The following is a 72,089-nucleotide window of genomic DNA, read 5'->3' as shown; positions in this document are numbered from 1 at the left end:
TAGGAGGGCTTGGGAGGGTGCTAGAGCTTGATATTGGTGCTTAGAGACTATCTTGATTTAATGATGGGAGTGAAGGATTATCGCCGAGTCGGCATCTTTTCTCTACTGCATGCGCAAACCCACTTAAAGATGGTTCTAATAGATTTCCTAATATATGAAAGCAACCATGTGGAATTTTCCTAACCACAAAGTCAAGACTGAGCCCTGGGCTGCCAAGAAGGAGAGTCCCTTGCCAGCGGCATGATGACATCAGGACACTTCCTGTCCTGCCCCAAGTTTTCCAGCTTTTCCCTACGGGGATAGCAGCCCTAGCTTCAGTCATATAATGGAAATAAATTGTTCAGGGTGCAATTAGCAATTGTATAATATTAATTGATCTGAAGTGTTCTCAGCCTGGACACTGACTGAATTTTGAGAGAAAGTAGTAGCTGCCACCATAAACCAGTTGCCATGCCAGCCTACCACAAAATGGCTGCCGTGGGAGCTAAAACCTACCACAAAACACTGAGGGATGGAGGGAACTTACTGGTGCACATGCACAGGTGTGCATCTCCAGTCATTGATGTCACTTCCAACACAATCAATGATGTTGCACCAAGGCCGATTTTTTAACACTCCGCCTAGGGCCTAGTGTGTTAAATAATTGCCCCTAGCACAATACTGTTACTTCTGGGCCGTGTCAGAAGTGATGTCATCAATGAAGGATACAATCACACATGTGACCATTTCCCTGGCCTGCCTCCTACCACCATCAGCTGGCGATTGGCAGCAGGGTCAGATTGACGGGGGGGAAGGGGGTAGTCTGCCCCCGGCATTGCCAAAGAGGGGGCGCCGGGTGCAGCTGCCAGCCCCGGGAGCGCGTGGACAGCAGGGCAGGGGGCACGGCAAGCCAGCCACCCCCTGCTCTGAGGGGAAGGCGAAAGGCAGCACGGGTGGCTGTGAGACCGCCTGTGCCATTCGCCTGCCCCACAGGACAGGGGGCGCACAGCAAGCCGGCTGCCCCCTGTCCTGCGGGGCAGGTGAATGGTGCAGGCAGCCTCCCAGCCACTCGCACTGCCGCCGCCAACTCCATGGTGCATCGGGACAGCTGGCTTGCCGCAGGCTGGCATGTGCCGCCCTGCGTGATGTCATGGAAGTGATGTCATCACGCAGTGCCAGGAGCTCGCGCATGCTGCGCGCGCGAGAGAGAGTGGCCAGTCTTCGGTTGCCCTGGGTGCCGGCAACCATAGATCCAGCCCTGATTGAAAAGCAGAGGCATAAATTGCCACGAGTTTGCCTGCTATAAGCAGGCACCAGAGAAGACTAAACACCACAGCTACATTCAAATGTACAGAGCTTCCAAAATGTGTGGAGGGTTGGTGGTCTTCCTCAACTCCTTGGAAAGCCTCTTCCACTAGCACACTGAAAACCATGACTGAAATATTCTCTACTTTCGTCCTTATATTTTTGTCATTTTTTTTTTACTTCTTGATGGTTGGTTTTGGCAAATTGTATGTGTTCTATAAAAAATTTGTACAGTATTTACTTCCACAACCACATACGTCTTTTATGTCCTTTATAATGCTGATTTACTGTCACACACTGAAAATTTTACAGGGGAAATTCAATGTGTCAAAACATAAAATGGTACAAACATTCAGTTCACGTAAGAGGGAAGGGGGTTATATTTAGGCCAAAACATCAGGAAAGAGAAATTCAAAATTGCCCCTAATAAACCCATACAAAGAAAGATTATACTGCTATGTCTATAATAATGAAATAAATTCAAGTCCCGTCTTCACTCGACTTCTAATTTCCCAGTCCCAATAGAAGAAGCCGAAATCAAAAGATATACAGAATTAAGTGAAGAAATAAATACCCGGCTGAAGTTAACAGCCCTCTGTAATCAGAAATATTTAGAGTAGCTTTGTTTAGTACTAAATAAATTCATTAAAGTGCAGTTACCACTATAATAAATGTAGAACTCACTAATTACAACACTACATTTTAAGTGCAACTTGAGTGTCTCAAGCGGCCTTTAAAGTGGTGTAAAACCCCAGCCAATTCAAATTTAATTAAAACTATCCAAGTAATTTAGTTTAAACTTACCACTGAAAAAGAGGGGGAGAGCAGTGTAACATACTGTGAACTCTGATTCCAATTCCCCTATAGAAAGGTGGGCATAAAATTAGGGATGCTAACGAAGTTCAAAGGTTCCATTTGAACATCCCTGTTTCGATTTTGTTTTCCAGGATGCAAATCAGATGCAGGAGTCTTCGTTTTTATGCCCCTTTCTCTTTCCTTGAACCACATTTCCTCATATTATTTGGGCATCAATAAACCAGCATTATGCATATGAAATTGCACATAAATAGCACAGAAATGTAGGAGACGATCAGTCAGTCTCAATTCCCCTCCCCCCCAGTGGGAATCCAAAGCAGCTTACAACATTCTTCCTTTCCTCCATTTGATCCTCGCAATAACTGTGCAGTAGGTTGAGCTTAAAGTGTGTGACTGGCACAGCATCGCCCCAAAAGCTTTCACGGCAGAGTGGGGATCTCAACTTGCATCCCTCTGATTCTAGCTGAGCACTCTAGCAGTACATCAGACCAGGGGTCATTTCATAGAAAAAGAGCTGGAGGAACTCATTAGCATAACTCATTAGCATATGCCACGCCCCTTGCCATCACCGGAAGTGTGTCGTTCACATAACTGATTTGCATATGCCACACCCCCTGACATCACCTATCCTGGCTGTTTTGGACGCAATCCTGGCCATTCAGGGCTGAAATTGGGCCCAAAATGGCAAAAAGGGGCTGAAAATGGTCGAAAAGGGGCGCAAAATGGTCAGGATCGGGCCGCTGCTGATTGGGAGAGTGGTCCACCACCCGTCAGAGGCCCTGTCTCTATCTGGGCTGTTTCGGCCCCAATCCAAGCTGAAACGGGCCCAAAATGGCCGAGAGTCAGGTGGGTGGGGCCACCTGACATGTGACCTCTTTGTGGAACTTCCAGAACTGCCTTCCTGTGTGTTCCCCCTCGAAATGAGCCCTGCATCAGACTGACTCATCAATCCAATAATCAATAACCACAATGAAAATGAGAGAACCAAACTTTTTCATAGTGACACAAAAGGATGTGGTGGTTAGTTGTGCACAAACACCCACCAGATCAGCCTTCATATTTGTGAGCTGCTCTTAATGGTCATAACTCATGAGCAGGCAGCCGGTCATCTCACAAGCTGTTTAGATTGCTCTGTTTTTTTGCACAGTTAGGCAGCTTTCTCCCAGCAGCATCTTTCCATTTGCCATTCACCTGCCGCTGCTGCCTCCAGTTTTAAAAAGAACATAGTAAAAAGAAATAATAACTTCTGAGTTGAGACTTTCTACTAAGATATGCCCGTGGCAGCCATCCATGTGCCCAAACCATCTTACAATCTTTTTCCCCCCCAATCATTTCTTGAATAGATATCACACACTGCACACGTGCAGAGAGAAGGCAACACATTTTTATCTGCAGTCAGTTGTTTAAAGAATGCATCCAACTGCATAAAGAGAACAAACGACAAAGGCTTTATACACGAGACACATTTAATGATGCAAATATTAAGTCCAGGGCTTTTCTGGGAAAGAGGTGGTAGAACTCAGTGGTGGAACTCAAGACCGCACAATGACTTCACTTTGGGTCAGCTGGAACAAGGGGGGAGTTTTTTAAAGTTTAAATTGCCCATGGCAAAAATGGTCACATGGCCAGTGGCCCCGCCCCTGATCTCCAGACAGAGGGGAGTTTAGATTGCCCTCCGCGCCACAATCTAAACTCCCCTCTGTCTGGAGATCAGGGGGCGGAGACACTGGCCATGTGACCATTTTTAAGAGGTGCCAGAACTCCGTTCCACTGCGTTCCTGCTGAAAAAAAGCCCTGATTAAGTCCTTAGAGATAACTGCCTCTTTTCTCATAAATGAGACAGTGTCATTCTTGAATTGGGAAAAAGCAGCTAGAAGCTGCAATGACCAAGTAGCCATTGCACAGGAGCAAAGCTGCTTGACATTATGCTATGCTCAAGATGAACTTCACCAGGAGATCCTGAGGTGGTCCTGTCAGGAGCTGACCTCATGTAATCTAGTCACCAAGTTGTGATTCAGCCATGTAGGAGAGCTCTCGGGGCATAAATAATATCAATGGTACAATAAATACTACTAGCCAGAATGGACAGCTGTCATTGGCTGAAAGGATAGTACACACAGCTTTATTTTTCCACATGGACCTTTTTGTTTGTTTGTTTGATAATTAAGCATTACTCCCTGGGATGGAGACTGCTTTTATGGAACAGCTTTGTCGGAAGCAGTTTTTCAGGAGATATTACTGTAGAAAATGTAGCTTTACCTTTTCGCACCATGAGTAACTAATTCAAATCTGAAATCAGATGCCAGATTTTCAATCTGTTCTTGCATGCTCATGGGAACCTAAGAAACAGCCAAGCTGTCAATGTACAATTCCTGTCCAAAACTTCCAGCAACATAGAAGCTTAATGTTTTCATTTATACACACACACACACACACACTCATAAAATGCACCCAAAGAACTTCTTGACAAGCCATTCAGAAAGGCACTTACAGATGTAGGAAACCTCTGGAAAGAAATAAAAAAGCAAGCGAGCAATGTTTTACCCAGGGCTCTTACAATGAATGAATCGATGAATGACTCAATCTCTTAGAATAACTGTCTTGCCCCAGTGTTGTTCAACTAAGCAATACCAGACTTTTCAGAGTTCCAAAAAAGTGGGACATCCTTTCTCCTGGAAAATAGTTCAGAGAGTTGGGTCACACATATTTATCACTAGCTGACTCAGGAAGCTACTTTATATGGAATCTGCCCATAGGTCTATCAAAGTCAGTATTCTCCGCTTTGATTGGCAGTGTTGCTTTCACATCATCTACTAACTGATTTTTTTTTCAACTGGAGACACCAGGGGTTGAACCTGGGACCTTCTGTCTTCAAAGCAGATGCATTTACCTCTGAGCCACAGCCCCTCCATGACAAATGAATGAGCCACTGCAGATTGATCACCAAAGACAGAACTCTCACATTATGTGATGTGAAGTCAAACACAATGTCTGATTTAGCATGCACCAAAAGATCTACCAGTGTGGGTGGCCATAAGCTCATGAAAACTAGGTCATTTTTCCTATGTGTCCAGATCCCTGGCATGTGGCACACAAATTAAGGCATGAGCAACCTACGGCTCACGTCACGATTGCATGTAGCAAACATAATAATAATAACAACCATTGATTTATATCCCGCCCTTCAGGACAACTTAATACCCACTCGGAGCAGTTTTCAAAGTATGTTATTATTATCCCCACAACAAACACTCTGTGAGGTGGGTGGGGCTGAGAGAGCTACAGAGAGCTGTGACTAGCCCAAGGTCACCCAGCTGGCTTCAAGAGGAGGAGTGGGGAATCAAACTTGGCTCTCCAGATTAGAGCCCCTCGCTCTTAACCACTACACCAAACATGGGTCTCCTTTTCTGATGGGCAGCTTGGTTCACCCATGAACATCTTAAGCATGTTTGCAGATAGCTTTCCATATTACAGGCTTCCTTGGGAAGTGGTGGGCTCTCCTTTGGAGGTTTTTAATCAGATGGCATTCTGACAGCAATGCTGATTCTATGAACCTAAGCAGATCATGAAAGGGAGGGCAGGAAGGGTTACTTTGGTGCTTAGTTCTCGTGGCCCCTTCTTACATGCCTAGGGTAATGCCAATCACCACTTTGGGGTCAGGAAACAATTTTCCTAGGCTACTTTGGCTAGGGATCCTGTAAGTGTTTTGCCATCTTCTAGGTATGGAGCAGGGATCACTGGAGGGTGGAGGGAGGTAGTTGTGAATTTCCTGCATTGTGCAGGGGGTTGGACTAGATGACCCTGGAAGTCCCTTCCAACCCTATGAATGCTCGGCATCATTTGTCCACTCCCTCTTGCCTATATAGAAATTATACTCTCAAGGAAAATAAAATGTCTCCTAAGTGATGCTTCCTGCTGCATGGGTGCAAAGAGGGAGGTAAGGTTGCCAGCTCCATATTGGAAAATTCCTGGAGATTTTGATGGTGGAGCCTGGAGACGGCAGGGTTTGGGGGAGGTACTCAGCAGGGTATAATGTCATAGAGACACAGCTTCTCGGAGCTCCCTCAGCCCCACCCACCTCACACAGTGATTGTCATGAGGATGATAATAACATTTTGTAACCCACTCTGAGTGTGGCATCAAGCGGTCTTGAAGGGCAGTATATAAACTGGTTGTTGTTGTTGTTGTTGTTGTTGTTGTTGTTGTTGTTGTTGTTGTTGTTGTTGTTGTTGTGATGGGCAACGGGTAGAGTGTCAGTCTTCATCAGGGAAACCCAGGTTCAAGTCTCCATTCTGCCCTGAAAATCTCTGAGTGGTTGTGGACCAATCCCTATTTCTCAGCTGAACCTCCCTTGCACGGATGTTGTGGGGATAAAATGGGTGATCAAAGAACCATGTGTGTTACCCTGAGCTTGGAGACTGGATTATTTGTGCTCTCTTAAGTATTGCTGTTTACGCTCTCACCAGTCACCACTACCCCCTCCCGCAAAATTTAATGCGATGTTCTAGGTACAGCCACATTATGGCCAAAGAAGTTAATACTTCAACTTCTTCCTGTATTTTGCAGCCTGAAATGGCATACAAGGTCCTTCTGGTTCAAATCTTGCTTGATGTCAATAATAACTCCAAGCCAAAATTGGACCCTGCACCTGACAAAGTAGAATGAACTTCAAATAGTGCCTTATCAAAGACATTTCTACAAAAAGAAGAAGATATCTCACAAATAGAAGAATTCTGTGCAGCCGCTTAACCAAATGGGGAGAACAGTTTAACATCAAAATGATTGTCAGGCTTTCTGCCGCTATTTGTTTTCCTTCCCTTGCACAGCAGCTGCTAAGAGGAAGGATACTGGCAAAATGCTTTGAATTTGCATTCATGTAGATGAGGTGAGAAGAGACAATTCCTAAATGAAGAACTTAAAATTATAAGAAGGGAGCCAATTGCCAATAATCAAAATAATTCATCTTGCCATAATAAAGATGGCAGCACAGCTGGCTGAAAACAGATAATAAAACACCAACAGAAGCAAAGGCTTTTTTTTTAACATTCAGCAATCACTTTCCTTGCGTTACCTTCCACAATATATAGAAATCAGAGAAGATTTCGAGAGAATTTTTTTTATTGTGATCGCCATGTGTTTAGATCCCACTTTACAGAAAGAGCCATCTTAGGCAGATTTGCTCAGAAGTAAGCCCCATGTTATTCAATAGAGCTTACTCCCAGGAAAGTGTCCTTAGGATTGCAGCTTGAGTAACCCAAAGAAGGACTATAACTATAACAACAACAACATTCGATTTATATGCCACCCTTCAGGACAACTTAACGTCTACTCAGAGCAGCTTACAAAGTGTGTTATTATCCTCACAGCAATCATCCTGTGAGGTGGGTGGGTCTGAGAGCCGAACCACACGATACGAATTACACGCGAATGACACAAAAACTTACTTACGCGTGTTCCAATGTTGTTTTCAACGACATGTGCCAGGACTGCAGGACCTCCATTGAACTCATGTTCGTGGTGGCACGGGTTTTCTCCACATACCTCCAAGATATCCCATCATGCATCTCCACTTTGCACAGATAGGAAGCGGAAGATATAGGAAATAAGGACACTCTGCATTGCCGACTTACTGATCATGACCGTGTACACGCACCATCGCAGCTACACTGGAGCAGAAAATTCTGAATGCACGCCTGGACCAGGACACGTGCTCATCAATAGAATACTGGACATGGGCATTTGGGGTAAGACAGGACTCCTGACACTCGCTCGATCTCGTGTAATTCGTATTGTGTGGTTCGACTGTGAGAGAGCTCTGAGAGAGCTGTGACTGACCCAAAGTCACCCAGCTGGCTTCAAGCGGAGTGCAGAATCAAACCTGGCTCTCCAGATTAGAGTCCTGCCACTCGTAACCACTACACCAAGCTGGCAGTGACTACAGTGTTATCATCAGGTTATCAACACCTTATCAGGTCCTTCAGAGGTCAGAAATAAGGCCTGCATCACCCCTAGCATATGTCTTGATTCTTCCCATCATTTATAATCAGTTTCTCTAAATATACTGTACTCAGGGCAACTGACAAATAAATGAGTTTATTTATTTCAGATATTTCTGTGTCTCTTCTCCAGAGTCCTGCTAGAAGTGGCTTCCAATTAAAATAATAACTTAATACAAAAACAACAAACCATTAAAACAAGCCCAGAGACCAAAAAAAAAAAACCAGAATAAAACTGTCTCTAAAAGACCTCTTCCCAGAAGCAACTCAAGTATAAACGGTATGATTCACAATGACAGGAGAATTGACACATATAAACACTTATTTCGAAATCCTCAACACCTTCCAAGCACAGCCAAGCAGGAAGGAATGGGGCAGCTTAGGGGCAAAGAACTGGGAAAATCTTGTTTAGTTCCCCTCAACCCAGCCAAAAATGAAAGAACACTGCTGCTATTCCTGCCTGCTTTCCCCCCTGCCAGCCCGCTGGAGAAAGAAGGGCAATGACCTAAACTCCAGCTAGGAACTGGAAGCTGAGTAATTTCTCACCATCCATGGTAAAGAAGTCCATAAGGTTCCAAGTCCAAACTGAATAAGTCAGAGTTACCGAATCGCATCGTTCCCATAATAAGCCTTTTGATGCTAAGTTAAACCTGATTTCTCGACACTGTAGAGAGAGAGACGCTGTATTCTTTCCACTTGTTTAAACAGGTGACTACTTTACTAAAGCATGCACACATAAATCACTCATTCAACAACATGGGGTGGAGACAAGCTCTAAGTATAGAGGCAAAGCCACTTGTCACAGAATTCAAACCAAAATAGCTGCTCTTTGCAGAACACGGTCAGCATAGTCTAGTGCAGCACTTCCCAACATGGCACCCAGCACTGCCATGGTGCCCACCAAGGCATTTTCTTTCCCAAAGTAAATAGCCAAATCCTGGCATATCTTGACTTGGATAAAAAGGTGGTGCTTCACTACACCTCATTGTGTCTGCTGGGTGCACACATCCAGAAGCAGCTGCCTCCATTGCAGTAGGGTGCATGACCTGGAAACACATTGTTTTGTGGAAACTATTTTGTGATTGACTCCACCCACTCACACACGACAGCCATTTTGTTACTGACCTCACCTCCATGACAGCCATTTTGTGGTAGTACCTGCTGTCGCCTCTTAAAATTCCAAGCGTCCACAGGCTCAACAAGTTTGGTGTAGTGGTTAAAAGTGCGGGACTCTAATCTGGAGAACCAGGTTTGATTCCCCATTCCTCCATTTGAAGCCAGCTGGGTGACCTTGGGCTAGTCACAGCTCTCTGGAGCTCTCTCAGCCCCACCCACCTCACAGGGTATTTTGTTGTGGGGATAATAATAGCATAGTTTGCAAATCGCTCTGAGTGGGTGTTAAGTTGTCCTGAAGGGTGGTATATAAATTGAATGTTATTATTATTCAGTTTCGTGGCTAGTATTGGACTCGGGCTGGGAAGGCCTGCGTATAAATGTCTAACCAGTCATGCAGCTTTCTGAATAACTTTAGGCCAGTCCATATTCCTCACCATATCCCACTCCAGAAGGCCCTAGGCTCCATGGCCACCCACATATTCTGCTCTGGATAGAGATAGAGATGGGCACGAACAGCAACACGAACAAAAAAAAAAGCCACGAACAGCCCAATCTGCTGTTCGTGAACAAGCTGTTTGTGAGGCGCCATTCTAAATGAACAAGTGGTTGTTGAAAGCCTCGTTCATTGCTGTTCGTCAAGCCAGACAGTCTGGCACCTGCAATCAATTCCCTCGCAACTTAGGCAGGGATTGCCTGAACTCTGTCTGAACTCCTGCTGTTGCCCTGGAAACCCCAATCTAAGCCCAATTTAGCTTGACAGGCCGGTCTTCCTTTCAAGTGTGGAGCTCCAAATTTGTTACAAGGGAGCAAAGAGCAAGGGGGAGGGGGGCTCCCAGCTCTGGCTTAGTTTGCAGACAGTGGAGAGGGAGAGAGTTGCTGTTGGCATTTTGATAGAGAGAGTGCATTTCTTTGTGTGTGGTGGGATAGGGATCTATCCCTTCAAGTTCCAGGGCTGCTGCCAGGCTCTGGGCCAAGCTATTATTTATTATTGGTACCTTTCCTGCTGCCTGCTCAGGTCAGGTTTCTGGGAGTGGTGCAGTAGGTGTCTTGACTTGGATGATGGCTGGAGGAGAGCCTGCTGGCCCCCACGAACAGCCAACCAGAAACAAGTTCGTGAACAGGGCCATGTTCGTGGTCGTTCATGAGTCCCTGTTCGTGGATGGCCATGAACAACGAACATCATGTTCATTTGTTTTTTCTGTTCATGCCCATCTCTACATACAGATCATATTAGGGTGAGTCCCGGGTATTTCTATTTCAAAGATCTCAGGTAGCAAACACTGTGAATTACTGTTCTCTTCTTGAGACCCAGTGTAAGGCAGAGTGGGAAATACGGCATTCGATAGGTGGAATGGTGGTACGATATGAAGATAGACAGATGCATTCATGCACCATGGCTGAATTGTAAGCATGTGTGTATGAGAATGCAGGAGAATTTCATGAGTCCACTGGTTTGACTCCCACATCAGCAGTTCGTATGGGTTCTTTGAAATAACTATCAGTTAACAAACACGTTCAGTGAACAAACGTTGACAGTAACCCTAGCATCCACACTGATGTCTTTTGTCCAGGGTTTCAGTGGTTTAAAAAAGGAGCTTCCCCCCACCTAAGCTGCTGTCAACTGACCATTCTTCTGTTACCCCGATGATTCAGAATAACAGGCCAATATTTCCTCAATGGATACTAATTAGGAGATAATCCTCTGATCTCTGAACTAAGGTTATTTTTGAAAGTGCTGAAGGCTTCAGGAAAAGAAGGGATTCAACAGGTTAGAAATCTGGGTTACATTCTGCACTGCAGTCATCGGGGGATTTTCTATCCTCCAGCCTAGATAAGGTCTTATTTTATTCTACAATTGCCTAATTTTCTTAAAGACTTTTGATAATTAGACTAAAAATCTCACTAACCTTCCAGAATACACTGAACAGTTAAAAAGTATGAAGATATTGGTATCTACTATTCAGAGTTCCTAATGTGTAATCAACCTTAGGTCTCAGGGCCAAGCTACAAGTGACGAATGACACTTGAACAGCAAGTGTATTTCTCCCTTTTCACTTGCCCTCCACTCAATCCACTTGCCATTCAAGTGTCATTCGTCACTTGTAGCTTGGCCCTCAGTGAGATAGGTGGACTACAAACAAATACATAAAGAAAGTGGGTGGGGCTAGGTGGACATGGCTTCAGATTGGCCATTGGAGATTTGATTGGCTGTGCAAATTTTAAAAACATTGCTTTGGCAGAAGCTGCTTCTATAGCACAAGGATCTTTACTGTGTGACTGAAGGTAAGCTGCAGCAGCCATTTTGTGGCTAGCTCCACCTCCTGCAGCAGCCATTTTGTGGCAAGCCATTTTGTGGCTGTGCTCACCACATTGTGTTAGAATTCCGAATGTGCCCTCAGGCTCAAAAAGATTGAGGACACAACGAGTGCTTAAAGCATTTGATTATTGTAATAGTAAGAATTCCATCTTCTTTGTTATGCATTTGTATCGTTGTTTCTATGTTGCTGAATGGTCAATAAAAAATTAATTAAAAAAAAAAGATTGGGGACCCATGACATACATACATACCCCACCTCCTAGGATTTAATCATTATACAATGCCTGACACAACGAACAAGCCAAGCCACAAAACAAATCAGAAGTTGAATTTCAGATTGTTTAAAAAAAATTAGGAGGGGAAAATGTGGACTCCCCAAACAGGAAAACCTGACATTTATAGGTTTCTGCACACCTATATGTGAGCTGAAGATACTGAATTTACAGTCCTTGGGTCCACAGGAATGGCAAATTTATCAGGAGAAATGAAAGCCGAGTGGGTGAGACATAAACCTACCCCACAGACTTACATCACAAAAGTATGGGGTTTTAATACAACATCCTGATCTCAGGCAAAATGGTAAAGCAGACAAAGATGCATGAAAAGCTGGTGTCGACTGATAGCCGCATGAATACCTTCAGAAGTCCCATCCTTTTCCCCTTTAGCATTCAGCACCTGGAGACAGCTGCTGCTCTCTGCATCATGGATCATTGGGCTATTGACAATGCATCCAGGAATCCATTTGAAATTCCGTTAGGAACCTCATGAATCACACTCCGAGCAAACGGAGTTTGGAAAAGACACGCATCCTTATTTACATTCCAGTTACTTAAGAACCCTGTATGCCAGTGGCTATTTCCTTTGCTTTTATTTATGCCTAAGCCAAAGGAAACATCGTGCCCGCTCAAAAGCGAGACAAGCAAGCATTTGCCTCCAAAGACAGCACAACAGAAGGGTTCCTGGCTCCTCTCTGATGTCAAAGCTGTAAGTTATTTATTAACTTGCTTTCTTGCACAGCACTCTTGGAGTGCCAGATCCATCAAAGGGATGTTATTCTGACATCATGTCCAGAGATTTCCGTGTAGATTTAGCGCTGTCCGTCGGTTCTTTGCAGCCCACAGGCTGCAGAGGGATTGAACTGAATAATGCATTTGGTTAGCAAGCTGTCAGGGCATTGGAGAAAGGAGCCAAAGCATTTAGAGGTTCACTAAGTTACGATGACATATGAAGAAGGAATTCAACCAGCAAGGCTGCACTGCGCAGATACAGAATGACTCAATCCAGCCCAAATGCTCTTCATTCTGCAGGAGTTATTATAATTATTGAAATTCTACAGTTACACACACACACACAAATTACACAAAATGCTGTATCTGAATTCAAAGCAAAGTGAACTGCATTGATATGAATTGTTGCAAAAGGTACCTCACAAAGCCAGGACAGAAGGGGGAAAGAACAGCGATTCCAATCCTGATACATTGACACGGAAGAGTGGATTTCCCTATTTAGTTTCCATTTATGTTCCTTTATATTTCTGTCAACAGTTTCTGGTCCTTGCTCTTCATTTTTGGTTTTGTAGATTCTTTTGTATCATGTATTCATGTTGTACAGATTTTATATGCAACTCCTACAGTATTTATATGTATAGTGCATGTCATACATGTATCATGGAAGCACAAGTAACTTTGAAAAATTATGGGGAAAGTTTGGTGCGAGGAAGCACGAACTGGTACAAAAATAAAAATCATGGGTCTGACCAACACAACGGAGAAGCAAAATCAAAATGGAGGCTTTAGGGGTTAAAACAGCTGAGGTGAGAAATTTGATTTACAGTGACAATTAATAATAGCTTGAAATTCCGGTCAGACTAGCAAGGAATACTTAATTCATAACAAAAAGGATGCTGCCATCTAGATTTTGAAAGCATTTTCCTGTAGCAACTGTGTTTTGTAAGGGGACAGCCAGGAAGGCATGGAGACCTATCAAAGCTCAAGCTTATCCCTCCAATATAGCATCTATATAGTCGTTTTGCCATTATGAAGGTATGAAGGCAACATAACAGATCTTTACAGATTCCAGGCACCTGCCAAGCATTTTTAGAAAGAGGGTGGGGCCAGGTGGGACTTTTGCCCAGCAAGGCTTTTGATTGGCTGTGCAGATTTTTTTTAAAAAAAATGTTTTGGCAGCAGCCACCACCACATCACAAGGATCTTCACAGTGTGACTGAAATGGCTGCTTCCTGCAGCAGCCATTTTCTGTCAGCCATTTTGTGGCTGTGCCCACTACACAATGCCAGAATTCCAAAGGTGCCTGCGGACAAAGGGCAAATCCACACGCCCTTGGCGTGTCCCAGCGTTGTGCTAAATGTTCGCTAAACACCCAGAAGTATAGCATCTTTCTAGCGCAATTTCAGAAATCACGCTAGGAAGATGCTATACTTGTGGATGTTTGGCGAACATTTAGCGCAACACTGGGACGCTCCAAGGGCGTGTGGATTTGCCCTCAAAAAGGTTGGAGACCCCTGCTTTATGGGGTCCCAGCCTAAAGGAGGAAGACTGTCCTACCAGCTGTGTCCAGCTTCCACCCAGTCTGTGTTTATATCCAGTCAGGCCAGTGAACGCACAATGCCAACATGCAGCTTAGGGTTGCCAGCCTCCAGGTAATGGCTGGAGACCTCCCAGAATTACAACTGGTCTCCAGGCCACAGAGATCAGTTCACCTGGAGAAAGTGGCTACTTTGGGGGGTGAACTCTATGGCATTATGTCATGCCAAGGTCCTTTCCCTCCTCAAACCCCACTTTCTCCAGGTTTCTCCGGGTTTCACTGCCCAGATCTCTAGGAATTTCCAGACTTGGAGCTGGCAACCCTAATGCAGCTCCTGTGTCCTGCCTCCCTCACAGAAATACTAATTTCCATCATAGCCTGAGGAAAGGTGATGGCCATTCTCCAATAAAGCAGCCCAGTGCAATTTCTGCCTTCCAGGCAAGCAGAGGCTATTATCAATTCTTGATATAAAGAAGTGTAAGCCTGTGTACTTACATCTGCTCTCAGAAGGAAACAAAAACAGTCCATAACGTTCCATTAGCATACAAAAGCAGAAGCATCTGCTGGGAGCCTTATGGGTTTTATTGCTTTCCTTTAATCAGAAAACCTGACCACGCTCAGGTCACCTCTGTCCTTTCCAGCGCTCCAGGTCTGGACACAACCCAGAGGTGCCTACGTTGGTGGCTTCAAGAGGCAGCGAAGTGCACCTGACTAAATCAGTGCTTCCTAAAAACAAATGAATTCTTGTGCCTCTTAAACTCTCTATACATTATGGCAGTGTGCATTATTCCCCTCTACACATGTGTAAAGGGTGGTCCTAAAAGCAAGCAAACAAGCACATTGCAACATTGTAACAATCCGTGAGCAACACCCAGGGGGTCTTTTACCAAGTTCAGCACGGAATCTAGTTGTTCCTTAAAGTCTTAATATTTTCCTTTCCTTGCAACATAACTGTGGCACCATCTAGAGGATGTCTGGAAGCAATTCAGGGCATTTTCTGACCCGCTACGTGGTGAGGTTTAGAAACAAGGATGCTCCAGGGAGCTATTGCATTGTAACAATATTGATAATGAGACATTCTGTCACAGGAAAAGGTGAGTCTTGCTTTCAAAAATACATTCTTTCTACTGCAGTAAGGCACAAAGATGGACTTAGCATTCCCTGGTATTGTGTAGATGACCATTTTTCTGCTTCTGCTCAGTCATCATGGATGGGGAAGGACGAGCAGGAGGATCAGTGTTATAGGATGCCAAGGAAATCAGGACATCCCACTAGAAGGCACATGCCAAGGGACAGAAACAAAGATTAGGGCTGATTCCGCACACGTTGGATAATGCACTTTCAATGCACTTTATCAATCGTTTGAGGTGGATTTTTTGTTCCGCACACAAAAAAATCTGTTCCAAATGATCTATAAAGAGGATTGGAAGTGCGTTATCCAACGTGTGCGGAATCACTCTGGGGCTCACTGAGGGGCAAAAGATGAAGTTGCACACTCTCAGCCTAATCCGTGAAAACTCAGGCCAGTGGTAAGTAGTCTGACTAGGATCTTGGAGAACACTGAAACCCCGCTCTGCTATGGAAGTTTGCTGAATGAGCTTGGTTTACACCCTCTCAGCCTAACCCACCTCACTGGGTTGTTGTTGGGATAAATGGAGTGACATAAGCTGCTTTTGGAACACATTGGGGAGAAAGGCGGTGTTAAAATAAATAAAACAATGAACCAGGAATGTCAGCACAAAGTGCTTTTTCATTGTTACTACCACCGGTAGTGACATGACAACTCCCAATTAGAAATAGGGGGTTTGCCAAGTCAAAACGATGTTGCCGCTTTAGACATGTAGGAGACTGTGAGCAAGTTTTATATGGAATCAGAAATTATTCACCCTGTTCGTCATCATTCTTACACATATTTTAGGCAAACAAACAGTTGAGGAAAGTTGGTAATAAACAGAGATATGAAGACTAGGGGGCGGAAAGCCAATCAGAAGAAGAAAGAAGAATGTGTTCTTGAGTCACAACCAAGGCCCTTTCCACATGTCCGTAAAGGGATGGCCCACTCAACGAACATTGCTGGCTTTCCCCCTTGATTCCAGACATCTCTGTTTTCAAAACAGTAGCAGGCAGTTTGGCTTCTGCTTTTTCTGTGCCTTTTCTGAGAACGCACTTTCCCATGATCCCAGAAAAGGCACTGTAAAAATGGAAGCCAAACAGCCCGCTACTGTTTTGAAAACAGAGACATCTGGAGTCAAGGGGGAAAGGCAGCAGCGTTCAGTGAGTGGGCCGTCCCTTTAAGGATGTGCGGAAAGGCCCCAATTCATGGTGATCCCATTCATGGAGCATTCCAGGCAAGAGATGAACATAAGTGGTTTGCCATTGCTTTCCTGCACATAGCACCCCAGTCTTCCCATGACCTCTCTCATATAAGTACTGACCATAGCTGACCCTGCTTAGCTCCCACACTCTGGTGAGCTCTGGCTAAACTGGGCTATTCAGGCTGACATGAGAAAAGAACTCTCTTTTTAATGTGGCTTTAGAGGGAAACAGGATATTTAGAGAACAGTAGGGGAAAAATTCTCGTATCAGAAGCACCTCAAGGCACGGCCAAGCATGGCCTGTGGGAACAGAAAGAATGCCGCAAAGTTCCCTCTGTGACACGTGGTGTGTTCTGCATGTGGAAGCCTATCCCACTCAACAGCTTCTCTGTACTTGTGGAAATTCCTGATCTGTGGACATGGAAATCAATATTATTTCACCTTTCTGTTACTGTGCAACATCCTGATGTGTGGAAATCCATACAAGCCAACAACTTCTATGTAACTGTGTAAGCCCCTGACACACAGGAGGGTCTTGAAAAATAAAAGGATCGTGAATTGGGAGAGAGGGCTCCTTCCTGGCCTCAATGTACTCCAACGGATGGCTGGTTCATACTTCACTGGGATTTCCCTACAAAATGTTTGATGGCCAGTAGCTGAATATTGGTACCAACTCCATTGAACTGTCTTGCAATGGAAGCAAGATGAAAGTATTGTATTTAGTGTCCGTTTTCATTAGGGTTGCCAATCTTCCGTCCAGGGTGGGGGATCCCCTGTTCCCACCTCCTCCCCTCCAACCTCACTTACCTGGCCAGCGGGGGGGCACCCCCAGGTGGCACAGCGTGCCCCTGCACCCTGCAATAGGTCTGTGTCGGGCCAAATCGGGCCCATGCAGGGGGATTCAGCCCTTGGGCGAGCTCGGGAGCGCATGCCAAACTGCCCTTCGATCTGCGTGATGACATCACTTCCCGGAAGTGACATCACATGCATGCCGGGAGTGCGCACACGCATAGGGCATGTGTGAGAAGGGATGCCAATGCCGCAGAGGGTGAGTGCCAGGTTCCCAGTCCTGCACCAGGGGACTAAAGGAACCTGGCAACCCTTGTTTTCATTCATATCTGTGGCGCAGAATGATAAGCTGCAGTACTGCAGCCCAAGCTCTCCTCACGACCTGAGTTCGATCCTGGCAGAAGCTGGGTTCCGGTAGCCAGCCCAAGGTTGACTCAGCCTTCCATCCTTCCGAAGTCAGTAAAATGAGTACCCAGTTTCCTGGGGGTAAAGTGTAGATGACTGGGGAAGGCAATGGCAAACCACCCTGTAAAAAGTCTACCAAGAAAATGTCATGATGCAACATTCCCCATGGGTCAGTAATGACTCGGTGCTTGCACAGGGAAGAGGAGGCTCTTCCAGACCTTTACCTTTTCTTCATTCATACCTGCAAGTCATCGCGGAGGGTGGGCAAGGAATATGTTGCTCCTGCTAGGGCTCCAGGAGGAATGGTGCTGGGCATGCAGCTGAACTGGAGGAGAGATGGGCGTTCCTCCTCTTCCAGGCTGACCATGCCTCCACTGCATCCTGACCTTGGTGCCAATGCAGCCCGCCGGTGAGTCTGCGAGCTTCTCCTGCTGAATAAGGAAGGATCTAAACAACACCCAAAGGACTGGGCATTTATGGCTGGAGAAGTCTTTCTTATCCCATTGATTGTTGTCCAGACAATGTCAAGTTATCACACTTGTCAGCCCCAAGGAATAGGAGGTGATCTGGGGTTCTACACAGCTTCATACCCTGCACCATGAATCTTCTGATTCTCTTGCACACCTCAAACAATCTTCCTTTTGGAATCTGATGTTCCACCACAATTTCTCAGCAAATTCAACAGTGTAAATAGTTTACTGCTTCCACTGTATCTTGACATCATCGAGCAGAATTGCTGCACTCCCTTCCCCGCAATGGCTGAGCAAAAACTGCACTTGCAGGAAGCCGTTTTTAAAGGTCTTGTATTAATTCTAAAAGATGTTACAATTGAAACTTTGGATGCAGCATGCTTTGCGTGTTGTGTGGAGCTAGGCCTGGGTTTTATACAGGTGGATGCTTTTGTTACTAAGTTTATCTTTTATTGTTGCACGTAAGTGTAAGGTTTATAACTTAATTATATTCAGGGATCATTTTGTAGAAACAGAGCTGGAAGAACTCATTAGCATAACTCATTCGCATATGTCACACCCCTTGACATCACCAGAAATGTGTCATTGGCATAACTGATTTGCATATGACATCCCCTGACATACCTATCCCCTGACACCCCCTGACATCACCTATCCTAGCTGTTTTGAACCCAATCCTGGCTATTCAGGACCGAAATTGGACCCAAAATGGCAAAAAGGGGCTGAAAATGGCCGAGAAGCGGCCCAAAATGGTCAGGATCAGGCAGCTGCTGAACAGGAGAGTGATCCACCACCCATCAGAGGCCCGATCTGGGCCATTTCGGCCCCAATCCAGGATGAAATGGGCCCAAAATGGCCAAGAGTCAGGTGGGCAGGGCCACCTGACATGTGACCTCTTTGGGGAACTGCCGGAACTGCGTTCCTGCGCATTCTCCCTCGAAATGAGCCCTGATTATATTATACAGGCCAGATATCGTTTAATATGTATTTGTTTTAATGGTTGATCTCCGTGAAACTTTAGGTACAGTTCGGTTCACTGATGAAGACTTGCTGTTGAAATGTGGTTGGTTTTTCTCTCACTTATCTGACATAATTAAAGGAGGATTTCATGAAAGAAATGAAATAGGAATTTTCACTAGATGAGTGTTTAAAAAAACCTAGTTAACAGCTCTGATGACAGTTTAAAATAGTCTCAGCTTCTAAAACGAATTTCTTGTTGAAGACCAGCTATGATCGTGCAGGGAGTGGGCAAGATACCTTCACTCCCAGGTGATCTGGAAGAGTAGCCAGGGAACATCTCACCTGAAGGTTAAAAAAATCTGATTTGGACTCAGGGCAACCAGCTTATGCCCACACTACATAATCAAGGGAGAGACAGAGTGTCCGGAGAGCTCCTACTCTCGAAAGCTTACACTCTGAAAATCTTGTCGGTCTCTAAGGAGACACTCAACTCAAACCCTGTTCTACTGTGGACCAACATGGCTACCCACCTAAAACTCTCCTCAAGGGAGAGGTTTACATCTGACATGGGTTGAAGGGGAAACTGATTCCTCCACCGATGCTCTTCCTCTTTCTACCCTGTAGGAGATGTTTCTCTTTAAATGCCCAGCTATCAGTTGCTTATTGCTGTCTTCCTAAGGAATGAGGCAAACTCCTTCTCCATTCCAGAGGTAGGGAAGGGAAATTTTTTCTGCCCTAAACAAACTCAGCTGTTATTTGGAACTTTTGTGAGGATGCCAAAAGATTACTGGTTGGTAAGGACAGGGGTATTACTTCTCTGCTCTTCGAGGATACAGCAGCTTTTGTAGAAGTAAAGCTCTCGTGCCTCTCCCGTCCCACCCCCTCCTGCCACTAATAGCAAGAATCTCCCTTGAGTCCCTTCTACATAAATCACTAATCCCTTTGCCATAAATATTCAGCGCATTGATTTCTTTCGCCAGCAAATTTTACCCACTGCAGCCTTCCAACAAATGCTGATGACGAGCATTCAAAAGCCAACTTCAGTTCAAATGTGACTTAATTTAAAATAGCAGATTTGAGCCAAATTCATTTGTGGATTAAAAAGGTCATTTTTTAAAAAAAAAAAAAACTTGCTTTTTGAATGGGCAGTTTGCATCTTTGGGAGAGTCGCTGCTCCAATACAAAATACAGAAGTCTCTCCCTCTCATTTTATCTGCATTGCAACCCTGCAAGGTAGACTCAGACCCAAACTACAAGTGACGCCTAACACAGGTTGGACACTCGTCAGCTTCCCTCAAGTTTTGATGGGAAATGTAGGCATCCTGAACTTGCAGCTTGGCTCGCCAACTGCTGTCCAGCGGACTTTTCAACTGTCGCTTGTCCAACATTCCGCTGCCTACATTTCCCATCAAGACTTGAGGGAAGCTGACAAGTGTCCACCTAGTGTCAGGCGTCACTTGTAGTTTGGTTGTCTGAGACTAACCCAAGGAGCCCAGACAGTTTCACAACTGAGTAGAGATTGAAGGTGAGGCCCACCTACTACAATGCACTGATAATGAGAGAGGAGAAAAAGGTTGAGAAAAGGGAACTGAACTTTCTGAAGTGAAGGTGAAGGAGATAATGTGGGAGAAAGGAGACCAACATTCTGAAATCATCTTGAACACTTTTTTGGCGGGAAAGTTACCTTAGAAAGGCCAGAAAGTGTGGAGAAAGTGGAAACTTTCTACATCCCTCCCATGATACTAAAATTTGGAGTCACCCTCACAAAATGATTGGTAGCAGATTCAAGACAGTGCCAACGAATAGCACTTTACCCAGCAAGTAGATGACTTGAGGAACTCACCGCCCCTAGATACAGTGACAATCTTCAGCTGAGGCAAGTTTAAAAAGTGGGTTGGAAACATTTGTGGAGATCTATAACTGGCTGCTACTCCTGGTAACTGAGCAGGACCTCCAAGTCCAAAGGCAAAATGTTTGTTGACTGCCAGATGTCAGCAGGTAAAAGTTATTGCCAGTGGGCCTTGTGGCATCTGAAAAGCCTCTCTGAGGAAAAAATTCCAGGATCAGATTGACCACTGGTCCGATCTAGCATATCTGCTCTGATCATGCCTGGACCATGGCCTCAAGGTGACCCCCCTGCCCAAGCATCTTTTTCTTATAACAGATTTTTAAAAGTTAATTTAGAAAACTTTGGGAGCCAAGTATTTGTCTGCAAAATGGAGTAAAAGACATTAAACAAATAATACATTTTGTGAAGAACTACAAAAATAGGCCGAAACAAAAAATAATTGCCTTGTCTACAAGATCACACTCCCTTTTATCATTTAATTTTTTTTAAAAAAAAGGATTTATCCCTTCCATTCAAGAAACACCTGCTTTGTTCCAAAACATCTTCTAGAAACTCTATACTACTTCTCTACAAATCTGTAGTCAGTTTCTAATCCAGATTGCATTTTCCTTATAAAATAACTCCAGTTTAATCAATCCAGCACAACTATTATCTCCTATATATATTTTATATTTAAATATAAAAGAATGGGGTGAAACTAGAACCTACTGATACTATTGCTTACTGTTAAGAAATGTCCTTTTATTATAATTTAAATAATAATACAAATAAAAATAATAAGGCAAAGCTTCTATTGATTGCTATTATCAATGGAAACCCTTTTAATTAGAACGTTTTAAACATGCAAGCTACAGCTAGGCTGGCTACTATTACTTGAAGAAGAAGCAATGTCCCTTTCGTTTTAAATTTCCTTAAGAATTGGGTAGATCTAGACTGGCAGTTACAGTTTTAAAAAATCCATCTTCTTAGTAGTATTTTATTTTAATTTAAGGAAACTGCAAAGTCGGAAGCTATTACAGGTTGCTCCTTTAAAACGAAGAAAGGAAACGCTCTCTGGTTCTAGCCAACCGCCGCTTGCAACGGCCCCAACGCGCACCAAAAAACTTCGGAAAGGGGGAAAGCCGCAGCAAAGCACGTGGAAGCGAGAGGGTCTAAGCCCCGCCCACTTCCGGCGGAGCTCCATAGCAACGGAAGCCGCTCGCAGCGTCCCTAGTTACGGCCGTCGCCGCCGTTGCTGCGAGTCCTCAACAGGGAAATGGTAAGTGGGCGTCGGCCGCAGCTTCTCCGTGGGGCGAAAGAGGGACGAGGAGAGGCTCTGCAGGCGGAGCAGAAGGAAGAATGGCCACGGGGCGGGAGGGAAGGCCATCCGGGGCTTTTTAAACGGGTCGGTTGGGAGCCGGTTTGTGGTTGCCAACCTCCAGGTGGTGCCTGGAGATCTCCCGGAATTATAACTGATCTCCAGTTGTCAGAGAGCAGTCCCCGTGGAGGAAATGGGTTATTTGGAGGGTGGGCTATGTGGTGGGGTTCCCCCCCTTCCAAAATCTGCCCGCTCCTGCCTTCAGCCCCAAATCTCCAGGAATTTACCATCCTGAAGTGGACAAAACTAGCCAATAGGGGGGAGGGGGAGGTTGTGTGTGGCAGATTTGAAAAAAAAATGGTGCAGAGTCATTGAGGTATTGTTTCTTTTTTAAAAAAAAATTAAAACAAATATGGGTACAAAAAAAAAGGGAACGGGGATAGGATAGTAAGAAAATTCAAGATACACATTACAAGGACTATCAACGTTGATTTGATTGATTTAACTTATAGTCTGTTCTCCCTGCAAATGATAACATTAGTATTTAAAATTTACATTAAAAGTTTCCATTTAAAACCATGACTATACAAACAATTCCATCATAAAATAACTCGAGACGGTGGCCCATATTACCTAGCTCCAATAAAATATTTCTGTAGGTGGAAGGTGAGTGATGGCAGTGGTCCAACCGATGGAAAAAGAGGAAACACCAAGGTGGGGGTTACACTAACACCCCCTCCCCCATGTGGCCAACGTAAGGCTTATGCATGGCCCACCCTCAATCATATGCATGTGTTAAACAGATGACTTTTAAAATACAGTTTTCAGATAGATGGTTGTTGTGGATTTTCTGGGCTATATAGCCGTGGTCTTGACATTGTAGTTCCTGACATTTCGCCAGCAGCTGTGACTGGCATCTTCAGAGATGTAGCACCAAAAGACAGAGCTCGACACTGTCTTTTGGTGCTACACCTCTGAAGATGCCAGCCACAGCTGCTGGTGAAACGTCAGGAACTACAATGCCATGACCACGGCTGTATAGCCCAGAAAATTCACAACAACCATCGTTCTCTGGCCGTGAAAGCCTTCGACAATACAGTTTTCAGATATACTGCATAATCATAGTCGAGAATATTTCCTCTCTTCATTTTGCTGAGCCTCGACACCAATCAACAGATGTTTAAAAAACTGTATGATGGAGAGTTTTTTCCCCTTATAGCTAATAAGTAGGTAGAACCTGTGGAAGCTTCCTCAATGATTCATGGTGGCTTTTTTTGAAAAAAATTAATTTGTTCATACCTCATTTTTATATTCTATTTATACCATACTCTTCTATCCAGTGGGGACCCAAAGGGTTGTTGTTGTCATCCCGCTCCTCCAATATATCTTCCCAACAACAACCTTGCAAGGGAGGTTAACAGCAGTAATCGTTTAAGGAGAAGGGGGAGAGAGAGACTTTGAGTTTGTTGTTTTGGTTTTGGTTTTAATTGGAATTGTTTTAAACTATTATTATGAGCCACCTTGAACCACTTCAATAACAGACAGGATATAGATGTTTTAATTAATAAATAAGCTGAGAGAGAGAGAGTGACTGGCCCAAGGTTACCCATGGCAAAGGGTAGATTTGAACCTGGGTCTTCCTAGATCCTAGTCCAACAATCTAACCACTATGTTAACCTGGCTGCCAGGTGTGGCTGGACTTCTGCAGCAATTAAACGATGATTTGCTTGGGAATAAAGCCGTTTGAATTCAACTGAGCTTACTTCTAAGGAGATATGCATAGACATATGCTGTAACACAGCTGGCCGATCCCCAGGAATAAATAATAATATGGTGCAGGCTCTACTCGTAGAAAATATTTAGGTTGCATCCTAGTGGCTTTTCCAGCAATAAAAGAGGAAGGTGGCTCTTTTCACCACCGAAAAGACTATGCAGGTGGGCTGTGGAAGGCAATCTACATGTTTGCCAGTTTCCCACTAATTGATGGCAATTGGCGGAAGGTGGTAATCCCACCCCCCCAGCAATAACCTGCCACCAGCAGGCAACCCAGAAAAGCACGCAGTGGGCACACTTCCAGCAAGGATGTCACTTCCTGAAGCGACATCGTCACACCAGCCGCGGGTGTGCTCCCATGCTTCGCTGGGGCCAATTTCGGCCCCAAACAGGCCAGAATTAGCCCTGCACAAAGCACAGGTGCACACTCATGGTTGGTGTAATGATGTCACTTCCTGGAAGTGACATCATTGCACCTCTTGGGGAGCATGCACATGCAAGGACACCCCAGCCAGTAAGTCCTGGGTCCCCCACCTCCCACCAGGAGGATATAGAGACCTGGCAACTCTAGCTTTGGGACTTGCGAGGACAACGGCCATGTAAAATTGGGGGCCACAGTGGACAGGGGTGAGCAGGAGAGTTGAGTGAGATTGAAGGGGGGAGCTGGTTGGCTCCAGCCCTTTGTCTCTTTTCATCTCTTACAGGGCCATCCTAAGCAGAGTTACACCCTAGTAATCCTATTGACTCCAGTAGACTTGGAAGCTTATAATGCTGCTTCCATCAAAAATAACAGCAGGCAACCTGATTCTGTGTGTGTTTCACTTACTTTTTTTCAATGAGGTTTACTTCCAAGGAGGCAAAAAAGATAATTACAAGACGGTACTAAGATTTCTTTTTTAATGGTTCTCAGTCAAAAGTTCACAACAGTGACCTACATTTGTGACTGACTTTTCTCAGTTCCTTAGCTCCATCTATGCGACTGACTCTTTGAAAAGGAGGGTGCCTAGAGTCTTTATTATTTTAAAAGTGTCACAGCACTATTGATGTTGTGCCTGTGAGTTGCTCAGAAATACTTTAAAAGAACATGAAAAGTCTACAAATAAAGACGTAGGCACTGTCCTTGGTCTAAATGTTATAAAAGTAGATACAAAAAGCAAAGGAAAGGAGGGCACAGCGAGGACACTCGGGTGAAGAAGAGAAAGAGTTGAGGCATTCATCATAATCATAAAGAGGGGCTGGACCAGGATGTGGGTGAAGCTGAGTAGGATTGAAAGTGCAGAAGGCTATTGGAGAGGGCAGTTCAGAGAACTGTGCTGCAGTGGGCTGGCCAAAGAGGGTGAAAATTAAACACAGGCAAGGATGGCTGCAGGGCTTCGAGATGTGTATTGAACAGAATTTCCTGGAAAGTAGTTGCTGCTTTTGCAAAACAAATAAATAAAGCACATTCTGGATATTTATATGTAACATAAAATAAAAAGGGAGCAATTTTCCTCCCTTTTAATGCAAACTAACAGAGAAGAATTGTGAATGACTTTCAGTTCTTATATTATATTTTATATTGATAACACCCTGGCTTTTTTGCCAATTGAGAATCAGCATCACAAAAGTTGTGAACGGGAGCCATGTGGCATGATAGCCCATATATTCAGGGCTCATTTTGAGGGGGAACGCGCAGGAACACAGTTTGGCAGTTCCCCAAAGAGGTCACATATCAGGTGGCCCCACCCACTTGACTCTTGGCCATTTGGGGCCTGTTTTGGCCTGGATTGGGGCCAAAATGGCCCAGATCAGGCCTCTGATGGGTGGTGCATCACTCTCCCGTTCAGCAGCGGCCCATTCCTGACCATTTTAGGCCCCTTTCCAGCCATTTTCAGCCCCTTTTTGCCATTTTGGGCCCAATTTTGGCCCTGAATGGTCAAGATTGGGTCCAATACAGCCAGGATAGGTGATGTCAGGGGGTGTGGCATATGCAAATCAGTTATGCTAATGACACACTTCTGGTGATGTCAAGGGATGTGGCATATGCTAATGAGTTGTGCTAATGAGTTCCTCCAGCTCTTTTCTACGAAATGGCCCCTGCATATATTTATGTCTGTACTGTCAAGTGGCAACTGACTTTTGGAACCTTCAGCAGGTGGCTTTCAAGACAAGTGAGAGGCAGCGTTGGTTTGCCAAGGCCTTCCTCTGCAAAATCTTCCTTTGTGATCCCCATCCAAGTGATGGCCCTGCTTAACTTCCATGATCTGAAAAGATCAAGCTATACAATGCCGCCTTCCCCTATGACAAACCATAGTGGTTTTCAGAAACTAAAACTAGACCTGAGACATCAGTTTCTGTAGGACTGCTATCTCCCATATCTTAAGTATTTACTATTGGTCTGTTGCTCATGGTACTTTCCGTCTCTGCTCTGTATAAATTAAACAAGTTCTTTATGTAAGAATGCCAGCTCTTTCTTGAGAGAATGAGTTTAGTTTGGAATTTAAGGGGGTAGTCCTGTTGGATATTTACATGTACCATTAGGCCACCCCCAGTGAGCACAGCTCTGTGGTTGTGGGATGGCAACCAACAGGAAAAAAAGAGGATCAGCAGTAGGAAACTGTCACTTAGGAGTATCTGCAGCAGGTGTTCTGGAGGACTCAGTGGGCAATCGGCCCAACCTTGCGAGTGTTGAATCAGAAGTGTATTCCTTGTTGTTTTTAAGAGTAACCCACAAACTGACTCTCATCCTATTCTATTAAAAGCATGTGCTGCCCCCTGATTTTCCTATTTATGCCAAACACAATCCCAGATGGTGCTGTGTAACCAGACCCAGATTCCCAGGATGCTGTTTGGAAGAGCTGATATGTTCTCCACAGTTTTTCCTCAACTGTCGCTTGGTGGCTAGCGAAAGCAAAGCTTGCCATTCTGGAGCTAGAGGACAAGGCTTGGATGCCTGTTTACACGAGAAGGTATAGATCCCAACACCGTGCTATTAGAGCCAAGCTACAAGTGACAAATGACACTTAAACAGCAAGTGAACAGACTCACATGTATTCTTCCCTGTTTACTTGCATTCCACTTGCGCTCCACTTGATCATGGCCCTTTGATCACGTAGTGGAGCGCAAGCGAACAGGGAGGAATACACAAGAGTCTGTTCACTTGTCGTTCATCACTTGTAGCTTGGCCCTTAGATATATATGAGCTGTCATGGAAGGCCCACAGGATTAAGTTCACATTCTGTATTCATTTCTTTCACAGGCAGAGGTAGAGGAAACTTTAAAGAGGATTCAAGCCCATAAAGGAGTTATTGGAACAATTGTTGTCAACGCAGAAGGTAAAGATCCCCTCTGATACAAATTCCAAACTCATTCTCTGCTTTTCTTGCAAAAGGATTTGGAATTTTTATTTCTTATTGGCTGTCACTTTGAAAAGCAGATGAAACCCAGGGGAAATGTAAGTGTTCTTTCAAGGTCTGGTAAACATAGATAATTAATTTGGATGTCTGGATAAGTTAAGCTGGAAATTGGAATGGCAAAAAAAAATCTTGTATCATGTTAATTAAGATATAGATGAGTGTTCACGGCATGTTAGCTAGATGTACACCCACTCTCCAAGGACTGAGTGCAGAGGGCCTTGAACCAGAGACAGGTAGGCCAGGAGTGCCCAAGCAAAGAAAAGGCCATTTTCATTCCATTGGAGAAAAGGGGCACCCATAGTTGGCCACAACAAAGCCCAAAGAAGCAACGTACCTTGCCAGACTGAGGCGGGGGGGGGGGCATGTCGCCAAGACAGTGATGAGGTCCCATTTTGGGCCAGGTGCAAAACAGAGAACACATGAAGCCCGAAGTCTCAGGACAGGTTGGTTTGGAGCAAAGAGCTTATCTATGGAGGAGGAAGAAGAACGAGGGTGTAATTAACCCCCTCCCATTCCAGGATGAGGCCGTATGCCCTGCTTGTGGCCCTGTTTCTTGCTATATGAAACTGTATGGACTGCATGAACCGCTGTTCTGATCCAGGAGGGCTCCTGTTCTGTTCTTAGGCCCTACAGGGCAGATAGGAACGTGGGAGGTGAATGGGACAGGTCCTCTCAGACAGTACAAGAGGCTAGTAAACAGGCTGGAAAAAAATCGGTGTGTGTGTGTGTGTTGAATCTGGTATTTAAAAAAAATTAAATCCAAATTTAATTTAAGCATATACTGTTAAAACTGAACTTCATAACCCTCTTACAAATTTGTGAAAGGATGCTTTTCCTGGTAAAGGGAGGGTTATGGGAGGAAGCGCCTTCATCAGTCATTATATAGCACCATAGTTCATGTACTTCTATTCCGGCTCGATGCTGGAAAGCTGGAGACTGGCAACTCACCATAGGTGTCATGCACCGCTTCATTTTACTGTTATTTTATGTCATAAGCGTGCTCTCCTGACATTGCAGATGAGGAAATGAGCCTGAAAATTAAATCAGAAGGATCGGAATGTGTCCCAGTCTCTAGTCCTTAGCTCTCTTAAACTGTATCTCTTGCTGGCTTACTTTGTAAACAACACCCACATAAAGTTTTTACCCTTCTTCTAAGCATGGCAAAATGCTGTTGGTGAACTGCATCTGCATCTGTCATGCTCTCATCTTGCAGTCCTGTTAAACTCGAAATAGGTTTTTTCTGAATCTCCATATACATACTTAGAAAAATATCATGACCTAAAGACAACCTGCATTCTGGAATCTTGGCAAGCTCTCTTCCTACAGCATTAAAAAATGAGACCTGGAACTATCAGGCTTCTAATAATACCATAAGCTATGCAGAAATTCAGGGAGAGGAAAGGGCTACAGACAAGCTGCATGCTTCCACTCCAGGTCAAGCAATCCATTTCTTCGATGTTTAGCCATTTTTTAAAACATTGGGAATTGTTTTCCCCCACCCCTTTTCTCCACGTGTTTAATAATGTTCAAGTTGCATTGGAAGGACTGAAAAGGCAATAGAAATTCCGGAGGCAAATGGGTAACAGTGGGGTCTTGAACTAAAATAGTACGGCAGTTGGTTTAATTGTAGTAAAGGATACGGTTTGTTGCATCTGGCAACTGTATCTGTTTAAACTGAAACCTTTCCCAGATTGATGCTGTCTTTCACCCAGGCAGAAGTCCTGCTTGAAAGCTTAAGTGGTTTCTCACTTCCAATTTGCAGTCTGAGCGCCACGCTAAAGAACCCATTTCTTTTAATCTCCAGGGGCCACCCGTGCCAATAGTTTATTTTTAGGCTTTACCAGCCAGACACCTCTCTTCAGTAGCAAAAGACTGTCCCATTAATGTGAACAGAGAACAGCAGCCTTTTGCCTTCAGATTTGAAGAAGCCTGTGCCATTTTAGCACAGCAGGTCAAGTTCTGCCTTTTCTGAAATTGGTGTCCAAATACCATTTGCTTCAGAGAAGCTGGGCTTTCACCCAACATCTGAGTACTGTAATGATCTCTAACGTGACACTTGAGTGCCGGAGCCTTTTCATCCTTTTAGTAGTGATGTGCTCAGCTGTCCAAACAACCAAAATTTCATGAGACCACCAGGAAGGAATCTCTTCCAATACCACCACCACCTCTCCTTCCCTGCTCCAGAAACAGGATTTACCTTTTTCTGCTTAAACCATCAGTGTCAGATTGGCAGACTTTGGTATCTAGCAGGATGGGCAGATGATGAGAAAAGTTGCTTTGTTTTCATGTAGTGAATTCTTCAATGAATCAGCTTGTGAAATTCGTTGCTACAGGATGTAGAGATGACCTTAAAGGATTAGATACGGTCACAATGCTGGATAGGTCTATCAGTGGCTACTAGCCATGACGGCTCAATGACTTATACTTGCACATGGCTTCCATACTGCCATAAGGACCATACACATTTTTATAGTCCTCTGTTTCCTTATTTTTGGACTGACTCGTCCCCTTTGGGGAAGTGAAGGAGAATCCTCAGGTGTTCAGTGGTTTCTGGATGACCCTATCTTGCTCCCTTTCTGATTGGTACAAGGCCTGCAAGGTTGGTATTAGAGCCAAGCTACAAGTGACGCCTTACACAGGTTGGACACTTGTCAGCTTCCCTCAAGTTTGGATGGGATATGTAGGTGCCCTGGTTTTACAGCTTGGCTCTCCATTACAGCTGCAAGACCAGGATGCCTACATTTCCCATCAAAACTTGAAGGAAGCTGACAAATGTCCAACCTGTGTCAGGCGTCACTTGTAGCTTGGCTCTTAGAGGAAATGACCAGATGATTGCAGTAGCCTGTGTGCCAGAGGCTTGAAGAGGAGCACGCTGCTGGATAATTTTATGTGATCTACAGGAGAGCTTCCACTGTTAGTCAAAGTGCAGAGAATCTGTTGAAATTTTTGCAAGTGTCCTACGCTCAGTCATGAAAGAGTTAAATTGTTGTTCTGTTTGTTTGGTAAGATATCTAGTTAGCATAAGACCACTTAGGCTTCCAGAGAAGTTCCCACCAGAGAAAGTGGGTGTCTTTAGTCTTCATGAGAGAATCTAGGATTGTCTATTGGATGAGCCAGTTTATTGGGGGGCAATTAGCTAGCAACATATACTAAGGTTTTATTGCTCTTTGTTCAGTCATCTGCTGCCATTACACTTCTACTACTTCACTAGGCCATGCGATCTAAGCTTCTCTCTCTCTAGTACCTAGTTGAGAGTATCAAGATGTAGTCAGAAACTGTTTGTTGTTTTTCCTACCAAATGTACCCTTTTTACCCTATTATGTAGTAAAGTATTTTTATAGAGCTAGAATCACAGAAGTCTGTCTACTTATTTCCATTGCGCTATTATCAAACTCTGCAACTCTGCAAACTTATATCTAATTGCTGTGCAACCGCCAACGGGATCCAGCACACGCAGCTGAAGTAGCTAGGGGGGATTCAGTGTGAGGGTCCCCTGTGCATTTGGGAAGGGATGAGTCACGTGCAAAGTTTATGTATCCAAAAGCTCCTCGTGCTTAACTGCGCTTTGCGCTGTTGAGTTCTGCACAGTCACGAACACAAAAGCAATACTTCTGATTTTTTTTTAATTATTCCAAAAATTAAAACAAACCTCATACAAAATTGAAATATGACAACAAGAGGGGCAAATCTACACCTAAACATCTGTAAAATATTTCCAACTATTTTACAAAGCTGTCACCTGTGTGTTCCCGTATTGATAGGTTAGTCAGGTGCCCGGTCCATTGAAGGAATCCCCTTCATTTTCAGGCATCCCAATCAGAACGACTCTTGACAACTCCTCTACAGTCCAGTATGCGGGCCTCCTTCACCAGCTCACAATGAAAGCGAAGAGCACAGTGAGAGATATTGACCCCCAGAATGATCTGACCTTTCTTCGGATTAGATCAAAGAAACATGAAATCATGGTAGCTCCAGGTAATAACGCTTTTCTTTCCCAGAAGTGTACTACAGATACTTTGGTGCAGGTGGGTTAGAGTTCTTTTTAATTTCTCTGGAACTGCTGCAAAACATCTATCTAATAGCATTTCAGTTACGGAAACAAAAGTGCAAGGTGAGTACTTTCCTCCCCAAGACCTTTTAATCTCTTTAAATGGAGGAGCTGCAGGATATGTCCACAGCCGGGCAGGCCAGGCTATCACTGGCAGCTGATGCATGCCTCCTGCTCATCTCACCCCCTCCAAGCAGAGGGAACCTCAGGCAAATCAGGCCACACAGGGATCTGGAGCAGGAGTCCACAACCTTTTTGCCCCTTTGTGGGCACCTTTGGAATGCTGAAACAGAGTGGTGGGCACAAATACAAAACAGCTGCCACAGGAGAGGCAGCCAATGGCAAAATGGATGTGGCAGGAGGTGGAGCCATACACAGAGAAAGCCCAAGTGCAACGGAGGAGAGGGGTAATTTTTTAAAAAATACATTGTGAAAGAAGAGTGAGAGAGAATAAGACCAACACTGGTGGCAGCTGCCACTGATGCGTTATTTTAATCTGCTAATCAGATCCCCAATGACCGTTCAAAAGCCGTGGTAGACAAGAGCCCCAGGTGGCCCTTCCAGTTTCTCAAAACACTTTGTGGGCCCCAGGAAAGGTGTCCGCAGGCACCACAGCATCCTCGAGCACCACGTTGCGGACGCTTGACCTGGAACACCCCCATCCTTGCTACTCAAGCCCTTTGTCATTTGAGAAGAGCAAGAAAGAAGCAACCAAGGAAAGGAATAATATTTAGACTGGCCCACTTTCCTCGGATCTCTTTAACTCCTTTACCTTCACTGTCAGTCTGAAGGGAAGGTTGGAGGGAAGCATATTTATGCAGGGTCGAAGTGCCGTTGAAGAGTATGTTGGGTTAAAAGTTAGGAACGTGATTTTTTTTTTAATTGTACCAGTTCTCTTTTTTTAAAATAAGCCACTGTTTATCCCTGCACATCTAAAGGAGAGTGGAGGTAGAAGAGACGCTTTATACAAAGGATATGGGAAGCTCGCAAGTAAGAAGTTGCGGACGGGTGAGAAATGGCAGGAAAGAACCAGTTGGGCCTCTTCCCACTTGCCTCCCCGTACCCTCTTCTATCTCGCTGCTCAGCTTCCGCAACACAACCCCTGATGCGAGTAGCAGAGTGGGAGGGAGGTTTCCTGGATTCTTCCCGAAGTAGCAAAAGAGGAGAGGAGAGGAGAGATCAATAAACTGGTGCACATCTCCTGCGCATGCAAACCGTTTGCTTCCCTTTGTTCAAATGTCCAACCTGTGCCTTTCCTCTTCATTTCCTCAGCCTTACCTCCATTGCAATCTCCTCTCCCTCTGAACGTGGCAGGAAGGGCACACTCCCAAGGTATATTTGGCCCATTAGCTCAAGTTGTCAGTAGCACATTTTGTTCTTTAATAGTCACCCTCAACAAGGCCAGGTTTGCTTTAAGATTTCTGCGCTTTCATTTGCCTGTTGATGTGGTTATCCCATAAAAGAGCGATTGTATTTTACGGTTGCAAAGTGCATCTTTTCTGTCTATTGTAAAGAAATAGTAGAAGCAGCAGCAGAGATTATTTTCCCCAAGGCCAATATGTCCTATATAAATGGCCATTGTGGTAACTAAGTATTCATTTCATAAGAAGGGCGCACACTGGCACACAATGAAATGTCAATTCTAAACATTAAGTCAGCTGGATCATAGAAGCTTTTCAAATTAAAATGAAATGTGACAATAAGCAATAACTGAAGGTGAACAAATTCTCAGCATTTATCTCATCTGTAATTGTTTGATACCTTTTCTCACAGATAAAGAATATCTTCTCATCGTTATCCAGAATCCATGCGAGTAAATCGGACACACCAATTTATTGGGAGCAGTGCTGCAGTTGTTAAAATAACATCCATTTATCAGTAATATATAATAAACGATGTACTAAGAAGCTTCTCTAGAAACTTGTGGTGGGTTTTTAAAAGCGCAACTTCTCTTATGAGTGCAACTTTTTGGGCAGGGAGGATCTGACTAATGAAAACATTTGATGCCTAAATGCTTAAGGGACAATAAAACTATGAGTTTAAAGCGTGTGTTAAATTTATTAGAGCATGAGTGGTTGAACTAAAGAATTCTTTCTGGACTATCTATACCTAGATCTGAGGTTAGGACGATCTCATAGAATCTTAATTCCCATTGCTGTTTCCATGTGCAGTCGCACAGAATTAAATAATGGTTGTAATTCAGATTAAACAATGGTTGTAATCCAGCTAAAGAGGTTTCAGTCTGAGAGTGGAAATACGCGTGATTTACTGGGGACGCTTGAGTGCAGGATTTTGTGTGTGGTCCTCAATTCAGTGTAGGCTGTTCTCGCTTGGCACACGTGCATGCTGTTTTCACAGGAGCTCCCTTTGTGCAATTGCATCTGCGAGTATGTCCCAAGGGCAGAGCGCCAATGCAGCTGTTTTCAGGGCTAGAACAAGTTCTGTAGGCTCCTTCAACTTGTCGATTTGCATTTCTTTAAGGCATGAGAAAGTGTCAAGATCTGCTTTCCAATGAATGGATGTGGGGGAAACTGGGATACCTTTAGCAGTTGAGGAGGAACGGATATGTGAAGGTATTCACGTAGAGCAAACTGGAGTGTGACTGTGAGAGCGGGTGCATGGAAAGTTGCAGGGGGGGGCACATGAAACGAGATTCACTTGAGCATCCCTAGGTACTCAGTAACATGTATTTCCATTCTCAGATCAGTGAGAAAATGAAATATATGCTGGATGCCTCCAGGAGCAGATTGGCCATTTAGCTTATGGGGAAATTTCCTGCTGGGCCACTGCCCTAGAGGCCTGCTGGTGGCCAAGTCCCAGCAACTCTGCAAGCACCTCTAAGAGCCATTTCAGCGTCGGCTCCTCAGTGGCACTGCCGCCATTTTGTGGGAAGATGCAAAGAGTGAACCAGTGTCCTTGTTGATGCCACTGAGTTCAGTGGCCCCTGAAGATCAGACGTACAGTACCGCGGGCTGCTCAGCTGTTTCTGATTCTGGGCTGTTTTTACTTCCCAGTGTGCTCCTGGATGTTTCCCAGTATGAGCAAGAACGTCCAACAACACAGCAGGCTCCTTCCAAGGATTAAATACCTCTTGGCTTTTTCTGAAAGCACTCTGATAGAAGCAACATGTTTATTTATTCAGCTATTTACAGCGCACCTTTCTTCCCAATGGGGACCCAAAACAACTTATATTATTCCCCCACTCTTCATTTTATCCTCACAACAACCCTGTGAGGTAGGTTAGGCTGAGGTCGCCCAGCAAACTTCCATGGCAGAGTGGAGAAGCTGGATTTTCCAGCTCAACACTTCAGAGTTGACTCTCACGCAGGAATCAAACTAAAATTGAGAAGAAGGAGCTGATCTTCTTGAATGAAATCCCAGAATAACCAAGAGCTCTATAGCAGTTCTGCAATTCCGTGCATTCTTACTGCATGGCTTCAGGAGCTAGAGAGAATATGAATATCACAGCAGGCCAGGTGTACATGGTTTGAGTAGTGAGCCTGCTTTTGATTAACATTTCTTTTTGTTTGGCCAGACGTGCAAGTTCTCCGTGGAAACTGAGCTCAGGGGCATTTGGTTCTCTTGCATTCAGTGCAAGCCAGCTTTCCAGAGGACCAAACGTTTGGCCTTGGTGACAATCCCAAAACCATTGCAATCAAGAGCAGTTTTCAAGATTTTTTCCCCAAGATTTACTTTTTTGAGGTGCTAAGGCAGAGAATGGTCTTTCCCAACACCTGCTACACAAGATCTTTTCACCAATGGTGCCATGGGTTGAACATGAGAAATACAGCACACGAAGAATGTGTTCTATCTGATTGCAATGTATTTTTACAATGCTGTGTTTTATCACTCAGCCCCAGCCATTCCTGGTTAAAACCAATATCTGTAGGCATAAAGGTTCAGCTCATAAGCTCACACACTGGAGAACAAGCCCCATTGCCCTCAGTATTCCCAGCACAAGAGTATGTGTGAACTGCCTGATAAAATATATAGCAATCAGGTTGATCAGCTAGTTAACAAGGCAGAACTAACTTCAGCTCTCTCTGCTGAACAGCTGACAGGCGCACCACAATTTGTTTTACGGGAAGCAGGATTGACTTCCAAGCAACCATGCATAAGGTCAGGCTATAAATCTAATTACTGCTGATGAATGTTAAGGTCACTATGTTGTGTATCAACATACAATTTTCTAAACTGCTAAATACAATAATATCTATAATTTAAAACATTGCAGGGAACGAGGAAAGAGAGACAGGATGTTAAATTCTAATGAGAAGAATGTTGCTTTGGATTTTGACAAACAAATGTGCATTAGGTTAATTGCTTGAGGTTTTGTTCCTCTTGGTTTCTTTTAGTTCTAGATGGAAGTCTCTTAATGGGCTCGCAGCTGTTTCTTTGAACCTACACATGCATAAACCCAGAACGTTCCAGATAAAATTCAAGAATCATGGACCTCCTCTTGAGTCACACTTTGGTCACAACTTGCAAACAGCATCCTCAAATTAAAAAAAACTGCATTCTGTATTTTTGCATTTCTACTGCTTTCCCACACAAGTCCTTCTCTTCATCTGTTTGCCCAACATCCAACCAACACCAGACAGTATGAACTAGTAGTTAGAGTGATGGACTAAGATCTGGGTGACCCAGGTTTGAATCCTCATTCTGCCAAGGAAGCTTTCTGAGTGACCTAGGGCCAGTCAAACACTCTCACCCTAACCTACCTCACAAGGCTGTTGTGAATATAAAATGGAGGAAAGGAGAATTATGTAAACCACTTTGGATCCCCATTAGGGAGAAAGGTGGAGTATAAGGAAATAAGACAGGTGCTTTGCTTGGTTCTTTCAATACTGCTGGGGTGTGATCAAGTTGCACAGCCAGCTTCTCTAACATTCCAGCCATGCCCATTTTACCTGTCTGATTCGCAAAGCTGAGCATGCTCATTGGGTGTTCTGAATTGGATCGTAAACACTTTGCACATTCATACAGTGCCAGCTGGAACTGGAGTTCAAACCAATAAATCTTGAGCACATACCAACGGAACACGTGCAGCCAGCTGATGAATGCTGTCCACTACAAAAGTGCAGAATCAGCACATACACTACCAATGTAGCTATGTTAAAATTAGGATCCAGGGGCGGACATCATCCCAGCAAGTCACAACACTGCAGGCCGGATAACATGATGAATACTGCCAACCGCACAGTCCCCAAACCACTTGAAATACTATTGGTTTCAAACTGTGGACAAATAAATCCATGAGTATGGAGTGCGCAGAAGAAAAATGAGCATAGGAAGCTGGCCACATTCAATTTTTGAACACTTGCTCGGTGAAGATGGCAGCACCACTGATAAAAATACATCACAAGTGCGCTTCATCCATATTCAGAATGTCTTTCAGAAGGACAAGTGCCATATTAATTTCTCAAAGTAAAAGCTTAGTAGGCTGTTCGGATCTGAAACCCTGCCACTGTCTTTTCAATCTACTAATTTATCTGCAGCACTTCATGAGGTAGCATCCAGTCCCTGAATTATCTTTATATCTCGGCCAAAAAGTGTGGAGGATGGCAACTTCTACGAAGCCTTGGAAACAATTATTTCAAGCACATGTAGGTGAATAAAAATACCAAGGGAGATAAGGTATAGTTTAAGGCAGACAGCAGTCTTCAATCAGGTTGCAAATGCTGGCACTTCAGAAGCACCTCCTGCTCTATTGATGCGGAGAAAAGACGGGACAGGCGATTTGCTTTTGGTAAGAGATGCTTTGGGGAGGAAGCAAACGGGCACCAGGAAACTCATCTGCAGGTATCATTTTGAGGATTGCTGCAGTGACGTAATAAGAGAAAAATGCCGTGGGTTTGTTCAGGCAACAAAAGATGGTCACAAGTTGTCAAAAAACTCCAGACTTCAGTAGAATCAGACTAATATCTATCTATCTATCTATCTATCTATCTATCTATCTATCTATCTATCTATCTATCTATCTATCTATCTATCTATCTATCTATCTTATCAATGTGGCCCCATCTGTGCATACTTAAATCCAGAGACTGGAACCATAGACAAGACAGAGCCTCAGGTCTGCAGAAAAATCTGAAATATGAAACACGCACATCGAGGTGTTCGCTGTTCAACAACAGCCACCTCACAAAAGCCAGTGTGGTGTGATGCTTAGGATCCGGGAGTTCAAATCCCCACTTTATCATGGAAGCTACCGAGTGTTCACATCTCACCTTGCAGGCAGGGGGAAAGGTGCGGGAATGGGGCAAGACGCCCAGAGGGTGCGCCCACATGCTCTGGAACACTTTTGTATTGTGCCAGGAATGACATTATTCCCAGCACACCAGGGGCCGATGGGGTAAAAATCAGCCCCAAATGCTATATTGGGGGGGAGGGAGCGATTTTCACCCAATCAGCCCCTGGCGTGGCCCATCATTTCCATGTCATGCTGGGAATGGCGACATTCCCGGGGCAACGCAGAAGTGCTCCAGAGCTTGGCACGCTGCACCCACTCTGAAGGTAATTCTATGGATCAGACCCACACACCCGTCCCCTACTTTCAAGCCTGGGGGATCTGGCAACCCTCTTTGGGTCAGTTATACTTTCTCAGCCTATCCTTCCTCAGGGGGTTAGTGTGACAATAAAATGGAGGAAGGGGAAATGATGTCAGCTGCTTTGGGTCCCCATTGTGGAGAAAGGTTGGGTATAAGTGGGAAAATAACTAAATATAGCTGAAGGGGGACAGATAAAAGAGAGATTGATGGGTGGTGGGTGAAAAGGAAAGAAAGGAGGAAAAGGTTGCCTGGAGGAGGGAAAGATGGTGGGAAGAGAGATAAAAGTGAAAGTGAAGTGCCTGTTGCAAGTCCTGCAAGTTCCCCACTGGACAACTGGGCCTGGCCCAGTGACTGGCACTGTGCAACTGGGCCATAGTTTTCCCAGGAAGAAGCTGCCAGAAATGTGAAGGCAAGAAAGCTGAAGACAGTTGCAGGAGACAAATACAGGCTGGCTAGTGGGTGGCAAAGAGAAAAGGAGAAACTAAAATGATTAAGTACTTGAGGCATTATTCTCCATGAGAAAAACCAACTGTGTCCAGGGCTTCATCCAACAAACCCTGACCTGCTCTCCGGCCTGTAACTTCAGCTAACAATGTGCAGATTTCTCCAATTCACTTCTGTTACAATGCTGGAAATTTGCTGCCTTCTGATCTTTGATTTTGATTGTGCCAGAAATTTTCTACAAAATGCTAGAATTAGCACTTGTTCAGTCTGCTCCAACTTTCTGTTTCTTCACTGCATCTGTTTTCCTTCCCTGTGTCAAAGTGTATCTGCGCACCGATAAAACACTGCAAAACAGCAATCTTGACATCATCGTAAGTTTGATGTGCCTCAGTATTCTTTTTTGCATGGTGGTTTACTGGAGATTACTTGACCTTCTGCTGCAATACACATGAAGATTGCTTTTTATGCAGAGCTTCATCAATGCTCACATGTGCATGGTTATTATAGAGGAGGGGGGAAAGACATGGAGGAAATCAAAACTATAGTCGCTGATGGATGCACATATGAAATATAAAGCTGGTGGGCAGCAGGTGGTGATGGGTAATGGCAGCCTCAGGCAAGATGCCTTGTTCAGCAGCCACTGCTGACAACACTACAAAATTCAGAAATAAAATACAAAAACATAGAGGATTCCTAATGCATCAATTCCACTTCAGAAACAAGACTGGGAACTTTAAACTCTAAAATCAAGAAGCAGAGAATTCAGATCGGGATAATTTTGGAACTAGACAAGGGCACAAACCAAAAAAACCCGAACCATGTGATTTGTGGTTCATTGCATTCCACGAACCATGAACTTCCAACTTTTTCCTGGTTCGGGTTCATGGTTCGAGAGGCTGTCATTTCACAGACCCCGCACTGGAACCGGCGCAGGGGCTCTGGCAGCAGGAGAAAGAGGCTGTCAGTTTCACAGGCCCCGCATTGAAACCGGCGTGGGGGCCTGTAAAACTGACAGCCTCTTTTCCTGCTGCCTGAGCTGCCTGTGAAACTGACAGCCCGGGCAGCACCTTTCTAAGAGGCTGTCAGTTTCACAGACCTCGCGCCAGTGCGGGGTCTATGAAACTGACATCCCCTTTCTCCTGTGCAGGGGCTGACAGTTTCACAGACCCCGTGCTGGGTTCAGCTGATGGGCTGAAACTGGCACAGGGTCTGTGAAACTCTGAACCGGTCACAGAACAGCTGAAAAAAAATTGTTTGTTCTGGTTCAGTGCAAATGAACCAGCCATTCCATATGGAATTTTGTTCAGTGGTTTGTTTCGCGCCCATCTCTATTTGGAACCATCTGTAAATTGGCAGCTTAATCTGCAGAAATTACCTGGTGAAGCCTTTCAGAGCATGGAGTTAGGGTCATTATCTGCTATAGGGTCTGGTTTGAACACTGGCAACCCTATATTGTCGATGGCTTTCATGGCCTTAGAACATTGGTTGTTGTAGATTTTCCAGGCTGTTTGGCTGTGGTCTTGGCATTGTAGTTCCTGACGTTTTGCCAGCAGCTGTGACTGGCATCTTCAGGGGTGTAGCACCAAAAGACAGAGATCTCTCAGTGTCAATGTGTGGAGAAGATGTTAGCAGGTAATTTATATCTATTTATAGTTTAAATAAAAATTTAGAAGTGAAGGGGGAAAAAAGAGGAAGCTGAGGAAATAAGAGGAGAGATGGCCAGGATTCTACGAAAGAAAAGCTTCCCACCAGCAATATAACACATAAGGAGAGAAACGCCATCAAGACTCTCAATGTGGATCCCGACATCATTATTCTACCAGCTGACAAAGGCAATGCCACAGTGATCATGAAAACAGAAGAATACAAAAGGAAGATTAAAGAACTTCTGGAGCCTTCCACATACAAAAAACTGAAACAAAATCCAACCCGCAAAATCACCAGGCTAACAAATGCGCTGATCAGGAATTCCTCACTTCATCCCGACACGCACAGAAAACTATGCAAGACAGAAGCACAACCACCATTACAATATGGACTCCCTAAAATTCATAAGGATTCCGTCCCACTCCGACCCATCATGAGTGCCATTGGTTGAGCGCCATTTTGTTGCCTGAACAAACCCATGGCATTTTTCTCTTATGTCACTGCAGTGATCCTCAAAATGATTCCTGCAGATGAGTTTCCTAGTGCCCATTTGCTTCCTCCCCAAAGCATCTCTTACCCAAAGCAGATAGCCTGTCCCGTCTTTTCTCCACATCAATAGAGCAGGAGGTGCTTTCAAAGTGTCAACATTCGCAACCAGATTGGAGACTGCTGTCTGCCTTAAAATATACCATATTTCCCTTGGTATTTTTATTCACCTACATGTGCTTGAAATAAAGACAACATTCACAATGGTGTTAAAACCAAAGATGTCTTTATTATTTAGATCCAGCCCAACACAAGTCTATTTGAAATGCTGATTCCCAACGGCTGGTTTTTCCTCTCCATTTTCCTCATAAACAGACAAGTTTTCTGTGTAAAGCAAAGAGTATCTCCCCAAAGGCCCATTTCCCCAACTCCTGAAAGTTCTCTTCAAATTTGTAATTGGTCTCAGCAGACCCTGGGCTGGTTTTTCTAAAGATAGGCTTTTCCTACAATGCAAGAAAACGGTTGCGGGGGTGGGGGCATGTCTCTGACTCTCTCTAGTGTTTTGGTGTCCTTCTCTTGTGTTTGGGAGGGAGATTAATTCCTTCCCCTTCCATGCGGAGGCACAGATGCATGTTCCTCAGTTCAAATACAGTGAAAAAGAATACATCCTAAAAATAAAATATTAGGGAGTCTCGGCTGGAAGCAGTCCCATTTACTTGCAGTGTGGGGAACAGTTTATCAGCAGAGCCAATGAGGAAAGAAACAGACTGTCAAATTAGCATTTTTGAAACAGTATTTGGCAAAATATGCATAGATGCTTCATTCCCCAATTATAAAACTGTATTAGAGGGGCCGTAACTTAGTAATAGAACATAGGCTTTCTATAAAGGGGGTTCCAGCTGAAAATAAATAGCATCTCAAGCCTAGAGCTGACATGCAGTAGAATGAAATGGAAATGAGGCAGCAGAGTGTTGAGGTGGCAGAATGGACTGTACCACTTCAGACCGCGGGGGGGAGGATTACATGGGTCAAAGTTCCCCGTTTTGCAATATACTTCCTCAGTGATAACACTGATTTCAAAAACCAACCCTCCTTATATGAAGATAATCACTTCTTCAGCAACAAATCCCCTCTGGAGACTCAATAAGTTATAAATACTGGAAAATACTGTTAGGTGTCAGTTGAAATGTGTAATATTTTTAATAGTGTTTTATTCCAGTGTGTGGTCAGGCATTTTTTACGATCAGGAATTGCATCATTTGTAAACGTGCAACTTTATCTGCTTTTAAGCGATTGCACCATATCCTGCGCTAGCGATCTGAACAGCTTCCTCGTCTGCATGAACTGGGCCTCGGCTGTTAGGTTTGTAGCGCAGTTTTTGGAAACCAGGCTCTGATATTGAGAAACTTGGATTCAAAGCTATTTGTTCAGGGCTCTGTAACTGACTTGACACTTCAGACCACATAAAACATAAACATTGCCCATTTTTACACCCAATTAGATGAAATAGTCTGTGATTCACATGTCAGCTGTGAAAACAATTACTTCTGCATGTGATATTCCACTAAAGTGCAGTTCACAGACCGACTGCAAGCGGGAACAGATTTAATGCTAAGAAAACCAGTTTAAAAACAATGGAACTGTTCAGGGATAAGTGGGTTGTGGATTGCAATTGATTATGGACCAATCCTTGATCATCCGCATTAGCAAGGTGTGATCTGAAAGGCCCTAAGAATTATTTGCAGCAGTTGTACTGACTGAGGCTACACCCATGTGCCATCAGTGTTTTCTGTAGCACATGGGGAGGGGCTCAGCAGTACAGTTTGGTGTAGCGGTTAAGAGTGCAGGACACTAATCTGGAGAACCAGGTTTGATTCCCCCCTCCTACACTTGAAGCCAGCTGGGTGACCTTGGGTCAGTCACAGCTCCCCAGAGCTCTCTCAGCCCCGCCCACCTCACAGGGTGATTGTTGTGGGGATAATAATAGCATACTTTGTAAACTGCTCTGAGTGGGTGTTAAGTCATCCTGAAGGGCGGTATATAAATTGAATGTTGTTGTTGTTGTTGTTGTTACAGCATCTGTTTTGCATGCAAAAGATACCAGATTCAATCTTCAGAATCTCCGCTTTAAAGGATTATGTAGTAGGTGGCGTGAAATTCGGCCACCTGAGATGCGATTTGAATTGGGGAGAAAAGCAGGGTATAAACATCTAAATAAATAAATAAACTACAGTTTGAGGTGGAGTCTGAATTGATAAACAATGGCTCGGATTGTCCATAAAAACCAGGATCAAAAAACATATTTTGAAGTGGATTTGCAGCAGATTTGCAAAAAAACATATTTTGAAGTGGATGGTTTAATGGTTTATGTTTATTATGATATTTCATAAACTTCCTGGTTTCCTCAGAAAGTTAAAGTTTCTTTCCTTGTTTCTCCATGAAACTGTGGTCCCTCTATTTTTTGACCACATCAATGGCATTCCATAGAAGTATCCCTGCTAAAAGCGATCATTGTTTTTCTCAGCAGCATAATAGTGGAGTATAATGAGAAAACAGCAGTTCAATGCTGCAAAAGAAAACACTGGAAAATGGGAAATCTGCCAAAGAAAATAAAATTGAAATGATTCTCCAACCCATGCATGGACATTTAAAGAAGGAGGGGGATACGTTCCTAAGCATGAGCTCTGAACTGAGAAACCATAGGCCATCACTCCACATTAAGAAGATGGGAGCAACCTGTTACGGATGACTCAGGTCAGGCCTGGTTTAGATACAGTGCAACAGCGGCAATGTGATGATGTCATTGATGGCCGTCCCATGACCCTGTAAGTCCCCCCACCCCTTGTTGGTTGCCAGGGAGGTTGCCTGGCAACCCTAGTACCCCCAGTGGTACATGTCACTGCAAGTTGGGTCAGGAAACCCCTGACCTGTTTCTCATCACATGTCTCATGTAGACAAGTCCTGTAACCTACAGACATCTTACAGAATGCCAACAAAGAGTCCTTGAGTGATTCCGCACACATTGGATAATGCACTTCCAATCCTCTTTATACATCATTTGGAATGGATGTTTTTGTGTGCGGAACAAAAAATCCACCTCAAACGATTAATAAAGTGCATTGAAAGTGCATTATCCAACGTGTGCGGAATCAGCCCTTAACATGCCCCCCACCTCCACTCCCTGTCTGTTTTTAATATCCCGTCTGACAAAGAGTTCTAAAGAACTTGAAAGCTTTCCCACTGGGTTGTGTTATTTTTGTTGGGTCTGAATAAAAGGTATTGCATGGCTTTTGGATTTGCCTCCCATAGAGCAAGAAGTGTCTCATTAGTATACAGCACATGACAGGAAGAGGAAGAGGAATTGGGTCACATGTGCAAAGCCAGAACTCCTTCTAAGACTGTTCTCTTGGCACTGAAGAATCATTCGGCTTCACACCTGAACCAAACCTCCGAAACTCAATACATAGTTTGATATTTAAATTACAGTTTGCGAAAACCATTGTTAGGCATGATGTCAGGCGTGAGCTATGTTTTCACTGCAATAAATGTCAAGGGAACATCAACACGGCTACTGGGTAAAGCAATTCCGAGTCCTATTCCAAGCTCAGACAAGAACATAAGCATGTATAGGGCTTGGTGCTGCCCAGGGGTCATTTTGTAGAAAAAGAGCTGGAGGAAATCATAAGCATAACTCATTGGCATATGCCACGCTGCTGCTGAGTGGGAGAGTGATCCACCACCTGTCAGAGGCCTGATCCGGGCCGTTTCAGCTCCAATCCAGGCTGAAAAGGGCCCAAAATGGACGAGAGTCAGGTGGGCGAGGCCACCTAACACGTGACCTATTTGGGGAACTGCCGGAACTGTGTTCCTGCGCATTCCCCCTCGAAATGAGCCCTGGCGCTACCTCCCTGACATGATTCCTGATTCATCAGGGGAAGATCTTGGCCTCGGTGCCCTGTTGGCTGGAACCTCCAGAAAAATTAGTGGACTCCAAGTGAAATAGAATGCTGGCCCAAACAGACCTCTAGTCTGGTCACGCAGGGCTTTTCTTATGTTCTTACGACTTCCTGCAGTTGAAGTAAACCATCTTCTTTGGCCTTACCCAGCACTGACTCCGTATGTTTCCATTTTGCTATTTCAGATCTGACCATTTATTTAATGAGTTCGTGGGTTGTTGTGGTTAACACCACTGGGGAAATGTATGAATATGTTTCACTTCATTAATAATTTTAATAGATGGGGACATTTTTGCAAGGATTCTTGGTAGCAAGAGCTGAATGTGTTGAACAACAAAGAGAGATGCGTCAGCAAATGGGGAGCCAGGCAAATGCCATCTAATAAATAAAATACTTGTGCTGCTGTTAAATATAGAAAAGGACAAATATGAATCCCAAGCGGAGGAAATTGTTAATATTCTAGCACACAGGAAATCCAAGTGAATAGCGGGCCATGCATTATTCATTAGATACCATCCTTGAACAATGATTCAGAGTTCCCATGACTACAGTATAATGCCTACTAATGCTTGAAGTTCGGGAACATGTGTACAGTCTGTGTGCCCTTCCAAGCCCTAAAAGAAGAACAATACAGGGTTGTTGTTTCATAGAATGAAATGAGCAAGGTTGCTCTCCAATGTGTGCCATACCTCCATTCTCTTCCCTTCTCCTACGCAATATATTAGAAGTCAAGTAGTCATCTAATATCAAAGCCAGAAGAGCTCCAGGCACCATCTAGCAGTCAGGGCCCAATCATAAGATAAGAATGATTTCACTTTGCCAGGACCTAGAATCTAAGGAAGTGACTAGCTTAGGATGCAAACTCATGACTGTTACATTTTTCAGTGTGGAGATTCTTTTCTTGATTTCTTCAATATTTTTATCTAGCTGTCTCATGCGGTTCCCAGGTTTCCACCTGCGGGCACTTTCTGCTACTGCTCAGCTGGCTAGAAGGAGGAAAATGGTGGTGATGAGGAACGTCCTGATTGCTGATGTCACTCCTTGTGCAACCAGAAGTGATATCAGCACTTCAGTGGGGACACTCCTACATTTGGACAAAACTCTGATTAAGCCATAGAGTTTTACCCAAATGCTAGATTGTCGCCAGCAATATGCTGGCATCAGTTTCGGGCATGCAGATAATTGTTTGAGTATGTTTCTGGTGATGTTATTATGTTACCAGCAGGACCCTCCCCCCCCCCATGGCTGATAAGTCTCCCGCTGGTTGCCAGCCATGTGCTGGCAATCCTAGACCCTCCGACCCATGGTCACCCAATGCCCTTCACAGAGGATAGGAAATTTGCATTTGGGTCCTACAGGTACTAACATGGCACAGTAACCATAACACAACGCTGGCAGTCAGTGTAAATCTGTTATCTTGATTTCCAAGTTATTTGACATGTTTTTATTATGGAAGGTGCTTTCAGTGTAATTAGCACTGTATATATATATATATAAAATAAATAAAAAATCTATTTATGTCATGTCAGAACAAATGAAAATATTGGTAGTGGAAAAAAGCAAGAGTCCAGTAGTACCTATAAGACTAGCAGAATTTATGGTAGGTAGGAGCTTTCATGAGTCACAGCTTCAGATACTTCTTATACCTGAAGAAGTATCTGAAGCAGTGATCTGTGACTCATGAAAGCTCATACCCTACCACAAATTTTGTTAGTCTTAGAGGTGCTACTGGACTCTTGCTCTTTTCTACTGCTACAGACAGACTAACACGGCTACCCAGCTTGAAATGATCAGTAAGGAGCATAAGACCCATGCATGGGTGTTATTAAGGTTGCCAGCCCTTGGGAGGTTTGTAGGCAGGGCTAGGCATTGCATGACATTCTGCAATGCTATGACATCACTTTCAGTCACGTAACCAGAAGTGACATCACATGTCACAATGACACTCTCAAAACCTCCCATATCATTATGGTTTTATTGCCTTGATGGCACCCGCTCTCATTTTCATCCCATTGCTGCACCAGGCAGAAGCGGCAAGCTAGGGACAAAGAGGTCTGCCTGTGTATTATTTGCCTCCCCGTCTGCCATTTTAATATGCCTCATAACCACTCCTGTGAGTAATGTTGCAAACTGCAAAGTCTCCTTAAACAGGGAAATACAAGGGCAGAGCAGTTAGGGTAGCCGTAACTGTACTGCTATCTGCTTCTAGTACTGCATGGCACCTCATCATATGTCAGAGGAAGAACCTAATTATGCCTTGAGTCTTGTCAGGCTATGGATGACAGGATACGGTAGACAGGTCCTTGATACCATTGCAACAAGAAGTCCAAGCTCTTGGTTAAATGGGTTTATTCAGAAATCAAATATTTCTATATATATATGTCTATAGAATTACTCCGAGGCAAGAAACCATCTAAGCAATACACATTTCCTTGATAGGAATAGAGACTTGAGGAAAAATACAGCTCTAAATACTCAGTCATTTCCCTCCTCCCGCTTTGATCACAGGTTTGCATGGGAAAGGGTCTGGGAACTTCTTCTGGAGTTTATGCATCATCCTAGACAGGACAAAGAGGCATAAGATTCAACAGTAACATTTTAAACAGCACAAGGTCACTTCTGTGAGCGTCAAAGAAAGAAAAGATAAGACAGCTGCATTCTCAGGCTGCTAGAGGGAGAAACGAAAGTAACCATCATAGTTAGAGCATTTGCAAAATGAAATCAAGGCACAGTATTAGCAATGGTTCAACACCTAGAGCAATGGCATGGATGTAGGGCTACAAACATGACAAGTCTAGTGTTGGAACTTGATGAACATGGTGAGTAGAATCAATAGCAGGGAATCTCAAGCTGAGCAAGGAATAGCCTACCTCTTAATTCTGACTCCTCGCCCTGAGAATTTGCCACTGGAGGCCACAGAAAGCTCAGAGTTCAGGTCAGACTGTACGGGTGCCACCCTAAGTAGGTTTATTTGACTCAGCAATAGAGACGGGCACGAACCAGAAAAAAACCAAACCATGCAGTTCGTGGTTCATCAGATTTCATGAATCACGAACTTTCACGAACCTGCCCCGGCTCGCGAACTGGTTCATTTGGTCCGTGAAAACGGCACATCCAGGTCAGAAAACCATCACTTCCGGGTCAGCAGAAGGTCTGCAGGAAGTCCATCCTCTGTTGCCTAGGAAACTGATTGATTGGCACCAGGCTGTCTGCAATCACGAACCAAAAAACGAACCAAATGAACCAACCTAAAAGTTCATGGCAGTTCATCAGAAATGGGATCTGACGAACCGTGGTTCGTGAACCACGAACCAGCCTGGTTCATGCTTAATTTTGGTTCATATTTCGGTTCGTGCCCATCTCTACTCAGCAACTTCAATCAACTTAGAAGCAGATGGTTCTGCTTTGGATAGGGCTAGAAGACTTCTTTTTGATACATGTATGAATTTTTATTAAGGATTTTTAAACAGGATATAAGATTTTTTAAAAAAAATTAAAAAGAAAAAACAGCCGGGGGGGGAGGGGGGCGGAACACTAATATAAAGAAAAATATAAGAATAATCTCCAATTTTCTTTGTGAAAGATATATAGGTATTACATATTTACACTCACTCCAGAATTAGGCACTAGAAGACTTCTCAACCAGGCTCAAGGAAATGCAGTGAACACACCATGGCTACGTGGGAATTGAACTCTCGACTTCCTGGAGGAAGTCTGTCACTGTATCCGCCACTCCATATTGTCCCTTGATTAAAAAAAATGTTATAAGTAATTAGTAATTATGAAAGATCATTCTGTTTGCTTCTGGGTATTTGAAGAGCCTGGACACCTGATCTGATTTCACTTGAGATTAACATGAAACCACTTCATGCTTTTGAACACAAAGGGCTGAAAATAAAGCATCATGGGGAATTTTTGTGGGCATGAAACAGTTTCAAACCGAACAGTGCAGGGCTATTGTTTTTTTTAATTAATTATTGGGAATGGATCCAACCATCCGCTCTGCAGCCCTCCAATTTAAGTGGCTCTTCCTCCAATGGATGAGCTGCTTAATTGGGATGAAGGCTCCTCCTGAGCTTGAATGAAGTCTTCAAATTTGAGCCAAAAGGAAAGGCGGAGTATAAATGAATAAATAAATAAACAAACTTTGCTTGGTGGTGGGACAGAATGTGGGCAGGATCCACCCCATTGTTTCTGCGGAAATGTTTGACTCTTAGTGAGAGCACAGTGCAACATTATTTTTAAAAACCTACAATTTACTGTAGACTCACACTCTCCAAAGGTGATGTTTAAGCTTTACAAAATTTTAAACACAGTTCTGCTGCCTGGTTTGTGAATCACCTGAATTAGCTGAAAAGAAAGCTTTGCCACTACCATCATTACAACAGGTAACCAAAATGATAGTTGTGTGTGGCTTATGATGTAGGTACCTTGCAGTAAATAGGCAGTATAAAGTCACTGCCAGTAAACACAACAATCACTTTTTTTCAAAATCTGCATTTACTTTTATTGATCAGCCTGAAATATACAGAGATTTAAAACATGAACATGCCAGACTGGGAATTTCTTTAGGTCTACGCATAGTAATGGAATATGGATTTGGATATGAATTTTGTATCCTTATGGACTAGGTAGACAGGCTTACTGCCTCATATCTGCTCCCCCCACCCCAGCATAGATCAACGACTCTTGTTAGTTTCCTGATCCCTGCTAGACTTCATTTGAAGTAACACCATCAGGACTGAATTTTGTGATGGAGGTCAAGGGTATCAACTCACAGACTCGGTAAGATCCAGAGGAGTTAGCCGTGTTAGTCTGTAGGAGCAAAATAGAAAAGAGTCCAGTAGCACCTTTAAGTCTAACCAACTTTACTGTAGCATAAGTTGCAAGAATCACAGTTCTCTTTGTCAGCTGCATGGAGGGTAAGAAGAAACTGGTCAGATATATAGGTGGAGAGGGGAGGGGGGAGTAGATGCAATCAGTAGTTTCTGATAATGAAATCAGTTTCTTCTGATAATGAGATAACCATTCATAGTCCCTATTCAATCCAAGCCTTACTGAGTCAAAATTTACATATTAATTTACATATGAGGAATTCATATGTAAATTTGACTCAGTAAGGCTTGGATTGAATAGGTTATCTCATTATCAGAAGTAACTGATTTCATTATCAGAAGCAAACTGATCCCGTTATCAGAAGCTACTGACTGCATCTACTTCCCCCTCCCCTCTCCACCTATATATCTGACCAGTTTCTTCTTACCCTCCATGCAGCTGACAAAGAGAACTGTGATTCTCGAAGACTCAGTAAGGACTCCCCAAAGCATCCTGAAGCCAGCAAACCCTGGCCGTTTTCACACTGCTTACCAGCCCCGGAACATCACGTCAAGCTCCCGGAATGACAACGTCTTCCTGGCGCGATTTCATGCGAGAACTGCAGTTCTCGTGCAAAATCATGCCAGGAAGACACTGTCATTCCGGGAGCTTGGCACGATGTTCCAGGGCCAGTAAGCAGTGTGAAAACGGCCCCTATTGAGAACAGAGGGGCATGCTCTTAAGAAAATATGCTTAGAGTCAGGTGACAATGCACATGTATGTCTGTAGAGATGGTGAGATAGGGATGAGGCGGTCTTCCCAAATGTTTGTTCTGTGACTTGCATTTGAAATATAGTGATCTAACATGTATTTACATGTTTAGTGATCTAACATGTGATCTAACAGTCACTATACATGTTACTTCTTTTACGAGTTCTCCACGGAGCTAACCCGTGCTCTGTGCATACCCACATCACTTTGGGGATTGGCTTCTGTTTAAAAAAAAAACCAGCATACAAAGGGCTCAGAAAGCTGCCACCGGGCGAGTGAAAGCTCCTGCTTTTCTCCCAAACTCACCCCCCACCCACCCCCATGCAAAAACAGTGCAGGGAAGGAGAGTTTTCCCCTTTCTCCTGCCTCACATGCACACAATACCTCCACATGCAGAGGGATACTCTGGGAAAGAGGAATGAGAGAGAATAAAATCAACACTGTAGGGGCAGCTGCCACTAAAGCAACATTATTTTAATTTGTGTGGCCAACAAGTCTCCAATGAGCAATCAGAAGTCCTGCTGAGCGAAAGTCCCACTTGGTTCCACTCACTTTCTAAAGACACTTGGTGGACAACAGGAAAAGTGTCAGTAGGAGTAATAGTACCCATGGGCACCAAGTTGGGGGTCCCTGGGCTAAATCAGTGGTCTGATCTGCTTTATGCCAGATTTCCTTAATGTTTCTAGCAGGAATTAGCAAGGTGTGAATGCATCTTTGAGAGACGGGAGCTTTCTGGAAATCTGAGAAAAAGCCAGGGCGTCTGATGGCTTCCATTGTGCTCCGCAGGTACATAAAGCAAATATTACAAAGACACTGTCAATCTTTTGCATTCTCTTATACTCAGGAAGCTAAATTTTGCTAACTTAGTAGCACTAAGGAAAGCGTTTAACAACCCACCTGCTTCTAGTTAATGCTGCCTTTTCGCTAAAGCAACATTCTGATGTCTGGCTGTTTATACAGGTCATGACTCAAAATGGCCTGGACTTTTCTTTTATTCCTGCAATCTCTGCCTTCCCCTCTGCCTGCTCTTACTCTCCTCTCCTTTCCATTTTGGCAATCTTTGGGCCTGCAGGACACAATGACCTGTCTCTGACTCAGTTACGCAATGGCTTGAAAGCAGACTTAGTGTAAATTGACCCTAATCTGATCCAAAACTGTGGCACATAGTTATTCCAAAAATAGATAGCATTCATCTCTTGCACGGCATAATTTGGCTTGAGTTTGGGAAAGAATGAGGAATCTCTAAGCTTACTCAAGAGTGCCTTTAAAATGGTCATGATACCTCTTAACAGTGCAAGGTTCGGTAAAATATGATGCTTTGGCTCTTGACCTGTACTGCTGTCAGAAAAAAAAAAGTTTGCAGTGCCTTGTCAACATTGATTGATTAAATACATGCTCATTATTCTTAGGATTTTGAAGGACTGTTTCCATTCCTGCAAACAGGGTTGCCACCCTCAAGGTTCTCGTCGTCAGATGCATCTGACAAAGAAAACTGTGATTCTCCCAAACAAGGACCAAACAGTCCTGAATCATCATGACTCAGGAAGAAACTTACCAATGCTGGTTTAAATGCTGGCCATTTCCACACACGTTGAATAATGCACTTTCGATGTGCTTTAGCAATCCTTTGGAAGTGGGTTTTTTGTTCCACACATGGAAAAGCAGTTCCAAATGTTCACTAAAGAGTATTGAAAGTGGATTATCCAACGTGTGTGGAAGCAGCCGCTGTTTGGAGAAGATGATGCAACAGAGGAGTGGCTTGATAAAGCAGTACATCGTGGAACGGGCTGTCTTAATTGCTAGCGCACCCGTTGCCAACAGCCTGGGAGCTTCCTTATCGACCTTATGGCTCCTGTTGGACCCTCTTCGCCCTTCATTGGCAGGTTTGCCTGAAAGAAAGAAGAAACAACCCGTTGGAACTGTACACCTTGAAAGATGAACTTTGTATTTATATGCATGTTATTATACATGTGTTGTATGGACTGTATTCCGTACATTGGGGCTACATGCGTGTAGACAGATAGTCCCTAGTATTTTTGGAGTATATATTGGAATACTTACCTTGTACTTTTTGCACTCATTGCATTGGCACTTTCATTAAAATTGCATTATTGTTATTTTCTATCAGGTTTCTGTAGACTGTTTGGTCCTTGTTTGGCAATGTTTTGTTTGAAACCTGTCTCTACTTGTTTGTGATACTTTTTAGTTTTAAAGGTGCTACTGGACTCTTTACCATTTTGCAACTACAGACTAACACAGCTAACTCCTCTGGATCTACCACCCTCAAGGTGCTGTCTTTCCGTGTTTTCCTTATAATTTCTCCATGTTTTCTCTAACCACCTTTGATCCGATTTGTAAAAAGCATGGTGAAAGCATTTGAGAAACCACAAAAGGACAGAAAATGGAAATGATATGAAGAAACCCAGAAGAAAAAACTCTGCAGGTCAGCACCCAAACAGCAGGAAAACTTCCATGTGAAAATGCCCTCAGCTTCCACAAGGAACTTTTAGTCCATTTCTATTTCAAAGGACCCAAGGAGGAACCCTAAGCAGTATAAGGTATAGTTAGGCCCTCAGAGTCTCATTTAAACTCACTTTGAACAGCAAGCTAAAATACTCAGCACACACACAAATAGAAGGAGCAAAGCCCCAAAAGGACCCCAAAAGAAAGGGTAGGATTGCTAACCTCCAGGTTGTGGTTGGAGATCTCCCAGGATTACAACTGATCTCCAGGTCACAGAGCTCAGTTCCCCGGGCGAAAATGGTTGCTTTGGAGGGTGGACTCTGTGGCATTATAACCTGCTGAGGAACCTTCCCTCCCCAAACCCTGACCTCCCAAAGTTGCATCCCAAAAATCTCCAGGAATTTTCCAACGCAGACTTCACTGTAGGCAGTAAAAGAACTTTATTGAAAACCTGCTAGTCTCAAGAGCTTACTCCATCTTTGCCAGGAATGACATTCACGTGCAATCATCAAACATATATAGGTTTCCAGAGCACAGGCAAATTCTAAGATCCCCCCCTAGTCTAATGGTCAGCTAAGCTCAGAGAGAAAACATCCAAGCAGGAAAACAGCAAAACTGGTGTATGGGATTTTCAAGGTCCTGGCATGTGGGCAGGCGCCTCTTCCCCGGCTAAGAAGAAAGGCCCTGGTGCAGTACAGAGGATCATAGATATAACAGCAGGAATAAATGCCTCCCTTGCATAGTTTCACATCACAGGTTTGAAAGACAAGATGATTAACATTTGCAGGCCAGTAAAAGAATAGCATTCAACCATAACCATAACATGAAACATAAAACATGCCAGCAGGGTATTTCTGGGTATGACAAGTGATACTAAGCACCTGACAACTGGCAACCCTATATTATACCCTGCTGAGGTCTCTGGCCTCCCCAAACCCTGCCCTCTCCAGTCTTTATCCCCAACATCTCCAGGAATTTCCTAACCTGGAGCTGGTGATCCTAAGAAGGGGTCATCCTTGCTATAACAGGCAGCCTACATCTGACATGCCTGCAGCATTTTGTCTACAAATGAAGCCACCTTTATTTGGATTACTGCACAGAGATGTGCACGGTCTGGAAAACGGAACTACATTTGACATGGTCTGGCCTGGTTCGTGGTTCGCGAACACATAGTTCATGGGACTCACATTTTCATGAATTTTGGTCATTTGGGGCCGGTCCATTAGTCCATGGTCTATGAGTCCAGAAATCCTAGCACCAATCTATCAATTCCCTAGGCAATGGAGGGGACATTCGCAGACCTTTTGCTGCCCTTAAAACCTTGCTAGGCAGCTCTGCCTGCCAAGCAGAGAGTTCCCATTTTGCTCTGTGGAGCAATGAGCAAGAATTAATTCCCTAGGCAATGAAGGGGTGGACATTTTGCAGCCAATCTTAGCCCTCAAAACCTTGCTAGGCAGCTCTGCCTGCCAAGCAGAGAGCTCCCATTCTGCAATGGAGGGGTGGATGTTCTGCAGCCAAACTTAGCCCTCAAAACCTTGATAGGCTGCTCTGCCTGCCAAACAGAGAGCTCACATTCTTCTCTAAGCGAGCAAGGAGCAAGAATGATTTCCCAAGGCAATGGCTGGAAAAGTGTCTGTGTGGTGAGGGGGGGGGCTCTTCCTCCACCCTTTTTTGTTTGATTTTGCCAAGTTAATTAGCATTTACAACTACTACTATCTACTTGAAATTTCCTGGGGGTGGCCACTTTGGGGGTCTGTAACTCAGACATCTGAAATGCAATCTTGACCAAACTTGGAGGGTGGCTGGAGGAGAGACTGCTGAAGATTCTCTGTAAGTTTGGGCTCTCTGGGTATGAAGAGGGAGATCCAGGGCTGCCGGAATTAACAGACCTTGGACCAATGAACCAGTCCATGAACAGGGCTGGTCTGTGAAAAGTTTGTGGTACATGGTCTATGAAAATCAATGGACCACAGGTTGGGGTTTTCCCAGTCCATGGCCACCTCTATTACTCTAGATCAATTAAAGTGGAGATTGCTGATGTTGCCAAGTAGGCCCCCTCCCCTGCTTTGAAGCCTGCTATGAACTGTGTTAAAGCTTCCTGCGTTGCTGTTTTACTGCTACACCAAAGACTGCTTTGCACGTGTGTGTTCTGATACACGTGTCAGTTTCCTGCCTGCGTGTCAATTGCCTTGCTGCCGCTATAGACTGTGTAGTTTACTGACTCCATGTCTGGTTAACTGCACAAAAGGACTCTCTTTCTGGGCAGCCCTGCCCTGACCTGTATCTGGATTTCCCAGGGTGTGTTTGGACTTTCTTACAAATGTGCCCCGTGCCTGCATTGCCATCTGCCACGGACCGTGCCTGTTCCCTGCTTTGGACTGTGTTTTAAAGTGTTGTTCCCGCTGCCTCCATGGAGGCCTGCCTCATATGGGCCCAAGCCGCTGCTAGCAGCCGGGCGCCTGCCGGGGAAACCTCCAGCGAGCCTGGCTAGGCGCTCCCTGGTCAGTTCCCGCCTGGAGCCTCCCGCGGGTCGGTCGCCAAGCTTGCCCTCGCTACCGGGCAGCCTGCTATCCAGCCCCAGCTATGCCCAGCCGGCATCCATGTTCTCAGGCAGCCAGAAGACCCTGGGAAGAAGACTGCTTTGGGAAGCCATTTCGGCGAAGCGGGCACACCACGTCCGCAGCGAGAGCCCCTCGCCCCGCTCTGCATATCTTAGGAGCCGCCCCGGAGAAGGAACTAAGTGCCGACCATCCCAAGCACTTAAAGAATGCATCTCAAAGAAACCTCCGCATTCCAAAGCTGATGACATCAGGACAAGCCCTGTCCGCTGGAACATCCTTTCAGCCCACTTGGATTTCCCCCTCCCTCTTTTGTCCCCTCTTCCTGAGGTGTCACTTATCACAATCTGATTACCAAAGTGGCCCATCCAAGCCATTCAGTAGCCCATTAGAACCTTTGTTTTAATCTGTGAGAACCACCAAGTACAGCACCAGCCCCAGGGTACGTTTTGGGGTATTTAAGCTGGTCTCCCAGACCACTCGGTGCTTAGGCCATTCCTATCCAGACTTCCTTGCTGTCCGTCTGTGGTCCCAGTGCTGGCATTGGGCCACCTCGCTGTTGTGTCTCTGCTTCGCTTCAGGATAAGTGAGTATTCCCCCTATCATCGTTGGGAACCAGCTAATGCGAACGTCTCTGTATTTCCTACTCTGTATTTCTTAGACCTTGTATGTTCTTTGTATGATTGTGCAAGCTAGGCTTACGCTACACTCAATACACGTGTTTGGACCTTACTCCTTGTCTGCCTCTTTTTCACTAGAGTGTCTGGGATCGGGACCTCCGTATACATAGGTTATGATCGTCGCTTAATATTAATAGTTACAGACTGCTACAGCTAATTCCCCATTATAATAAAGAGCAGTTCTGGTAACAGTTTACTGGTGGAGAATGCGGGCATAACCCAGTTCGTGTGAACGCACGTGAGTCGACACGCGTGTCTTCAGCGAACTGACTTAGAGGAAAATTTTCCAGACCTCAGTGTAAAGAGCGCAATTTTAGCTCAGGGAATTAAAAGTGTGAGTGTGTGTGGCTCTAGCGAGCATTTCTATCTTGTGGGTTGGCTTTTCCCCCATTTCCTCCTTCAGCCAGCTTTGGACTACTTGCCTTTTGTGGTGCACCGCGAGGCCCTCCAGCCGTTATAACCGGTGTACTGTGGGTGAGGACCTCTGAACTGGTGAAGTTCCTGGCCACCTTCCGGGCCGCCTAAACGCGTCTATGTGGGTGGGATCCCAGAAGTAGGCTCTATAGATTTATATATATCCTGAAGCAGCACATATAAAATTCTTTTCCGCCCTCCCCCGTCTCTCCTAAGTCCGTCCAAACCCCGTTCCTGCCAGCACTTAGGCTTCAATCCCCGCTCCGGAGGAAACGTGAAGGGATCGATAGTCCGTTTGGTTGTTCAGTTTAGCTTTGGGAATCTGAAGCCAGGTTCCTGAAGCCCCGCGGCAGCCGGCCGCACCGTGCTTGAGAGTTTTAAGTTAGACTCTTGGGCGCCTTTCCGCTTGCGAGTTGTAAGTCAGACTCGTGGGCGCACCTTGCTTGGGAGTCAGTGGGACTCTTGGGCACACTTTTGCTTGGGAGTTGTTAGAACTCTTGAGCGCTTTTTCCGCTTGGGAGTACAGTAAGCTTTACTCCTGAGCACTTTTGCTTGGGGACTTGCAGAGGCAGTCCTTGAGCGCTTTCAGTCTTTTGGTTTTGGCTTGGAGACAGTTTAACCGTTTGTCTCTGAGCACGAGGCCTGGGGACTTTTTGAGTACAGTTCTTGGGCAGAGAGCTTGAGAGCATTTGTGGCTTCTGAGCAGAGGCTTGGGAGCATTTCTGGTTGCCTAAGCAGAGGCTTGGGAGACCCCTTAATTGCAGTTCCTGAGCAGAGGCTTGGGGACACTTTTTGGTTTCCGAGTATAGGCTTGGGAGACCCCTGAGCTTTAGCTTCTGAGCAGAGGCTTGGAAGCACTGAGCGTTTTTGTTCTTGGGCTTAGAGAGCTTGAGAGCACCCTCTGAGCCAGTAAACTTTTCCTGGTCCCGTGGCTTGTAGGCAAGCTTGAAACGGGAATAGGAATTTTCCCTTCTCCCCCGGTGGAGAAGAACCGAGTGTAGGACCCTTAAAATACCCTGTAAACCCTAAAAGTAGAACCTTAAAACCCCCTGGTAAAAACCCTTGAGGACCTGAGGGAAGGATAAACCTCCCAAAAGGGACATAGAGAGGAAGAAGTTGTTAAAACCCTTGAGCAGCTTTAATCGCCCCACCCCTGGTGTCGCTGATCCACTCTTTAACCTCCCCGAGATCAGCCTTAAACGAAAGTAAAATGTACCGGGCAAACCCCACCGTGCCCCGCCTGGAGAAGTGGCTAGTGAAGAAGGGAGATTGCCCTTGGGAAGCCGGTTCCTTCAAGGGACCCGACCCACTCCAGATAGTTAGAAGCGCCTTCCAGGACTTCTGTGACAAGGAGAAACCTAGGTCTAGCAAAAAGGACAGATATGGAGCCTGGGCACTTTTCACCGCCCTGCAGGACAGCGTGTCCCTAATTAGCAAGTTGCAAACAGCACAGGAGGAGTTAGAGGAGAGGTCAAAACGAGAGCAGGACGCCTTGCGCCTAGAAATCCAGACTCTCAGGACCAAGCTAACCGACCAGGAGAGAGAACATGAGGAGAAAGCAGTTGAGTGGCGCGCCAAACGCGTCAATTTCATACTAGAAAAGCAAGGATTAACTACCGCCCTCCAGGACGCCCAGCACAAGGCTGAAGCGGCCACCGCTCGTGCCGATATGGCTGAGCACGCATTAACGGAGGGACAAGAAGAGATTACCAAGCTCACCCATGCCGCCCGGTTCATGGCGGACCACAACCAGTCTAAAACCGCAGCCGCGGACCATTCAGCTTGTAAGAGGGAGCTAGAGGCCCTAAAGCGACACTTGGGGATGCAACAGGCCGTAATTTCCGCCGTGCACCCCTCAGCCCTCTTGGCCCTCCCAGAAGATAGTAAGGATAGCTGGGCATCTCAGTCGTCCCAACCCGAGGAAGCCCCACAGCCCCTCCACCCAATAGCCACCAAGGAAATAGTATCCATGGACGAGGATGGCAGGAAGACAGACCGGGTCGTTAAAGAAACCCGCAATTGGAGGCCCGATGAGCTCCAAGCCATAGCCGACCGTATGGGACCCCTAAACCGAGACACAGTCATCCAGTGGTTCACCCATGTGACCACCTCTCAGCCTTCCGCTAGTGGTTCCGATGTGGCCCAACTGGCCCGCCACTGCGCCAGCCCCGAAATAGTCACAGCCCTCAGTGCCTATATTTCTAACCGACGGCTAGCCACACGCAGCCAGTATGGAGCAATTAAAGAAATTTGTGCATTCCTGTGGCCCACCAAAAGCTTGAAAGCCCTGTATATTGCAGAGTCTCAAAAACCCGGAGAGGATCCAGAGGCATATTTAGCTAGGAAACAGCTTCTTGCAGAGCTAGCAGATGAAGTAGATTTAGATGCAAGCGATGTACCCGACTTTGACGAGTTAGAATTCAGGAGAGCAGTCTTAGATGGACTCAATAGTACCACCCGCCTAGCACTAGCAGGAGTGGAGCCCGGGAGCATCTCATGGGGAGATCTGGAAGCTCGCATCAGAAGCATTGCTGGCCTGTTGCGAGAAACCGGCGCCATCCGCCATGTGAAGCCCCCGGCCTCTCGTAGGAAGGAGAGCGAGCCGATAAGTGCAGTCACCTATGCCAATCATGGCCCCCACTCTCAGTACCGACCACAGGGACGCAGCCCGTATCCGGAGGCAAGGGGAGGAATCCTGAGGGGAAGGAGCAGTAGCTTTAACCGGGGAAGGGGACCGAGGGACTACCGTCCGGGAGTTTCCTTTGCGCCTACCCCGAGTTACAGCTCCTCCTCCCAGCAGGGACCCCACGAGCCTCGACCACAGGATGCGCCCCTAGCCCCTTCTCACTCGCGAGCATCGCACCCGTACAACCATCAGGTCTACCCGCCTCCAGATCAGTCTAACGCTTGGGGAGCATCGCAGGGCGACCACGAGGGCTACCGGGACCGAGGCAGCACGCCCCAGTCCAGGGACTCCCTCCGTTGGGAACTTTGGATGCGCCTCAAAAACATTGGAGCGAACATGGAGCTCTTTGACGGAAAGCCCACGTCCGTTCTAATGAAGGCGATCATGGAGTGGGAAGACCAGCAGCAGCCCCCAGTACCTCCGTCGGCGCCCCCTTTGCCGCCAGACCCTCCCTTCTCGAGTCCCCCGATAGCTGCGGTTCGAGAACGCCCGAGCCCCAACAACCCCTTTAGAGGAAGCGCCGCTTCCACCGACCAGAGTGCAGGATCAGAATAGGGTCGCCCCGAGTCCCAGTCTCCTTCCGTGGGCATAGTCGCCAAACTAAAGCCGGATACATGGGGGAGACCGACAGTAAAGGCAGGGATCGGGACTCCCGGGGAAAAGAAGAAGCCTGCCACCCTCCTCATAGATACCGGAGCTTCACTTAATATACTCCGGCCCACCTTAGTTGCAAAGGGCACCCAGACCCCCACAACCATGCAGCTCGCCGGTTTTGGAGGCGGCATGCAGGAATCCCCGGTCTGGCAGGATATCCCCCTCTCCGTTGGGAACCTGGCCACCCGGATTTCGGCATGCGCAAACCGGGGAGAAGATGATGGACTTTTGGGTATGCCGTTCTTCCGAGCCGAGGGACTGACCATTGACTTAGCGAACGGGCTCCTGTGGCGCAGCCCGGGAGGCCCAGACTTTGTTAATGCAGTCCATCGATGCGCAGCCCTCAAGGCCCCCCTTCCTCTCGCCCCCATCACAGGAGGCCCCTGGGTTCAGGACTTTCCCGAAGTGTGGGTGACCGACAAAGCCGAGTGTGGGATAGTGAAGGGCGCCTGCGTCCTGATTGAAGGAAAGGACCCCCCTCCCCAACGACAGTACAAGTGCCCAGCGGAAGCTGAGGCAGGGATAGCCAAAACTATAGAAGGACTCCTTGAGTGGGACGTCATACTCCCGATGCAGTCCATCTGCAACGCCCCATTGTGGCCAGTTCTGAAGGCAGATGGAGTGACCTGGAGAATGACGGTCGACTTCCGTGCCCTGAATGCCACCACCCCTCCAGTTGCCCCGGTTGTGGCCAAGTATAATGAGATCCTAACGGCCATTGCCGCTGGGTCCCGGTTCTACTCGGTCATAGACCTGGCCAATGCTTTCCACTCCATCCGGTTGCATGAGTCTTGCTGGTACAAGTTCGTGTTCACTTTCCGCGGCCAGCAATACGCATTCAAGCGGACACCCCAGGGATTCCACTCCAGCCCCAGCATTTGTCATGCCCATGTAGTTCAGATGTGGGAACGCCTCCAACCCTCCTCGAGGCCCCACGTACTGAGCTACGTGGATGACATTTTAGTCCACGCCCCCACGGAAGAAGTAGCCCGCCAAATCACCAGGGAAGTCCTGGAACTCCTCCGCGAGACTGGGTTCAAGGCAAGCAGGGAAAAGGCCCAATTGGTTCAGACCAGCGTCAAGTACCTGGGTCTGACCCTGGGACCCGAGGGTCGCACCCTGGACGCCCAGCGAATGGAGGTCATTTCCAAGCTGCCTGCACCCACCGATGTCCCCTCCCTCAGAGCCCTTCTAGGAACTTTTAACTTTTCCCGAGACTTCATTGAGTCCTTTGCAGACAAAGCTCGCCCCCTTTATGCTCTCCTCAAGAAGAACACCCCCTGGGAGTGGGGACCGGAGCAACAGACAGCCTTAGCCGAGCTAAAGCGTAGCCTGGCCGCGGCCCCGGCCCTAGCCCATCCAGATGTAACTCAGCCATTCTTTATCCAGTTAGCAGTATCAGACAAGAGCATAGGAGCCACGCTCACCCAGCAGCAAGCGGGGACCGCTAGAGTAGTAGCCTATGCCTCTCGCAACCTAACCGCAGTAGAAACTAAGTTTAGCCCATGCGAGAAGACATGCCTTGCTCTAGTTTGGAGTCTGACCCATTGGGAATTTATCATAGGAGGCTCCCGCACAATAGTTCAAACTATTCACACGCCCCTCAAATATATTCTGTCTGGCAAGATACAAGACGGACAAGTCTCAAACGCCCGCATAGCACAGTGGACCCTGGCCCTGGTCAACCGCGGAGTAGAATTTAAAAAGGAGACCACCGAGCCACCAGCCCCCTATGGCCTATTGGTAACCGAGACCGAGCACAAGTGCCCCCTGGACCCGCCACCGCAGGTTGTCTGGCCAGTCACCTGGGGGGTCCCGCTAGAGGAAGCCCGACAGAACGGCTTCACATGCTGGTTCTGTGACGGCTCCTCCTTTCACGTTGGAGGCTCCCCTCGGACAGGCTACGGCGCCGTGCGAGTGAGCGACGCCCATACTCTCAAAGGTCCAGCCCGCCCCCATTCCAGCCAAGCGGCTGAGGTGCAAGCGCTTCTGGCAGTGCTTGAGTTTGAGCCCCCAGAAAGCCCACTTGCCGTTTATACAGACTCGGATTGGACGGCCAAAGCCGCCACGGTCTGGCTCCCGGTGTGGCAGAATCAGGGGTGGAGAGCTAGCGATGGGAAACCCGTAGCCCACCTACAGCTATGGCAGCAAGTAGCAGCACTCCTTCAGTCCCGCTCAGGCCCAACGCAGGTGACCCATGTCAAGGGACACCAGAAGACAAATTCAGAGACCGCTTATTGGAATGACCAGGCAGACCTTGCAGCCAAGGCAGCCGCCACTGAAAATGCTCCCCTACCGGAACCAGCCACCGACTGTCCCCTCCGCCCTGTCACCACCCGGGCACAAGCCCGCAACCAAGCTCAGGGAACCGCAGGAACACTAGACCTAGCACAACTGCAGCAATCTGACCCAGAAATAACTGACCTCCTAGCCGCAGGAAGGGATCAGACAGGGAGACTCATGGTCAGGGAAGAGGAAGGCATAGTTTGGGCAGTAGATGCAGCCGGCGAACGCCATTGGGTAGTGCCATTGGAAGTTAGGGCTGACTTAATTCAGTTTGTCCACGAGCAGGGACACCGAGGCAAGGATCTGACTCTGGAAAGGGTAAAAGAGGTTGGTTGGTGGCCTGGCATGCGCACCGAAGTAGCGCAATGGGTAGACAACTGTCTGTCCTGCGCTATGGTCAATGCAGACCCCACCGGACCTAAAGCTCCCCTCCAGCATCAGAGAATTGATGGACCCTGGGCTCGCATACAGATTGACTTTATCGGCCCCCTTCCCCCCACTGCTCGCGGCAATCGCTACTGCCTCACTGTCATAGACCCCTTTAGCAAATGGGTCGAAGCGTTTCCGTGCAAGCGCAACAATGCAGCCACCACAGCCAAACTACTATTCAACAATGTCTTTTCAAGATGGGGCATTGTGCGAGTCATGGACTCCGATTTAGGCTCACACTTTATCGGAGAAGTTACACAGGAGCTTTGTAAAGCACTGGGCATCCAGCAACGTTTCCACATAGCCGGCCACCCTCAAGCTTCAGGCGCCATAGAAAGAACCAACCGGACCCTCAAGGAGGCTCTCCGCAAGATGGTTCGCTCGTCCGGGAGAGACTGGGATGAAAAACTCCCCATAATCCTAATGGCCATTAGAGGCACTACCGCAGTTCACGGGCTCACACCCCATATGGTAATGACAGGGCGAAGAATGCAGCTCCCGGAAGCCTTCTGGCTAGATACGCAGCTCCCTTCCGATATGCAGCCCGTAGTGATTAATGACGCTTGGGTCCAGGATCTGCTCTCATCCATACACGCCGTCCACATGCAAGTGGCCCAGAAGTTGGGCACAGCTCAGAAAGATATGGACCGCAAATTAGGATGGGTCAGGAACCCCAGGCAGTGGGAAGAAGGGCAGCTCGTTCTGTACAGGAAGTTTTCGCAAAAGGCGCACTCACTAGCAGCCAAATGGCAAGGCCCAGTCCCCATCACAAAAAGAGTCTCCCCAGCTGTCTATCAGGTAGCCATCCAGAGAAAGACAGGAGGAACGTGGCTAAAATACTTTCACGCCTCTCAATTAAAAGAATGGAGAGGGAAGCCGCTGCAAACCGCCCCTCCTGTGTATGACCCTGGGGGAACCGCCACCAGCCCAGCCCCCCTCTGCCCAGTAATTCGCCAAATATCCCTTCACCCTGGGCCAGAGATACCCTGTGTCCCCTTGGACCAGACCTTTGTAGCTTTACTATAAAAGAAACAGTAGAATATGTAGATGTAAGTGTGAGTGTCAAGAGTTTTTCCAATTCTATTCTTTAACTTCATTAGGCGGGCCCCACAGTTGGGACCCTTGGGGAAGACACGGCAACCAAAGCCAAATAGGACCACCACCGAAAGTGATTCTTAATTGGATTGTAAGCCGCATGTTCGGAAAAAAATTGCACAGGCAAAAGAGATTTGCTGTGTGTGAAAGTGGTCGGAGAGGCGTTAGCCCAAGGGTGCACGCATTCTTTCGAACATGGTGGAACCACCAAATAAGGTGATCCCTGTATTCGAAAATATATCACCCGCCGTGCTGGTGAAGATCCCGCATCTACGTAGATTCGGGGTCTCACCTGCCAGACCCACGCTTTCGCATGATGGTCGGCTTTGGCTTTGAGGGCCGTGCCTCCCCTGGAAAAGGTCCCCCAGATAGCCCAACATCCCTCTTTTACTAATGTTCATACCCGTCATGGTGAGTTGCTATACGGCGCCACCACTTAGTACGCTTTAGTGCAAAAGTAAAAGACCCGCCAGTATTTTGTAAATATGTTACCTCTGGAATGTGTTATTGGGGTGCGTTCGCCACGCACAAGGGGCAGCGTGCCTCATTTACATAGCCAGGATCCCCCGCGCCAAGATGACCCCTGGATAACCCAGACCCAGTGGCGCCGGCAGACCTCGGCCGCCTCCGCCGCTTTTCGATAACCGCCGCCGAGCGCCCTCGGCTCCACTTCGGCCCTTTCCGCCAGCAGCCGCTCGCCCCACGTACTAATATCTTTTCCCTTGCCCGTGCCGTACAAGGGAAAAGAAGGGGGGGAGACATATTGAAGTTTTAATGAAGCCCTGCCAGGCCTTCCAAGTGAGGGCAACCCGAAAGTACCCCACACCCGTATGCTTCTTGCTCCGTGTGTTTTTCTTTTTGCTCAGTGCATTTTTCTTTTGCTCAGTATATTTTTCTTTTTGCCCGGTGTACCTGTACCTTTTTTTAAACCAGAAAATGGGGCCTCCCGAGGGAGTCCCTCCAAAAATTGCTAGTCCTGCAAACATATGACGAAGGCCTATTTTTGAAAATTAAAGCGAGGGCCCCCGTCTGCAGCAACCCTTATAGTTAATGGAAACCGCTCTCTAGTTTTTTTCTTTTTAAAACGGCAAGGCCAGACCGAGCCGGACCGACAGCTCTCAGCCCGCAAAATAAAAATAGCCCGCCACCGAGCAAGGGGCACCTGAAGGCCACATAGTCTAGGCACCCAGGGACCCCTGGGGCGAGTTTGCATAATCCCGCCTAACGTTCAGCCGACCCTTGCTCGACGCAAAGACACTCCCCTCTGAAATATACATGCCTTAGAAAGAAACCTTCGCACAGGAGTTCCCCAGAGCAACAAGCTGGAAGGCCCGCTTAGTGCTCCGGGACTTCTCGTTCGAGCCCCAATCAGTAATAGTGCTGGCAGAAATACGCCCTCCTTTTCCCCACTTTACTTCATTTATTTTGCTGCAAGAAACTCAGGGAACCCGTACTTATATCCGCAGGTCTCCCCAGGATATTTTCACCACAAAAAGGAAAAGAAGGCCAGGAGATGAGGCACCTGGCTACTCTGTGTTTGCTCGTACTGGCAGGCACCCTAATAGAGGGACGCCCGTCCAAATTAATGCCCTACCCCCACTGGAGATGTATTAATACACTGGCAGGAAATGAAATGATGGTCTGCAAGGTTGTGCAGCAGATTAATATGACCACCCCCACGGACCGCACTAACTTCCGCAGTTGCGAAGAGCAGTGGATCCGACCCCCAGAGCTTGTTATTTTATGTGTGGGAGTAAAGACTCTGTCCCAAGAATTAGTGTGTTACTCGCCTACTGATACAGTTTCACCACTTGCTCCGATTCCATGTATGTTTCTCCCCCGCATCAGGCCAGCCCCCACCGCAGTCCCGGTGGTAGACAAATATGCCACCCCTGCCAACTTCGAAACCTCGCCATTTGTCACTGAGGCTTTCGGACCATACTGTGAAGTTATTTTAGTGTCGGCCGCAGTATGGAAGGCAGGAGACCCCTTTAGAATGACCATCCTACTAGGCACCACTACCATTGAACCTGCATCAGTCACTATCACGCCCCCTTCAGGCGCAGCTCTCTCCTTTGCTATAGAGCGCTGGGAGAACTTGACCTGGATTGTAAAAGAGGAAGACCTAGCCAAACACGGCCCACCCGATTGGATACTGGTTCAACAGACGCCCGAATGCCAAACCAAGCCCCTAGTAGAGAAATTTCACCGGCTTGGGCTGCTCTTTGTAAATTTGACTCATGAACCAGGCAATTATTCCCTGCTGATCCGGACCCAGGAGACCCACACCATCCAAATTGACCCTTTGATTGCCAGCAATGAACAATTAAGCCAAGGCGGCACGCATATAGTGGGCTCCCATGTTTTGAAGACTGACATTCGAGAGAGAGTTCTAGTCCGCCCGCAAATGTCTTTAAAAGAGATCCGCATAGACTTAGCTGAGCTAAATGTAACCCAGAGGCTGCCGCAGTGCGCTCCCTATCTGGAGGCCGGTAGCAAGGGTTGGAATGCATGGCTACAACTGTGGATCGATCCCTCTCCTTCTCTCTCGCGTGCCAGACGAAGCATTGCCGACTGGACTGCTCCTGCAGCCGGAGGCTTAGCAATCATGGATTCGGTCAATATTGAGACTCTCGCTAATAAGTTTGCCCATGTCACGACTAGCATCTCTGACTTAGGTAAACCGGTGGTGCAGTCCCTAAATTCCATTTCGAATGGGCAACGCGAGATCAGCTCCATTTTAGTTAACTGGGAGAGTCAAATGGAAAGAGATTTTTCTCTGCTGCTCAAAGGAACACAGTCTTTGGAACGCAACATGTCCATAGCCATGGCATGTATGCAAGCCCAACAATTAAATCAGGCTGTGGCCATGGGGCTAATTCGGCAAGCCACGGATGGGCATTTGCCCCTGGAAATTAAAAGATTGATTATGCCCAAATTGTCACCCATAGAACTGGAGCTTGAATCCTGGTGGTCCCTTGTAAATTCCTCATTCTCGCCGACCACCCAGGAGCTTAAATTATTTTTATTAACGGCCAGTGCGCATGAGTCATTCCACGTGTATCCAGTCGTGCCTCTGGGACTCCAAGTCAGCGACACCGAAGTCCTCTACGCCCGCCACCCCGACCATTGGGCCCGCTTCACCCCGACCGGATGGCAGCTCGTCAGCCTCCAAGGGTGCCAGCATCGAGACCAGACCGGCTTCATTTGCCAGGACCAAGCCTTTGCACCGCATCACCCCTGTGTAGCCCCGCAAGTCGACGCCCTCAATGAGTGCCCTTTCGAGGTCGTCCAGGAGAACAGCTCCGCTGTAGTCTACCTTGGGAAAGGATGTGCCTGCGTGCGAACGGCCTGCGACTTTGTGATCCTGAACTCGTTCCAGCTCAAGCCCGTGATCCCGGGAGTCAATCGCTGCTTTTGCAACCTGTCTTCGGTGGCAGCCTGCGACTTCACCTACACGGTACCGGTCTGGACCCAAGAAGAGATCCTGGTGGCACCCTCCATCTATCGTTATGTGAAGCCTGTCGCCCTTGGCATCGGTCTGGAATTAATCCACGAGCTCCTGGCCCACCCGCAGCTCCACCGCACCTTCCAGAGCATCCAGAGGGACGGGGACACTACTGCTTTGGTTGTGTCCCACAACGGAAAGGAGATTTTGGATCTGGTCCAGCGGATTAAGACCACCGGCGAGCATTCGTGGTGGGAGACCCTCTTTGGCTGGAGCCCCACCGCCACTGGAATTTACAATTTGGCTCTGCACCCGATCGTTGTTATTTTGGTTTTCCAAGTTTTGTTATGTGCCTCGCTACTTTACTTGGGCTGTTGGAGCCGCCGACAGCTCCAGCAACTCCAGCTGTCTTATCGCATGGATCGATACAATCCAGACCCACTCTTGCCCTAATGGTGATTCCTGGCGCCCTCCTTTAACCCTTGTTTGTTTTATTGCTTGTGCTGGTATGAACTATGCTTGTATTTTACTATGTGTACGGATCCTGCACCAGCCCCATGGACGCTTTGCTGCCGGACGCCGCTCCGAGGCCCTCTTGTGGACTAGGGGGGGACATATTTCTCTGCCTCCCAGCCCACGGCCCTTCTCCAAACGACCGCCAGCAACGCCACCGCCATGAGGACTAGAACTGTGTGCCTGAAGCCCTTCTCGCCGCCTGCCGACCCTGCTCTGCGGATTGACACAGACAGCAAGGGGGGGTGGAAGTGTGTTTTGGAACACATGGACCAAGTTTGCTTGTTCCTGTATATATGCAACCCAGTCCAGCAGCTGTACTGCGGACTGAGCCGTCTGTGATCTTTGTTACTCTATGGTCTTATGAATTTCCCGCCATTGCTTTTATGAATTTTACTCCCATGAATTTAGCCCCGAACTAGTCCCCCCCTCTATCTATCGCAAGTGCGCCCATGAACTTCCTCCCGATGAATTTGATTTTAACCTTAGGAATTGCCTTTTTAACCTGACTCCCTCCGCCGAGGTAATTCTAGCATATCTATTATTTTATGAATTTGGTTTTAACCGGGACCCCTTCTGAACGGTCCCTTTTAAAGGTTATTTTATTTCTGATTTTAAGCTCGATGAATTTGGTTTTAATCTGACTATATGAGTTGGTCTTTTAATTGCAGAGTTTATTTTTCTGCCCCCATGAGCCCTTCCGCCGCCTACCCCTCATGAATTGTTTCCACGCACTTGCTTTTATTCTTGCTGCTTTTGACTTCATGAACTATTGCTTTTAATCACATATATGTATTTATGATTTTAGCCATTTATGAATTACTCTACCCTTGATGAATTATGCCATGCTTGCACATTTCACTTTACCCTGTATGAATTGCTTTTAATTGTCCCTGCTTTTAATCCTATGTATCTATTTATGATTTTAACTATCCATGAATTGATCCATGTATATTAATTGCTCCTGGTTTTTAGTGCTTTAACCCATCATGAATTCCGTATGAATTACCTTCAATCATGAATTAATCAATGTACACAATTATGAATTATTGCTATTTATATGCATGAATTGATCATTGCTGCCTATTATGGATTATTACTATTTATTCTGACAATTGCACTTAGCACACCCCCTGGTGTGAACCCAGAGACCTGCAGCCCATTGGCTGATCTAAATTGCACTTATTCGGTTAGGTGGTTCTCCAAACTAAATTTTTGAGTGACGCCTCCCCCTCCTTCCCTTCCCACTCCTCTTCCGCTCGAAGCTCGACCACCGGACATTGCCGACCACCTCGCCTTTGAAGTCAAGTTCGGAGACCCGCGCGCCTGACGTCCCGGGGTCTCCGAGGGGGGGAATTGTTGCCAAGTAGGCCCCCTCCCCTGCTTTGAAGCCTGCTATGAACTGTGTTAAAGCTTCCTGCGTTGCTGTTTTACTGCTACACCAAAGACTGCTTTGCACGTGTGTGTTCTGATACACGTGTCAGTTTCCTGCCTGCATGTCAATTGCCTTGCTGCCGCTATAGACTGTGTAGTTTACTGACTCCATGTCTGGTTAACTGCACAAAAGGACTCTCTTTCTGGGCAGCCCTGCCCTGACCTGTATCTGGATTTCCCAGGGTGTTTGGACTTTCTTACAAATGTGCCCCGTGCCTGCATTGCCATCTGCCACGGACCGTGCCTGTTCCCTGCTTTGGACTGTGTTTTAAAGTGTTGTTCCCGCTGCCTCCATGGAGGCCTGCCTCATATGGGCCCAAGCCGCTGCTAGCAGCCGGGCGCCTGCCGGGGAAACCTCCAGCGAGCCTGGCTAGGCGCTCCCTGGTCAGTTCCCACCTGGAGCCTCCCGCGGGTCGGTCGCCAAGCTTGCCCTCGCTACCGGGCAGCCTGCTATCCAGCCCCAGCTATGCCCAGCCGGCATCCATGTTCTCAGGCAGCCAGAAGACCCTGGGAAGAAGACTGCTTTGGGAAGCCATTTCGGCGAAGCGGGCACACCACGTCCGCAGCGAGAGCCCCTCGCCCCGCTCTGCATATCTTAGGAGCCGCCCCGGAGAAGGAACTAAGTGCCGACCATCCCAAGCACTTAAAGAATGCATCTCAAAGAAACCTCCGCATTCCAAAGCTGATGACATCAGGACAAGCCCTGTCCGCTGGAACATCCTTTCAGCCCACTTGGATTTCCCCCTCCCTCTTTTGTCCCCTCTTCCTGAGGTGTCACTTATCACAATCTGATTACCAAAGTGGCCCATCCAAGCCATTCAGTGACCCATTAGACCCTTTGTTTTAATCTGTGAGAACCACCAAGTACAGCACCAGCCCCAGGGTACGTTTTGGGGTATTTAAGCTGGTCTCCCAGACCACTCGGTGCTTAGGCCATTCCTATCCAGACTTCCTTGCTGTCCGTCTGTGGTCCCAGTGCTGGCATTGGGCCACCTCGCTGTTGTGTCTCTGCTTCGCTTCAGGATAAGTGAGTATTCCCCCTATCATCGTTGGGAACCAGCTAATGCGAACGTCTCTGTATTTCCTACTCTGTATTTCTTAGACCTTGTATGTTCTTTGTATGATTGTGCAAGCTAGGCTTACGCTACACTCAATACACGTGTTTGGACCTTACTCCTTGTCTGCCTCTTTTTCACTAGAGTGTCTGGGATCGGGACCTCCGTATACATAGGTTATGATCCTCGCTTAATATTAATAGTTACAGACTGCTACAGCTAATTCCCCATTATAATAAAGAGCAGTTCTGGTAACACTGAGTTACTGCCTTACTTAGAGTCTCTCTACACAACACATCTGACACATGAAGAAGGCGTGACAGGAGATGCAATATTAGCCAGGAAAGGTAGTTTAAAAAGACAGAGCTGATGGCAGGTCAAAGGAGTTGCATGAAATGCCAGAAAGGAAATTTCCACCCATTATAACCTCTCCAAGTCCAAGTCCAGCTCCGGAAGGTAACTCCAGCCCATTTCCATTCCTTGCTGCCCTCTGGTTGTGATCTCACAGTTTTAGACAGGAGAGGTAAAATTGACAGAGCATTCAGGGAGGCAAAGATGAAATTAACAAACCCCCTGAGGAGCGATCTCTGCTGGCTCTGTCCTTTAAAACTATGCTTCCCAGCTAATATTGTGTCTCCCTGCACTTGATGAACACATGCCGAGGTGTCACGTGTAGAGAGGCTCTTAGTTTCAAGTGAATTTTGTTCAACATTGTAGCATCAGAATATCACAGATGGGGTCTCCATGCCTTGATAAAAGATATTCTCGTAACCCTTGTTATATAAATCTGCAAATTAAATATTAGGGTTTGGTTTGGATAGGTACCTCTCCCATACCCCTGGTCATTGTAAAATCTTGTTCATTGCACATAGGCACCTTTTCAAACTTGGGATGGGACAGAGCTTCCAACTCTGGGTTAGGAAATTTCTGGAAATTTGGAGCTTGAGCCTGATAAGTAGAGTTCAGGGAGGGGGGAGAGGTCAGCAGAGATAAGATGCTATACAGTCCACCATTCAAAGCAGACTTTTCTCCAGAGGAACTGAGCTCTGTAGTCAGGAGATGAGCTGTAATTCCAGGACATCTCCATCCACCACCTGGAGGCTGGCAACCCTATGAAACAAGATTATTAACCAAGTCTGAAAGTGTTGCTCTTTGTTGTAGTTGAAATTATGCTTCAAAAGAAGCAGTTCCTTGTAAAAACATGTAACTTTTATACACATAATAACTGCAGCAATGTTATTATTATTAACACACAGTTACCCCTTTTAAAAAATCTTTGATTTCTAAAGATATGTACTATTCAAAAGTATGGAGGAACAAACAGAAAAAAAATGTCCCTAACAAGGTCTAATTACAATTATTATGGTAGTTCTGTAACATAACAAAAGGAATGCACTGATTTATCACAATTTTGATTTTCCACACAGCCAATAATTTGTCCATTTCAATTACCTTCAAAGTCCTCTTCCTAATATAATTCTTGGAGTGGAATGCATTTTATGCTTTGATGTATACGGACCCTTGAAATAATATAACAATTTCACAAATGGGTCCATTTTCAGATTACAACCTATCATCTAGTTGATGATATATACTACTGATATACAGTAGGGCATTTCAGCCACATACACACAAACTCTGCATCCACCATGCAGTGCCTAACCTGTTCAAGTCCATAAATTCTATTAAATGTTTAATGGAGTTGAGGCATCATTTGCACAACAACTTATATAATGACAAAGACTATTCTCTATAATTGCTTTTAGCTTCACCCTTTATATCATATTTCCCTTTGATTCAAGGAAAGCATAAAAGCAGAGATGGATTTCTGTTTAAGGAAAGAGATTTGAGTCTTGGTCAATGATATATCCAATTCTTAACACAGCCAATTCTGTGAACACTTAAATTTGGAGACTAAAGCCATGAACAGACAAGAAAGAACTTTCTACAATCCTGAAAAAGCCATAGGTTTGCAGAAAAATCTGAAATCATTTTTCTAATGTCTGGGTTCTGATGCTCAGCCCCTGGACTTGCCAAGAGGAACAGGCAGGGGACAAACAGGAGGCAGCTACTCTGCTGCCCCAACTGAACAAGTCCCAAATTTGCCAGCAACAGAAGGAGGTAAAGAAGCATCCAAGCCACAGAGGGATAGACGGGGCAAGTGGAAGCCAACTAACCCTACCCTCCACTAGGAGGCTGGGAGCCTAGGCAGGGAGAGTGAGGACAACCAGGAGGGGAATCAGACCAGAGGAAGAAAGCCCAGGAAGCAGGGACAGCCAGCCAGCAGCAAGACAGTCTGCAGCCTTACCTACAGTAGAGGAAGAGCAGCA

General features: G+C 46.0%; 1 protein-coding gene across 1 annotated transcript; it reads left to right on the top strand.

Annotated features, from left to right (window-relative positions):
• Nucleotides 1-22,054: 22,054 nt before the first annotated feature.
• DYNLRB2 (dynein light chain roadblock-type 2) lies at nt 22,055-33,403 on the top strand. Its single transcript, XM_055000678.1, has 4 exons — nt 22,055-22,119; nt 27,170-27,245; nt 31,134-31,301; nt 33,148-33,403. Exons 1-4 carry the CDS (start codon nt 22,117-22,119, stop codon nt 33,189-33,191), a joined length of 291 nt encoding a protein of 96 aa, XP_054856653.1. The 5' UTR covers nt 22,055-22,116; the 3' UTR covers nt 33,192-33,403.
• The last annotated feature ends 38,686 nt before the right edge of the window (nt 33,404-72,089 follow it).

Source organism: Eublepharis macularius, chromosome 16, assembly GCF_028583425.1.
Source record: "Eublepharis macularius isolate TG4126 chromosome 16, MPM_Emac_v1.0, whole genome shotgun sequence".
Classification (NCBI taxonomy): domain Eukaryota; kingdom Metazoa; phylum Chordata; class Lepidosauria; order Squamata; family Eublepharidae; genus Eublepharis; species Eublepharis macularius.
The sequence above is the reverse complement of the archived record's forward strand: the minus strand, read 5'-3'. Positions and strand labels throughout refer to the sequence as shown.

What these genes read in the sequence shown, in the direction of transcription:
- DYNLRB2 (XM_055000678.1), top strand. An exon ending in AATTGTTGTCAACGCAGAAG is followed by an intron (nt 27,246 to 31,133) that starts GTAAAGATCCCC and finishes CTTCATTTTCAG; the next exon opens with GCATCCCAATCAGAACGACT. An exon ending in TGAAATCATGGTAGCTCCAG is followed by an intron (nt 31,302 to 33,147) that starts GTAATAACGCTT and finishes CTTTTCTCACAG; the next exon opens with ATAAAGAATATCTTCTCATC.